Source organism: Schistosoma mansoni, chromosome 4 (genome assembly GCF_000237925.1).
Source record: "Schistosoma mansoni strain Puerto Rico chromosome 4, complete genome".
NCBI classification, from domain to species: Eukaryota; Metazoa; Platyhelminthes; class Trematoda; order Strigeidida; family Schistosomatidae; genus Schistosoma; species Schistosoma mansoni.
This window is the reverse complement of record NC_031498.1, coordinates 28,213,946-28,286,034: the sequence shown is the minus strand read 5'-3', so window position 1 is coordinate 28,286,034 and position 72,089 is coordinate 28,213,946. Positions and strand designations below refer to the sequence as shown.

The 72,089-nt window shown below is 35.7% G+C and overlaps 3 protein-coding genes across 5 annotated transcripts in view; 1 reads left to right on the top strand and 2 right to left on the bottom strand.

The window, feature by feature from the left end:
- The window catches only part of Smp_016510.1 (hypothetical protein), a gene marked incomplete at both ends in the record, with an annotated part of 8,414 nt that extends 1,837 nt beyond the window's left edge, over nt 1-6,577 (top strand). Inside the window, 2 exons of one of the 2 annotated variants that reach the window (XM_018797396.1) lie at nt 2,519-2,679; nt 6,335-6,577. In XM_018797396.1, the coding sequence (XP_018652443.1) occupies nt 2,519-2,679; nt 6,335-6,389 (216 nt within the window). The remainder of the gene's footprint in view (nt 1-2,518; nt 2,680-6,334) is intronic. The other variant, XM_018797397.1, reaches the window with a different exon arrangement.
- A 25,370-nt stretch (nt 6,578-31,947) lies between these two features.
- On the bottom strand, nt 31,948-47,030 carry Smp_016490.1 (hypothetical protein; the record flags this gene model as incomplete). 2 transcript variants are annotated; one of them, XM_018797394.1, is made up of 9 exons in its annotated part: nt 31,948-32,073; nt 36,572-36,625; nt 37,768-37,880; nt 39,833-39,893; nt 41,475-41,555; nt 43,698-43,828; nt 44,636-44,675; nt 46,824-46,858; nt 46,923-46,959. In XM_018797394.1, the coding sequence occupies 9 exons, from the start codon at nt 46,957-46,959 to the stop codon at nt 32,038-32,040; spliced, it is 588 nt and encodes a 195-aa protein (XP_018652441.1). In that variant the 3' UTR covers nt 31,948-32,037. The 2 variants fall into 2 exon arrangements, with proteins under 2 accessions (XP_018652441.1, XP_018652440.1); XM_018797395.1 differs by lacking the exon at nt 31,948-32,073 and adding an exon at nt 32,995-33,057 and having other exon boundaries at nt 46,923-47,030.
- A 7,950-nt stretch (nt 47,031-54,980) lies between these two features.
- Nucleotides 54,981-64,548, bottom strand: Smp_202610 (uncharacterized protein; the record flags this gene model as incomplete). The annotated part of the gene is made up of 7 exons (XM_018797393.1): nt 54,981-55,000; nt 56,826-56,883; nt 58,690-58,770; nt 60,061-60,191; nt 62,894-62,933; nt 64,413-64,450; nt 64,506-64,548. The coding sequence occupies 7 exons, from the start codon at nt 64,546-64,548 to the stop codon at nt 54,981-54,983; spliced, it is 411 nt and encodes a 136-aa protein (XP_018652439.1).
- Between the last annotated feature and the right edge of the window lie 7,541 nt (nt 64,549-72,089).

The following is a 72,089-nucleotide window of genomic DNA, read 5'->3' as shown; positions in this document are numbered from 1 at the left end:
TGTTTACGAAATTGAGAGGACGAAAAGCGAATGTCCGGCGATTTAACCGGGTTAGTGGACACGGCGAGTCCACCTAGGGGAGTTAGAAAACCCTGATTCCAAACCAATGGTGCACATGGGCTCCAGGATCCTGAGAGAACAAATGGCGTATGAATCAATCGTTGGTCATCGGCTACCATGGGACTACATGTCCTCACGATGCTCCACTGCCTTGTGGATCAGACCTTCAAGTCAAAGGCTCGGGGTGTGGCCCCCTAGGAAAATCACCTGCTTCAGTTTGGGCACCTGGGCAGTATCGTAGCCCTCACACAAATCTTATTTGATTTGTGAGGCGCATATATATCTGGTGCCCCTTTGTACCAATATTTATGTATTTAAATAAAATAAATAATAACCATGTAGTCTGCATCTACCAACATGGCTAAGACTAGAGGTTAGTGGCTTCAAGCACTGATGCCACGTTTTGGTTTGGTCACCCCTAACTCGCTTCCAACCATCCCTAACACTAGTCATTATAGTGCGTCGTGGTAATCGGTGTTCAGGCATACGTAACACATGGCCCGATCATCTCAGTTGATGAAGATTGACAACCTCATCAAATGATTTGCCGTCATTACCTAATACCCTGCGTCGAACCTCACTATTACTTTGTTAGGCGCCCGATAATTATTGAGGCTAGTATTTTAGATGCTGTATTAGTCAAACTAATCGCTCTATGGTTATCACAGGATGATTTTGACCCCTTATTATATATTGGGACAATCAGTGATTGTGACCAGTCAGATGGGATTACGTCCAACTCCCAGATTTTAGCTGAAATATTAGTCAACCTAATCGCTAAAATTGGACCACCATATTTAAAGACCTCTGGAGCCAATCCATCTGGACCAGCTGCTCTTCCTCGTTTCAGATTACTTATAGCCTTTTGAACTTCAGCTAGAGTCGGGGGACCTACTTCAATGTTCCATTCAAACTGTCTGGAAATGGTGGGTAACTGTAGAGTAGCTGAAGGCCAGCTAAGTTGTTCTCTAAATTGTTCCGCCCATCGTTCAAAACGTCTGGGCTGAGATCAGATAAGAGTGTTGTCTGTTCCCGAGGTCGTCTAATTTACACTTGACTTCTTAATTCCGGTTTCTTTTATTAGTCTGAAGAGTTGTCTTGTGTTGCCTACAGCCGCTTCATTTTCCATTTCTTTTGCTTTTGTTGCCCACCACTGCTCACTATCGTTCCTTAGACTTTTGGTTAACCTAGATCTGATTTGCTTCCGCCCTTCATCGTGTTCAGAGCCTGATGGGACGAGTTTACGAGAATCCATCAGTGCAATAGACTTAGAAGAAATCCATTGGTTTTTTGGAACCTTTCGGCTTAAATTACTAATAAATGTTACTGCTGTCTCCACAGCTGTTCGTATATCTTTCCAAGCAACATCTGGATCAGCCTCGTTTTCAGAACTATCTAGATGTGACTTGAGTTGTTCCTGGAACTTACTTTTGGCTTTCTCGTGCTCCAGTTCAATTCTAATGGGTCTTCTTAGTGTAGTTTTTCTGCGTCCAGTGAGGCGCAGAAAAATGCGTGCTCGTATTAAAGCATGATCAGAGTGTGTAGTGCTTTACAAGATGTTAAAATATACTTTTGTTCAATAAAATGTCAAGTATGGCTTAGTATCTATAGTTTCATTGTCTTACATCTGAATCACATACTCTAACAGTTAATAAATAATACTGGATTATTTAAAAAGATATGTTCCTGAATAGTTTTCTGGGTTTTATGTAATATAACTTGCTAGAACGTTGAATACCGACCGCATTACTCTAATCGAATTCCTTATTTTAAACATGTTATTAATTCGGTGTCCAGTCCAACTAGTGAATTCAATCAATCAAAGGACGAATTTACTTCACAGCAGTTTTTTCTATTCTACTTTATGATAATTAAAAGCAGAGGACATTTGTAGATTACTAACGTTTGTTTATTATTGTTTTCAACGCAGTGCTCGCGTATTATGGGAATACTGAGTAAGTGATTCTGAGACTAAGTGTAGAGTATTAAGTAAAAATGGTGTATCGGTCGATAATATTGTAAATCCTCATCGACTGACATTATCGGGACATGCGTTTTGTATGCCCAACTTCTTATATCGACACTCCATGTTAGCTAGAATAGGAGTAAGAAAGCTAAGGGCTGTCAAGATATGGCATCAGTCCATAAAGTCGTTGACTGTTGGTCTGAGCCATGTTGGCAAGTGCAAACTTCCCGTTTGTCATCGACGCTATTATTTTGACCAGTGGCCATAATATTTATCTTAATAATATCATCTCTACGCTGAAGTGTGGCGACAATTTGGGCTGGTGCATATATGTACCAGGTTGTACGTTGTTTGTAACTGAATGACTGGTTGAACTCAGCCAAAGATGAATTTGGTAAGGAGTGTATAGTAGATGATCTTATAAATCATTCTGATTAGTTTTCTCATTAAGGTGTACTGCCTTATCGTTTATATTACACTTTACATTTTTAGTACATGGAAGAAGCACAGATTGATGCAAAATGTGGTGTTGATTTTGGTCTGGACGATGATCCCACTGTAATGGAAAATTCTCCTTCGTGCTATATGTGTGAAGGAGTTGCTGAGTTGTCGTGCAGAGAATGCGACGATAATTTTTGCAAACGGTGTTTCAAGTAGGTTGTATACATATAAACCATGATTATTGGTCATAAACATAATTAAACAGACCAACAATCATATTTTAAAGAGAGGAGGAACAAAGCTTTTAGTAAAATAGCATGAACTCATTTTATTTTGTTTGGTTCTCGTCAGCTGCTTACTACCTGCGATGTTTCAAAATCACAATAATAAAATGTTTTGGAAATACTAATTTGTTGTCTGTAATAGTAAACAGCATGCAATCCGCCTGTTAGGACTCTTCAGTAATGCTCATCCCGACATACAATTTACCATGGAACACGAAAAGGATGACATGTTCCACTTTCTTGATATTGCCATACAACTGCGGGAAGACGGGACGGTCCAACTTTCAGTTTATCGGAAAAGTACTTGGAATGGTGTTTACCCGAATTTCAATAGTTTTTGTCTAGTCGGTCACAAGAAAGTGTTGGTCAGAAACTATTTTATGGGGTAGAAAGGATATGTACCACCGACAAACCGGAAAAAGAATTGATGATCGTTGAAAAAGTGACCAGGGGACGACTGTTACCTACAGAAATTTATTAAGAAATGTGAAAAACCTAAAGAAAACAAGACGGGTGTGAATGCAGTCAATAAAAACCTAATATCTATAAATTTCAACTTTAAAAGTGATGACGTCTCAAGCACAATCAACAGGAGGCTTAACACTGCATTAGCCAGAACTTAGTCGGCAGCCAAACTATAAATTCTGTATAAAACAACATGTCCAGTAACCCAATCAAAGGTCGACAAGCACCCCTTTCTTGTTACCGCCAACTATATTTATAAATTCGCGTGTTCCCGCCAAAGCAGCTACATTGGCCAAACAGAAAGGAGGGTGTATCTTAGATTTTTTAAGCACGTTCAAAAAAGCCTTAGAACAAGCGGAAGAATTATTTAAGTAGTGCGATTACCAAGCATCTCCTGAATATCAGGTCGATACCATGACATTTTTCAAGTTGATTAATAAACAGTCAAATCCCAGTCCTGAAGCCGTTGCCATTGGGCGTTAAAATCTGATTTACGTGCTCAAAAGGAGGTGGTTATCAATCTTTCCTTTCCTTGATTACAAATATTCCTTCATTGCATCTTAAAAAGCTTTTTCGATCTTTCCCTCCATTTAATTGCATCATAACGCCTTTTATATCGACTGTCTTCCAGATTAGTAACTAAGATTTTCCCATTTTTAGTTCTTATCAGCGTTTATTCATTACGTAATCACTTGTTTCTAGCCTTTTGAACTCTTTGTACAATCAATGTCGTAGAATGTTCTTTTACACAAGGTATGTACTTACAATATTCAGTCCATTAAATTTATTTACATCTTCCCTATACTATACTGATGTGGCTTCAACATAATTTTCAACTAAGCTTTTTCATGTAATTTAAACCCATATTGTAATTATGGTTTTTAAACATCACAGGTTGTAAACAGCTGACAAAAACCAAACGAAATAAAATGAATTCATGATATTCTGCTTAAATCTTTGTTCTTGTTCTCTTCAAGGCAATAAAGGGAAATATGTATATGAAATCATATTTTACTGAAACAATCATCATCGTAAATCAATCTGATTATGTCCAATAAATACAAGAACTAAGGTTATAGAAACTTTGGTTTACTGAATTCAAGGTAGTGCAATCGCCACGATAAATCACCTTATCTACTCACCAGACTAGACCTTTTGCTATTTATGTTTGTTCCTGAAATGCAAGATGATTATTTAGTTTTAGAACCTCAACAATCTGAACAAAAAACAGTACGTGGAATCAGAAGAAAGCTGGAGCGCCTGACATCTGATAGCCTCTGTTGGTGACTTGAACAATGAAAACCAAAATCAGACTAAGCAAAGATGGATAGTGGCTAGCAGTGGAATCCAGTTTGACGCGCGTTTCGTCCTATTTGGGACTCAGAGTTGATTTTCACTCTGGGACTCGAACTCAGTACCTTTCGTTTCAAACGCCATCGCGTTATCTACTCGGCCACTGAGTCCTGATAACCACTTGCTTGTGCAATTCAAAATCAGACTAGTTTATTGTTATAAATAAAGATTATCCTAAAGGGTGACTAGACTTTAAAGTTTCCATAATCTTAGTTTCATGTCTTTATATAATGCAGTGAGTAATAGTGTAACTTTTTAATAAGATAAAATTCAGTTTTATTATATATTTCTCTTGAAGTATCATTGGAATAATCTGAAAATGTATGTCATGTAAAACAAAGAAATTCCAATGTTTTTTTCTTATTTTTAATTTCATTAACTCTGTAGTATCATTGATTGGGATGATAATTTGTGGTTTATTTCTAAACAAATTACTTACTTACTTACGCCTGTTACCCTTCGTCGAGGAGCATAGGGCGCTCACAAGCATTCTCCATCCAACTCTGTCCTGGGCAATCCTTTCCAGTTCTTTTCAGCTGATATTCATCCTTTTCATATCTGCCTCTATTTCCCGGCGTAATATGTTCTTTGGCCTTCCTCTTTTCCGCTTCCCTTCCGGATTCCAAGTTGGGGCTTGCCTTGTAATGCACATTGGTGATTTCCTTAATGTATGTTCGGTCCACTTCCAACGTCTTTTCCTAATTTCCTCTTCAGCTGGAAGCTTGTTTGTCCTCTCCCATAAAACGCTGTTGCTGATAGTATTGGGCCAGTGAATGTTGAGTATTTTGCGTAAACAATTGTTTACAAATACTTGTACCTTCTTGACGATGGATGTAGTAATTCTCCACGTTTCAGCTCCATACAGTATAACTATATAGCTGACTTTCTTGACGTTCGTATTGAAGATTGTCACTTTGAAGTTAGTTGACAGTTGTTTTGACTTCCATATGTTCTTTAATTGTAGAAATGCTGCCCTTACTTTGCCAATCCTCGCCTTTACAAATTGGTGTTTCTTTTTTTTGTCTACGTAAAATTAACTCATACTATTATGATTAATATAATATAGTGTGATGATAATTGGTAACTGATTAACTAAATAATCAAGAATACACCGTATGAGTGACCGAAGTTTTACGTAACTCAAACTTTAACAATCTGATCCAAGTCTATTAAGATTTCAGTTAGTTGTTGACCAAATAAAACACCTCAGTCATTTTGAATCAACTTGAAACATTATATAACAATTATATGGAGTAGTAGCTTCTAAGTAATAAGTCATACTTTTGAACCTTGCTCTTCACATATGTCAGTTTGGGTTGAGCACATGAGCTCTATTAGTAATGTTATATTATTTGAACTGGTTGATTTAATATGCAATATTTTCATTGTCGTTCTATACATCATCAATAACTTATTCATTTAGAACTAAATCGTCCAACTCAGAAAATGCAACACTATCGAAAGTTTTCATTTGAGCCATAAATGTGTGATATTATTTCATCGTAAATTATATTAGACTATTATTAACATACAATTGCTTACTAATTACAAATTTGTGTACTTGGTTTTAAGTCACAGATCAAGTAAAACCCGGTTGCCTAGATCAAGTTAGACGAAGTGGTATTCGAACGTACGACTTAGTAGCTAAAAGTCATAGAACATCTTAACCATGTAGCCACAGCTTTATGAACTACAATAAAACTATAAATTTCATTACTAAAAATAACTGCTGTTCTCTCTATTCTCTTTTCTTCTGATTTTTTAGTAAGACACACAATAAACGAGAGAGATTTGAACATCAAACTGGAATTTGCAAATAAACTCCAATACAATTGTTCGTCATTGTTTTCTTTTAAGATGAAATACATTACTATTATTATCCATTACTTCCCGTCATGTAGATACTTGATTTGACTTCAGACTCTGTTACTTGTCTTTCTCCTGCTCTCCGCTTACTGTTGTTGACTTTTGTACATTTGTATTTATTTCTAATAATTATTATTGATATACTTTTTGGCCTATTTTGCGTTTACCATGTAGTGAGTTTTTCATGCATACCGTTGAGATTCTTATGGTGCTTATACTGATTGTAGATTTAGTGTTAATCAATGGATAGAGTTATATACTTATTTTGGTATTAGACTTGTGATTGTATATCATCAAGAGGTTTCGCACCTTATTCATTGAAGATAATGATGTAATCAATTTACCAAGTACTGATTCGTATACTTGGCTTTGATTCACGCTTTATATGTGTTAAGACTAGTGATACTTCACGGCTGATTAAGCCAAATTAGACGGAATGAGCGTTGAGCCTACAAGCTAGTCGAAGACCTTAATCACTAAGCCACTGTTTCACTAAAACTAAACCTCAACCAATATCTATTTATGCTTGTTTAAGTATTCGCGAGTCAAATTTACATAGAAACGTTGGGTTAGTGATTAAGGCATTCAGATTAAAGTCTGTAGGTCTCATATTCGAACTCTGTTATATCTACTAACCCTCAATTAGAAACCAGGTATGTAGACCTCTGAGTGATGAGCTAGTAAAGATAAGTTAGATTATAACCATAATATTTGAGAGAATTTTATTATGGTTATATCCGTTGAATTCTCCACTGTTGTCAATAACAGTAGTTCCCACACCACATCTACATTGTATGGGATAGGGATTAGTCCATATAAATCCTTTAAACCATGAACCCCAATCAGAAAACAAGAAAAGTCACCGGATATATCTTCTATCGTTCAGACTTGAAACTTACATAACTGTAACCATTGGTCACTAGGTGCTCTATCATTAAAACAAAGAAGGAGGAAATCACAGTAAATGTTATACACCCACCAATGATAGCAACGACGACACTAAAGATCAGTTCTACTTAAGGGTGTGATCGATCATAGCAAAGTGCCCAAGAAAGGATCTCACCATCCTGATGAAAGGCCTGAACACCAAAATCAGAATGGACAACACCGGATATGAAGACATCATGGGACGACATGGACCGATTGGGAGAAAGGAATGAGAATGGTGACAGATTTGCAAATTTATGTGCATTCAACAAATTTGTTATAGGCGGCACAATATTCCCACACAGACGCTTGCACAAAGCTACATGAATCCCACTGTATCACACTATTCAGAACCAGATGGATCATATTTGTATCAACAAAAAATTCAGAAGGACAATGGGAGACGTGAGAACCAGGAGAGGAGCTGACATAGCTTCAGATCGCCACCAACTGGTGGCTGTCAAGATGAAACTGAAGCCAAAGAAGCACTGAACAACTGGGGGAACAGCATTACAAATGTCCAATACAACCTTCCTTCGAGATACTAAAAAACTCAACAAATTCAAGATAACTCTCAACAACCGGTTCCAAGATTTACAGGATTTACTGGAAGAAGAAACTACGACGGAGGACAACTGGAAACGGATCAAGATACCAAAGAAAGAAGATCTAAGCAAATGTGAGAACTACATGGGCATCAAACTACCATCAATAACACGAAAAGTTTTCAACAGAGTGTTGCTGAACCGGTTGAAAGGAGCAGTTGACGCCCAACTTCGAGATAAACAGGGTGGATTTTGTAAGGATCGGTCGTGCACAGACCAAATTGCGACACTACGGATCATCGTGGAACAATCAATTGAGTGGAACTCGTCACTACACATTAACTTCATTGACCATGAGAAAGCGTTTGACGGTATACAGAGGAGAACATTATGGGAACTTCTTCGACACTACTGAGTGATTAACCGAGATTGTTAACATCATCCGGAATTCATACGACGGACTACAGTGCAAAGTGGTGCATGGAGGACAGCTGACAGACGCATTCCCAATGAGGACTGTAGTGGGATGAGGCTGTCTATTTTCAGTATTCATCTTTCTTTTAATGGTTGACTGGATTATGAAGACCTCGACATCGGAGGGAAAGCACAGAACGCAATGAACAGTTCGAAATCGGCTAGACGATTTGGACTTCACAGATCACCAAGCTCTTCTATCCTATACACACGAACAAGTATAAGTCAAGACAACCACTGTAGCAGCAGTCTCTGCAGCACTAAGCGCCGACATGCACGAGGGAAAAATAAGATCATCAAATACAGCACAGAGAACACCAACCCAATCACACTTGATGAAGAAACTCTGGAAGATGTAGGAACATTCACGTATCTGGGTAGCATCATCGATGAACGTGGAGGATCTGATGCAGACGTAAAGGCGTGGGTCGGAAATGCAAGGACAGCATTTCTATAGTTGAAGAGCATATGGAACGACTGTCAACCAATATGAGAAACAGAATCTTCAATATGAACTTCAACACAGTTCTGCTGTACGGAGATGAAACTTGTAGAACTACCACAACCATCACCAAAGCGCACAAGTATTCACAAACAATTGTCTACGTCAGATACTGAATGTCTGTTGGCCGGATATCATCAGGAACAGCCTACTATAAGAAAACAAACCAGCTTCCAACTGAGGGGGATATTAGAGAAAAATGTTGGAAGTGGATAGGACATACGTCGAGAAAGTCATCAAACTGAATCATGAGGCAAGCGCTAACTTGAATTCTTGAAGGGAAACGGAAAAAAGGAAGGGCAAAGCACACACTGCACCGAGAATCGGAAGCAGACATGAATAAGATGTATAGCGACTGGGAAGGGTTGCCCAAGACTGAGTTGGATGGAGAGTGCTGGTGAGTGACCTATGCTCCTCGATGAGGGTTAACAGGTGTACGTAAGTAAGCTCTTAACACTGAATAAGTTCTGTTGACCAACATGCAATATGTCGATTATTATTAGTCTAAATGACACGAAATCGTTTACTTCATTTTTCGTCGTTAGCGTTTTGATCAGAGCGACAGAAAGTCATCTTTGACTTAGGTTTTCATGCTAGTCAGTACTTATCAGTCAGCAAGGGGGAGAAATAAGAGATACTTGATGACTTATGCAGAATATAATGTACAATAAGTAGTTATAAAAACAAAAATATTTTACGATTCTTTGAAGCCAATGAATCTTGTTGAACTTAGCAATCTTAAGTTGAGCGATAAGCAGGGGGATAATTTTAGGAGTTACTGCCAGTATTGTATGAGTAAGTGACTAAGCTGAGCGAATAGAGTAATTTTGCCTAAAGAAAAGCTTTCTTGCCTTGAGTACACGGGTGAAATCATTTTACTGTGTGAAGATCTCATTTTGTCAGTTGATAATAAGCGTGTGTAGGCATTGGATGTACTTTGCATCTTCCGAAGGCAGAGTGGCTTGTGCCAATCCAGACCAACTTTTAGCTGTTCGTTATGTTAGTCTTGCAATGACAGATCGCATTTACGATGCGTCTATGTGAGTAGGCCCTCTGTCTGCTTACAAAACTTAACTGTCCAGGTTGAGAATGATAAAATCTTTGTCTATAAAAGATTGCTGACCTTCAATGGGAACACAATGTTAGTGATGCAAAGAATCGGCAACGTGTGTTCAATCACAGCGACAAAAATTCGGTCATTGTCATCATCTAACACCTGCTCCGGTGACTTGGACATGTCACACAAATGCCATTTTTAGTGACTTCTATATAATGCATTACATGACGACGATACTACTGGTTCAAAAAAATCAGAGATGGTCCGTTTATGACATGGTGTCGTGTAATGAAAAAAATCCTCATAATACTGTCATATGTTGATAAGTAACGACTATTCCGATGGCGACTTAAAAGTGGTGCAACTCAGTGTGTTGAAACGTCATCACGTGTCCTTCAAAATAGGAGTCAATGGTAATCATCCTTCTGTTTTCTTTTGCAATCTTCGTAAAAGTGAGGAACTTTCTCAACTTGAAAAAGAATATATCACCTACCCTACACTTACGTTCGCTTACGTTTAATTTTGCCATTCGAACAATAACAATTTGTATATTTTTGTATCATTATTATCATGTCACGTGTTACAGCTTTCACACATATCCATCTTACTAGCTGTAGTCAACGCTTCGTATTGTCTTCTGAAATTTATAAACCATTGGCAATTATTTAATCATGATAAGTGGTAGACGATGCTTTAGGAATTATCTAGAAGATAACCTACTTCAGAATTGGTGAACCGAAAGTGCAAACGCAACTCAGCTTTCTACGGTACGATCTAAACTTGAAAATCAACATACTTTATATCAATTCGGGTTACTTTTGTGGATTATTATTGTTGCGGAAAACCATTATCGTTATTTTCAGTGCACGTACATTATCTCATAAATAATATGGAACATAATTCAACACCATTAACAAAAATAAATAGAAACATTTTACATACAGTTGATACACTGGTGTAATTCAGTAAGTCTGTTCTGTGATATAACATTGTATTCATAGTTGAAAGCATGAGTCAGGTGAAGCTAGACCACCAAGGAAAACCTGGAAGCACTGGACGGCCGTTTCGTCCTATTGTGAGACTCCCGCTTTTTAAGGTCAGCTACCCATAATTACACAACACGACCGTAGACGACAGGATCGATAAGCTGCAGAGAGAGAGATAAGCATTTTATGCCACATGTTGAAAAAGTCGACTCAGAATGAAAGACCACAAAGATGATCACAAAACAGGTTGCGCACTAGAAGGTGATCGTCCTTGAAGAGACGCTTAACTCCTTCGATATGCTGGTATCATCAAGCATATCGCATCAGGACTAGAAAGTGTAGGCCACCTTGTATGTTTAAGGTAAAAAAAACCTGGAAACGATCCAGAGGGATGTCGATGACGACTACGTCAGCCGACGTAACTCCTAGAAACAATCGTGTGTTTCACATACACGACCAGAAGACAGGGTCAAAATTCTTAGTGGATACGAGAGCAGAAATTAGCGTCATGCCTAAAACATTAAAAGATAAAGAGTCTTGAATTATATTTCTGACAAGTGTATGATTGTGTACCCTTGAAAAGTTACATAACAGAATAAAACGATAATCATATATTTATTAGTTTCCAACAATTGTCTAGCTTTTAGTCAGTTTGTAATGTAAACTGAATATAACTTCCGCATGGCCTATTATAATTGTCTTATGTATAATTCATTTTTTTTCATATATGGAGCTTTAAGACAAGAATGATCAATTACACATCCAGATACTAATCAAGAATAATGAACGTATCCTGAACAAATTATATTGACCAGACTGAAAGTTGTACTAATTTTCATAACATGTAATTACTCTCATAGAACGCCATATATAGCAAAGTCAAAGTTTATCAATCAGATAACTTATATAGTTTAATTGGTTACAATAATAATTGACTAATTACAAGTATATCAACAAATGATCAAAGGTTGAACAGATTACTCTTCGTCCTGATGTCTCCTGTATAAAACAAGAGAACATTGAATAATCAATTATACATGCTATATTGTTCTCTATATTAAATATAAAAACTAAACAGTATAAATTGAATAGTCGATTAATAACCTTTGCAGGAGTCTACACATAATCTATTGTATTGACAAACAAAATGTTAATCATTCACATTCTATCATGTAAGATTATTTAAATTGTTTTTTGTCTAAACAATCCGTGTCGGGTTGAGACAAGTATCTACTTCAGATAATGAATGAATAGTTGCTCAAGATCATGAATTGATTAAAGTTAAACATTAACACCGTTGGATACCTACCAGCTCAATGGTCTAGAGATTAAGGGTTCGCGTGTGAGGACGAAGATTCTGGGTTCGAGTCCCTTTGGTAAGGGATCATGGATGTGCACTGATGAGGAGTCTCATACTAAGACGAAACAACCATCCAATGTTTCTACATTTGCAATGGTGGTCTAGCTTAGATTAACTCATGAATTCAACTATTAAAATCACTATAATCTCTACAAACCCTCCATTCTAATGTTAACTAATCATTATAAATTTTAAATCAACAGATCTAATAATATTGGATTCAATGCTACAGGTAAGTGTTTTGTTAAAAATCGCATTCTGTCTATTTTTGTATTCATTTTGGCTAAAGAGATTTACAAATGAAGTTATTCTATCCAATATTGGATTATATAATCATTTTAATTGTATCATTTAATCAACTTCAATTTTGTTATATTAACACTTACTTACTTACTTACGCCTGTTACACCCAATGGAGCATAGGCCGCCGACCAGCATTCCCCAACCCACTGTCCTATGCTTTCCTTTCTAGTTCCATCCAGTTGTTGTTCATTCTTCTCGTGTCTGTCTCCATTTCTCGGCGTAATGTGTTCTTTGGTCTTTCTCTTCTCCTTTGACCTTCAGGATTCCATGTGAGGGCTTGTCTTGTGACTCAGTTGGGTGACTTCCTCAATGTGTATCCTATCCACTTCCAGAGCTTCTTGTTTTCTTCCTCCGCTGGATGGAATCTGGTTTGTTCTCTCCCACAGTGGGTTGTTGCTGATAGTGTCTGGCCAACGGATCCGAAGTATCTTGCGTAGACAACTGTTAATAAACACTTGTGTCTTCTGGATGATGGCTTTCGTAGTTCTCCACGTCTCCGCCCCATACAGTAGAAGTGTCTTGAACTGTCTTGTATTGAAAATTGTGATCTTAGTGTTGGTTGACAATTGTTCTGAGTTCCAGATGTTCTTCAGTTGTAAATATGCTGCTCTTGCCTTACCGATCCTCGCCCTCACATCTGCATCAGATCCACCGTGTTCATCAATGATGCTGCCCAGATATGTAAAGGTTTCCACATCCTCCAAAGCTCCGTCAAGTGTTAATATAGAATAATTTTTTCTGGTTAGCGTTATTTTATATTTTATATTAACACAGTTTACATAAAACCAGTGCTAATTGTCTAGACTTTAGTTATATTTAATAACTTTAGGATTATATTGTTGTACTGTATTTCTCCACTTACAGAATCTTTATCGACTAAGGTGATTGTGACATGTATTACATATTCGTCAACCAACTCCTATCTCAACATCTTGTGTTGGCTGGAGTGAGAACAGATCGAAAGAAAGCTGGGGAAGGTGCTACTAAACCTAGACAAAACATCAATCTATGAAGTTATTGTTGGTCTGAATCATGTTCACGAATAAAGATTACTTGATTAGAGTCTTAGTGATAAGCGCTATCAGTGGATGGAGACTTAATAGGACATAGCTCAGAATTAGCTACACTGATGCAAACGCATTCATTCTTTATCTTGACCTAGACTTTGAATACCAGTATTTCTTCACACATACTTCTTCAATTGTTCTTCTAAAACCATATTCTTTCTTTTTAGTCTTCCTCTCTATCATTGGTCGATACAATTATTTCGACTGTTTCACCATTCGTATTGCCAATTTCATCTCGTTATGTTAACGAAGTATATCCAAATGAGCTGACTTGTACTTGCTTACTTATGTCTGTTACCCCTCGTTGAGGAGTATAGGCTTCCCACCAGTATTCTCCATTCAACCCTGTCCTGGGCAATCCTTTCCAGTTGTTATTGGCTTTCACCAACTTACGTCACCTATGGCGAAGGCGAGATATCCATCTATCAATTAAGGGACGAGTGTGCTGCGCAGCAGTTCGCTCTTTTCTATTTTACGTCTGCAAAACGTGGCCATTAAGAGTAGAAGATTTTCGTAAGCTACTAGTATTTGATTACAGATGCCTTAGAAATATTGTTAGCATCTGCTGGGATAATCGGGTAAGTAATAGTGATGTTAGATACAGGGTATTAGGTAATGATGGTAAATCAGTTGATGAGGTGATGAATCTTCATTGACTGAGATGGTTGGGCCACGTGTTACGTATGCCTGAACACCGGTTACCATGACGCGCTATGCTGACTAATGTTGGAGATGGTTGGAAGAGAGTTAGGGGCGGCCAAAGTAAAACGTAGCATCAGTGTTTGAAGCCACTAACCTCTAGTCTTAGCCATGTTGGTAGATGCAGACTACATGGTTGGGGTCCATGTGACTATTTAACCAATGGTTATAGGCTCTGTGTGACATGGCTCAGAATCGATTACAATGGCGTAGGTGTATACACTCTTTATCTTCCCTTAAACCTTGAGATTAAAATTGCTTCATATCTGTTTTTCTTTCCGTACTATATCCTTATATACAACCTTTCTTTTATATATTACAACTATTAAATTAACTACTTCTATGAATTTGGTGTTCATCTTGTTGTGCTAATTAGGTATGGCAACTTGGACAGATGCATATGTGTGCCTGGTCCTACGTTGTAGCTGACTGACTGACTTTTCCGAAATGTAATCATTGAACATAAAGAAAAACCATCTTCACTCAAATTATTCGTTTAATTTCTTAATAAAGATAATGAATTTAATTTCGATCACATTATTTGACTTTTTAGATTGATTCAACTAGAGAAAAGACAAGTGAGTTAGTCTTCTATGATCTTATTATTTTTAATATCATACTTAATATAATGAATTTTTTAGGAAAATAATTTAGCTAAAGAACACTATATTACTTTTACTCATCTTCTTGATAGATACTACTTATATAATGATAAGATATAGTAACTATTCATCGTATCTAATCTATAGAAAACATGGACATATGAACGAAGAATAGTACCTCTTTTTTGATGATTTCACATCACTTTCTCTAGTTAAATTGTTTAAATATGATGATTCAAATAAGTAGGCAATGTGTTAGTCGTCATTAAAGATTTTTAATTTAATAAAACTGTCAAGATCGAAATGAAATCAGTAATCACGATAAATGTGAATGCGCACTACTGAGGAGTCCCACAATAGGATGAAACGGCCTTCCAGTACTTCTAGGTTTTTCATGGTGGTCTAGTTTCAATTGTCTGATGATCTTAACTACTAAAATTACTATAATATCCACAAAACCCCCCTGAAAATGTGAATTAACAGAATAGGGATGAACTGATATGAGAGAGAGAAGGAGAGTGAATGAAATTGTTTATTTTTTCTTCATTTTTACGGTAGTCAGCCGTATCCAGTTTTCATTATTCTCCTACAGAATATCTAGGAGCCCACCAGACTAAGACATGACATTAATCTATAAAGTTTTCTTTTTTTTTAATTATTTTATTCTACTTTTGATTTAGCTTCTGAAAAAAGGAACAATCTATCATATACACAAAGATTTATAGATCAAACAATCAAATTACGCCTACAAAAGGAATGTTTACAATTACTGACGAATTTTTCTTCAAACAAAGTAAGTTTTAATCGATATCAGCATTCCTGAAATAGGTATCATTACCAAGTCTTAATTTGATAATTTCGAATAAATTGAGCATTGGGTAGATTGTTATAGATAAATTATATATTTGTAATATCCCAATGAGTAGAAAAATTAGATTTTCTGACGTTTCGTGACTTAGTGTAAGCCACTTCTTCAGAGAATAAATAACCAAATTAACATTAATCCAAGTTTAAATAGTACAAACGGAACAATCAAAGAATATTAGGTGATCAATCAAAAACAGGTCTGAATAAATCACTGTCACGTCATTTCATTTCGGTCAAGGTGATTCATAAGCTACATGTATGTAAATTTGTATATGTATGTGTGCACTGTTAATAATGAAAACTGTGTGACCTTTATAATTACAAAGGATAGAGTTTGATTTGTAATGTAAAGGTGTGAAATTGTAAATAACATCAGACTGAGTGACTAGGATAGATGGTCCAAGTAGGCTGTATGGTAAGGCCTTCCTTTCTATTGAGAGCTGTGGGATTAAGCATTATGTGGAAAGCTTCAGCTACTCTTCTTTCTTTGTAGTTGGAAAAACCTTTCTGTAGTATTTTGATGTTTTCGAAATCAATTTGATGACTGTTGAAGATGGCGTGAACTGCTATTGCCGATTTAATCTGAAGTCTATCTAATTCTACAGGATTATTAGGAGGTTTCTTTGTGTACCTGATATGTTCTTTAGCGCGAGTTAAGATTTCGCGAGATGACTCTCCAATATAGAAGGCATCACAATCGACACAACCTAATTTGTAGACGCAGTTCTGTGTGGACATGAATGGTATTTTTTCTTTTAGTCGAACTAAAGTATTTCGAAGTGTGTTAGTTGTTTTGTAATATACTTTAATTCTGTGTTGTCTTAATATCCTTTGGAGTTCTTCAGTTGTGCCATGACGGTATGGTAAGACTGCAGTACCAATCCATGGCATTTCATTCGAATTATTATTATTATTGCGTACTGAATTGTCTTGTTTTTCATTCCTGGAATAGTTCTGATGATTTTTCTTTATTATATCCCGATAATCTATGAGTCTAACCTGTGAATGAATGCTAGCAAAATATATCCAATTGTTATTTATTAATCTCCATCCCTCTTCGTCCCTCCACACTTTTGGATTATTTCAAACATTAGATAATTGTAAGGTATTGGTTTAAGGTAATTGGCAAATGACTTTGGATACAGATTTTGTGCTATTTGGCACTTGTCAGCAAAATAAACCTGTAACCGTGAAAGGATAAGTGATGCCTGCTAAATTCTATCACGTGTTACCCAACTGTTATATCCCGTGGAGAATTATGAATGGTAACTCTGACGACTATTTATGGACCGATGTGATATGTATATTTCCTATTGTATAATTGTTAAGTAACTAAACTATTCATATTTGTGTCCCTCTTATTATAAGCTTTATTTTGACTTATAGACTATTATTATACGATTTACCATTCTTGAGTTATACCCAATCTATTAATCACTGTTCCCCCTATTCACAGCCACATTTGGTCAAATCTTGTACAAATGTTATTTTCTATTTTATTGGTACGATATAGTCAGTTTGTTTGGTATATAAACCCAGTATGTTTGAGAATAGTGATTCATATTACAGAGGTTGTTATTGGTGTTCTGGACTTAAGTGGCTGGGCTAAACAGATAGCAGGACAGATAAGTGCTCAAGACTACTCATACAGCTTTTTGTGTATCATAGCTCTGATCGATAATTCACAGTTCTCTGATTGGTGGGGATCAGTACGTTCATATATCAAACAGGGCACGCACTCACTCTATATAACATCAACTTAAAAGTCTGAGATGATACCACTGAGCCTTAATTCCATCACAATTACAGATACACCTCATTGACGAGTGCCATATAGCATAGAATCTGAATCCAAAGTTTCCCACAAACTTCCTTCATTATCATATCTCATTACAAGAAATGTACAGTGTAACATTTCTGCCTTCTACAAATCCTGTTCACCCTTTAAAGTCAATTCACTATTAAGCAAAGGATTAACTATGATTGTTTAATTGATTAATTAATTAACTAAAGATGATTAAATTAACACCCCCTTTTCTTTTAAAAATAATCTTTCAGACAATTTGGTATTATGATTGACAACTAAATACTTAAAGTTGTAAATTCGTCTACATTTTTATATCAGCTGATACCTGATTTTTTATAATTTTTTTTGGTTTCCCTGGATAAAGTTAGTTTCATAATGGATATTTATATTATAAAAGTGTGTATGTGTGTTTGTGTAGTTGTGTGTGTGTATGTTTTATTCAATGAAAATGAATATTATCAGAAGGGGGTTTTATGAAAATTTTAATAATTTTATATAGTTGAAATCATAAGTCAATTAAAGCTGGACCACCATAGAAAACCTGAAAGCATTGAACAGCCGTTTCGTCCTATTGTGAGACTCTTCAGCAGTAACAAATTTTTTGATTCTGATCCAAATCAATAAATTTTGGTTAACAGAAAATAAAATCAATATCGATTATATAATAGATCATGTGTTAATATTTTATATCATTTCAAAGAGATAAATGAAATTTCTTTACTTAAAAAAAAGGAATTCTATATTTTTGAATTACCATAATTGGCATCACGTATAAAATGTGATAAATTGGAACTATATTTAGAACATAGATAATTAAAAGCTACTTTTTAGTATAGAGCTAGTAGAGATCGGTAAATTTTTGATTAAGATCATGAGTTGATCGATGTTAGACTATTACTGAAAACCTAGAAGAACTCATTGGATGAAAATGATAATTAGATAGATTTGTCTGTTACATTGAAATAATTAGAAGGGATTTTGTGGAGATTTCAATATTTTTCATAGTTGAAATCATGAGTCTATTGAAGCTAGACCACCATGGAAAACCTGGAAGCACTAGATGGCCGTTTCATCCTATTGTGGGACTCATCATAAGTGCGGTGGCGCGAGACTGGTAGGTCCTGGGTTCGAATCTCACGAGACGGGATCGTGGATGAACACTGGTGAGGAGTCCCACAATAGGACGAAACGGCTGTCCAGTGCTTCCAGATTTTCCATGGTGGTCCAGCTTCAATCGACTCATGATTTCAGTTATGAAAAATACCGAAATCTCCACAAAACCCCTTCTGATTATAATCATATGCTCACTAGTGACTGACTTAAAGACATATTTCCTGGAGTTCTAGTAGGAAGCAGTGATCAGTGGAGTTCAACAACGTCTGTTGTAGAGATATCAACTCACTGAAGACAATTGGTGAACGAATGCTCAACTTCGTGGATTGGTTGAAGTTAGACATTGACGCCATCGGATGCCGGCTCAGTTGTCTAGTGGTTAAGCGCTCTAGCGTAAGGCTGATATGTCCTGGGTTGGAATCTCTTGAGGCGGGATCGTGGATGCGCAGTGCTGAGGAGTCTCACAATGGGACGAAACGGTCATCTAGTGCTTCCAAGTTTTCCATGGTCGTCTAGCTTCAATTGACTCATGATTTCAACTATGAAAAATATTGAAATAATTTTTAAAATGGTAAATTAGAGACAATACTAAAAATAGGTTCTCTTACTGATGTAAACAGAGAAACTAAGATACTCTAACACATGACAGAAGCTACTTTTTGGAGGACGTTATTTCACTTAATTCAAAGTTTGTCAAACACTAACAATTAGTTTTGTCTATAGATTATTCGTTTGATGTATGATTCACTGTCACACCCCTTTCCATTACAAAGCTATTGTAATTTAAACGTAACCATGTTAGTCATCTACTTATTCAGGTATGTTTTACACAAATCTGAATTGGGTATCACGATAAGTCGAATAGTTTTCCAGTTAACTCATCTTCTCTGTCTCTCTCGCTTGTCAACCGATCAGGTGGTATGATAGTTCTCATCTCTCTAGCCAAGGCAGTTAGTCTCATTTCGAACTCACTCATTCTTGCCTCAAGGTTAAACCAGTCAACCTATCGTGTCGAGGCCTTAATCTAGATTAAGACAAGTTATCTTCTGTATATTAGTGGTAGACAGATCGAGGACAAAACACTTACCAATCAGTTTCCTTCATTAAATTTTTGAAGATTGCCAAAGAGATATCTCTTTCATCCCAATTTTAAGTTCCATAGTTACGTAAGCTCATTTTGATGAGATTGCTGAGTGGTATATGGGTAGCCTGGAAGAAAACCAAGGTTAGCCAACGTGATATCAGTTCACGTTTTAATTGACTGTTGGTCTAATCAATGTTGGTGGATACAGACTACTGCTTGATTGGGGTCAGGATGACTGTCATGACTAACTATCAATGTTCAGTGACAGTTCTGAATAGACAACAGTGATGCGTTCACTCTTTGTTTACTTATAGATCTTGAGTTTAAAAATTATCTTATACCTTTCACACGACCGTAGCTGCTACCTTGATGTGGTGGTCGTGCTTGCCTATCGTGATGACCCGAACGAGCTATATTGGTTGGAACATATGTTCCTGTAGGTTCTCCCATGCCAGGCAGGTCGATTGGAGAACGGTAAGACTAAAAGCAGCAACTCAAGGTCTGAGGGTAAAGTCGTACTGCTGACAGTAGAGAAGTGTGACAACAGTAAGGTGTTCCCCAGCATCTGCAGAGATGTTGCCTTCTCACAAGGAATGAAGGAGTTAGAAAAGGTCGACCCTAAAAATGTCACACCTCACCTTACCTCACGGATATCCGTCTCCGGCGGTAAGGTCCCAACAAGTACGGAGCTAACTCGAAAATTACCCACAAAAAGGCTGCGAGCATTCTGTGGTCACGCTCCCAGGTCGTTATCACCAACATTAATCCAACCTCCTTTTCAGGTCCCTCAAGAAATACTCTTCGACGGTGTGGGCAGCCGGGAAGTGATATTGTAGTGAACAAAACACTGGTTGGGGACAATCGAATGTATTTAAGCAAAGATTACAGACTATCTCAATAAATTCTGATTACCAAACAATGAACAGTCAATTTGCAAATTAACAACCAATTGTTTCAATCTTCACTGTTTCTTCTCTTATTCCATTGCTCATGCATTTTCCAGACGTTTGCGTTTCATTTCAGTTCTTTCCTCATCGGTCTTCTGCCAAAATACATTCTATGTCTGACCCACACCATATACTACTTATATGGATATAAGTAGACCACACCACAATATTAGCCCTCATACCCATAACAGCACACTAGACCAAGTTGGTCACAATCAAATCCTTCCTTCTACTCTCTATTCATGTTTTTCTTTAGAAATCTGAAATTTCCTGTGAATCATTTGCAAATTCAATAATCGATCTTTTATTTCAAGAAAATAATGGCAAATTACTGGATAAAGTAAGTTTACATTGTTTTAATTTTATGAAAATTTTGGCGCATTATTTGACTCTTATATTTAATAATGCTTTATCATTTCGTAACTAAAATTATTATTATCAGAAGGGGTTTTTGTGGAAATTTAGTATTTTCATAGTTGAAAGCGTCAGTCAATTGAAGCTAGACCACCAGGGACGCGCACTGCTGAGGAGTCCCACAATAGGACGAAACGGCTGTCCAGTGCTTCCAGGTTTTCCATAGTGGTCTAGCTTCAATTGACTCAGGCTTGCAACTATAAAATTATTATGCCTATCAAATAAAATAAGAATTTCTGATTCAAAATAACTCACTGAAGATGAAGATATAATAACAACAAAAATAGGTCAATTGTAATATTGAATGAAAGAATGTTGATAATACAAACCGTTACCATAGGGAGTTTGGAAAGATTATTGAATTTCATGGTTTGAAGTAAAAAAAAAAATCCGATCGAAAACCAGGAGACACTGGGTCAATATTTTGTTCTAGTAAGAGACTTATCATTAGTGATGATCCGTAACCTCACCTTGGATCAAGCAAAAGACTTTCAGATCTCTTAGTGGATCGTTAACTTTTAGGCCATAGCTACATAGTACTTACTGGTTTTTAAATGGTTATTTAACTAAGATCAGGAGTTTATTGGATAATGTGTTGACTCTTGAAACCTAAAGTATTGGGTTCGAATCTCAAAGTAAACATCAATACTGGGATTTAGGTAAAGATTCGACTGAAGAGTCCCAAATAATATGAAATGTGACGCGTAGATTTTACTGCTGAATGCACACCAGTTATAATAAGACAAATTCCATGAATGTTTTTCACTTTTTCTTACTAACTAGCATCTATAACTCACAGCTTGAAGGTTAGCTACAAAATTAAATGAAGCAGTTAGCAAGATCGTTAAAATATTTGAGCAATCTATATCATAAATTTTTTTATGTCATGCAAATCATATTCGGGGAATTTATCCTTGGTAACTGATGAATATAAGTGAAATTTATATGTAAGTATCCACATCAAAGTCTCAGTTGATAATTTCAAACAAACTCAGCATCACTTCTTCAGTGGTCGGTGGATATGAAGGATCCATCTAGGGGAGTTGGAAAACCCTGATTCTAAACTAATGGTGCACATGGACTCCAGGATCCTGAGGGAACAAAAGATGTATGAACCAATTGTTAGTCACAGGCTACGATGGGACTGCATCTCCTCACGTTGCTCTATTGCCTTGTGGATTAGACTTCTAGGTCAAAGGCTTGGGATTTGGTTTCCTAAGAAATTCACCTGCTTTGTTTTAGGCACCTGAGCAGTCCCACAGTTCTCACACAAATCAGTGATAACTGCTACTGGCCTCATTGTTATTGTGTGATAAAACGAAAACGAAAATCATTTGGTCTATTAAAATATAGTTTGAACTACATTAAGTTTCGTTTCACTGAATGGAAAGGAGGGTACACAATTTACAAAGTGGTGTTATTCTAACAGCTTAAAAATAAACAGGAATCATTAAAATACTGTTTTGTTTAAGTCTAAGATTCTTCGACAAAGATCATCCAGAACCCCTACACAAAATAAATCGAATTCATGACTATGAAATATCGTAGTGACCATTTTATCATTAGATTAATAAGTTGCAATCCAATGGTTTATATTTCGAATTTGAGCTAACTCACAAAATAACGTAACTATTATTCAATATCATCCGGTATAACTGTCTCACTCTCATAATTAGTTGAGCTTCATCAAGTGAGATTTCTCATAAAAAAACGTCCGCAGCCTTTTCGCAAATTTAGTCAATAATGAACACAAGGATATCATTCAATTTGTTGGATTTTAGAAAGTTGAACGAAGAATGTTAAAGAGTTCTCCAGAAGAAGGCTATCCCTCAAAATATTCTTTACCATAATTAACTCAGATGTATAAATTTTAATCGTTGAGATCACGAGTTAATTGATGCTAGAACACCATGGAAAACCTGGAAGCACTGGATGGCTGTTTCGTCCCATTGTGGGACTCCTCAGCAGAGTGCATCCGCGATTCCGCCTCGAGAGCGCTTAACCTCTAGACCGCTGAGCCGGCATCCGACTGTGTACATCGCTAAGGAGTCCCACAATAGGATGGAACGGCTGTCCAGTGCTTCCAGGTTTTCCGTGGTGGTCTAGCTTCAATTGACTCATGATCTCAACCATTAAAATTACTATAATATTCACAAAAACCCCTTCTCAAATGTATCAGTTAAAGAACCTCTAAACATCTTCAAAGTATATGCTAGAAACTAGCGAATTCATTTATGAGATATTTCACTATTATGATATATACTATTCACATTCAATGATCAACACATTATTTCACTAAGTTTCTCTGTTCTCTATTGTTTTTTTTTCTTTTTCTGATTGAACAGGTAAATCTCGATAGTAAGTGTTATATCGATTGAGTGAGTGCGTACCCTGTTTGATATATGGACGTACTGATCCCTGCCAATCAGAGAACTGTGAATTATCGATCAGACCAATGATACACAAAAGCCGTATGAGCAGTCTTGAGTACTCGTCAGTCCTGCTTTCTGCCTAGCCCAGCCACTTAAGTCCAGAACACCAATAACAGCCTCTAAAATATCAATCATTATTTACAAACATACTGGGTTTATATACCAAACAAACTGACCACATCGTACAAGATCTGTCCAAATGTGGCTGCGAATAGATGGAACAGTAATCAATAGACTGGGGATAACTCAAGAATGGTAAATCGTATAATAATAGTCTATAAGTCAAAATAAAGCTTATAATAAGAGGGACACAAATATGAATAGTTTAGTTACTTAACAATTATACAATAGGAAATATACATATCATATTGGTCCATAAATAGTCTTCAAAGTTACCATTCATAAATCTCCACAGGATATAACAGTAAATTCAACTGATCCGAATCGAAATGTAAATCAAGAAGAAACTATTTCATTATACATTCTGAAATAAATAATAATGAAAAGACAAAACTAATCAATCTGTTCTATTCTGTTCTCCTTTTTTTCTTCTTTTTCTCCCGTTTTCTAGTTTGTACTGGATGTAAAATGACAGTGACTGCAGTAAAATTCATATTACACCTTTCAGAAGTCACTTATTATATTAACAAATTTATTGATCAATTGTGTATATTCACTGGACCATATTTATCTGAAGTTAGTACGCTTTGAAAATCTACTTATCTAATAGATAAATATACTTTTGTAGTCATCGTTTTGATCGAGGAGATTTGAAGAATAATTTAATTCGAAGATAGTATTCATTATGGATTGCCATCAGATGAGGTAATAATTCAGATGAAATAGTACCGGTTAGGTGCTTTACCTATTACGGGGCTTTTCAGAAATACCTCGTAAAAATGAAACTCAGGGCATTTATACCTCTTTATAAGTCCCATGCGTCTAGACGAATAACAGAATACAATGTCCGAAATGTTCAATGTCAGTCTATTCAATATATGTCGCGATGTTACCTCAACTGGTGACAATGAGTGATGAAAAGCGATTGAGTATCAATGATTAGTTGATCAGATAGTTTCTAGAGATATACTTTATTCATAAAGATAGTTTCATGATGGATTAACTATTCATAAGTGCACACTTCAGTGTACGCACGGGACCAAGTCAGTCATTTTCAGCTCTACCAACGATCTTGTAACAATTCAGCTTCTATATTGAAATCAAATGATCTAGTATTTAAATTTGATCATTTCATGATAAGTATCAGTCTGAAGTAAACTCTCAGCAGTCGTATCCCTAGTAACTGCATACTTGGATAATGCTTCGACAAAAATTAATGATTTCTTCTGAAAAACGAACATGACCTAAGTACACAACAAAGCTGAGAATAATAACAGACATTCACTAACAACTGAGGTGTTCATGTGTGAATGATTTATATCTCACTTCGGAAAAAAACACTAATTATTTGAATCACCTCAAAGTTTCATATGTGTTTTACTTTTCAGATGACAATCATTGCAAGTCAAGCCTGTCTATTTAAGAAGGGGATTTTGTGGAGATTTTAGTAATTTTATATAGTTGAGATCATGAGTCAATTGAAGCTAGACCACCACGGAGTTCAACTAGGTCTGTTGGGAGATATCAACTCACTGAAGACATTGGTGAATGGTTGCTCAATTTCGTGGATTGGTTGAAGTTAGACATTAACACTGTTGGATGCCGGCTCAGTGGTCTATCGGTTAAGTGCTGTTAGGTCCTGGGTTCGAATATCACGAGACGGGATCTTGGATGTGCGCTGATGAGGAGTCCCACAATAGGACGAAACGTCTGTCTATTTAACTTAATAATTCAAATAACTGACCTGAAAGTCATCTACTTGTTAATAAATCCAATATTGAAGTACTCATAACTGAAATATTGATTTCAATCGGTTCCCTCCTATTAGTTGACTCATATGATAAATTACCTTCAAGTATTTATCAATGATTGTCGATATTTAGATTCACCCTACATTCTGATAATAAAAAAACTACGAATTGACAATACTAGAATGGTTTCTAAAGATCATAGATTGATTGAAGTTAGACATTAACACCGTTGGATGCTAGCTTAGTGGTCTTGAGGATAAGAGTTCACATGTGAGACCTAAGTTCCTGGGCTCGAGTTTCTTTAGTTCAGGATCATGAGTGCGCACTGCTGAAGAATCTCACATTATAACGAAACGGTTATCGAGTGATTTCAGGTTTTCAATGGTGGTCTAACTTACATCGACTCATGTATGTTTGTTTGTTTATTTTTTGAGTTTATGTATAAGTTTTTATTTATAGGTTAATTAATTAATACTTAAACATTTTCAGTGTTCATTTGTTGCTCAAAACTATGCTGGTATATTAATAAATATATTTGAAAATTCAACTGTTCCTATAATCTGTCAGGTAGTTGAATTGGTACTTTCCTTTTTTTAAAAAATTTTTCTTATTGCCTTTTAAAACAATATATCACTTGTAATCAAAGATGGATAGCGGCCAGCAGTGAAATTCAGTTTGACGCGCGTTTCGTCCTATTCGGGATTCGTCAGCTAGATGTACCTGCATCTCAGAATTGATGTTCACTCTGGGATTCACTTGTTTGTTTAAAGGAAAGTAACTAACACAATATATCATTAACATATTATAGAAGATTATTAGCCTTGACAACAAATACCTTCGAAATTCAATTTGAATAAGAATGATTTCTAATTGTAGAATATAAGGGTCATAAATGTAAAGATAACATCTTGAAATCATGGAAATGATTTGAAAATTCTGATATTGTTAAATTGTCTAGGCTAGATAGTTTAATTTTGAAACCTTCATTATCGTTTTACATAAGGCTATCCCTTGTTACCGTGACTAACAATAAGCTTCTTAGTTATTACTTATACGTTAAGTTAGTTCATTCTAATGGTCTATGAAAACAATTAATCAAAATTTATTATTTATTTAAACACATAAATATTGGTACAAGGAAGCACCAGATATATATGCGCCGCACAAATCGAATGAGATTTGTGTGAGGGATGTGATACTGTCCAGGTGCCCAAACTGAAGCAGATGGTTTTCTTAGGGGGCCACAACCGGAGCCTTTGACCTAAAGGTCTGATCCACAAGGCAGTGGAACATCGTGAGGAATTGCAGTCTCATGGTAACCAATGACCAACGATTGATTCATACGCCATTTGTTTCCTCAGGATACTGGAGCCCATGTGCACCATTGTTTTGGAATCAGGGTTTTCCAATACCGGTGCCACAAGAAGGCAGTGAGTAGGACTTCCCTGGCAGAGGCTAAATATTCGCGTGGCCATGTGAGAGCATTTCGAGAGGGAGATCGGACTCTCCCCACTCTCGGCCGTACCAGGGCATTTGGGGACAATCAATCAAAAACAAAGTTATCAAGATGAAGTAATTTAGTGTATGTGATATATATACTCAGAAAGTTCACTCATATATGAAGTTAACATTAATAATATTATTCAGAATGATAATGAAGGCTTTATAATTCAAACAACAAACTTAGATAACTCATTTACATTTAGCATTAACATTAGGAAACATTGATATCCAGTTGATGAGTTTCAACATAAGATTAAATATGCATCTTAAATTCAAATTCTAGCTATAACCCAAGGATATAATAAAACTTTTAGCTACATAGAATACTGAGGGACTCGTTCATAATGTAAATATACCAACAGAGACTCGTCAATATTCAGTTTTAAGAATTAACGAACGAAGAATATTAGTCTCGCGAGGCGGGATAGTGAATGCTCACTACTGAGGAGTTCCACAGTGTGACGAAACGGCTGTCCAGTACTTCCAGGTTTTCCATGGTGGTCTAGCTTCAATTGATTCATGATCTCAACCACTAAAATTACCATAATATCCACCCAAAAAACCCTGATATATATATACGAATGGCTGGAATTACGATATACTTTCTGAACATCCACTGAAATCTCATAACCTGTATAATCAGTCATGTGTGAATTTCTAACTGCTATCAACGAAGGGATTGATTAATAGTCCGTTTTTACTTTAAGATAACAACTTGAGGATTACAGCACAATGATATGCTTGATACTAATTACGATTTTCTCGGTAAACGAACGAAGGTCAATGACACAGTGACACGATAGGCTATTCTGATCCGTTGTTCTAGGTCCCGCTAGCTAGAGTGAGAATTCCAAGACGAAGTAGGGGAAAATATATTCCGTAGGCAGCCGAAGTACAAGCAATCACAATAGGAAGAAATCAGACGTATTTATACAGTATGAAGTTGTCCTTGAGAAGCATTACAAAATAGCAAACTAAAAAGATACAACGGACCAATAGCTATTTAAGATACTTCGCAAGTGGGAAGTACGACTCGAAGGTGAAAGGAGCGCTTTTGGCGCGAAAACAAGGAAATTCAAATTTTCAAAATAAAATTACAAAAATAAGTCATTTACCAAGTAAGTTCTGGGGATTTAACATCCCCCAACACACTGAAAAGTAGATCTCATGACTGAAGTATTTCATTTTTTTGGGGGGGGGGGCGGTATTCATTTATCATTGAACTCAAGTTTATTTCTAACAGGATTAAAAGTTTATCATCTATTTTTCTTTTTAGTCAATAATGATATGTTAAGGAATACTGGAGACGTTGAAATGTTGGAAAGTTGAGAAAGAACTCTGTTTTACTTCAATGTATTTTTGTCTATAAATAAACTATTGTGAAAGAACTTTATCTTATGAAATACAAAATACTTTACTTCTATAAGGTTAAATGAAATAATAAGTTACAATTGATTGATCACTGGATGGTGATCCATGTCATGCGTGTCAAGTCCTTCTTAGTGCTGATCGAATGCTATCGATCAAGTTGCAATGTGGTCACTAGTCTAGGTGGCTCGACACTGCGTGCACTATATATTGAGATAAGATGGTGGTTGGAGGTGGTCAACAGGACCAATAAGAGACTGGTCGATTGCAGTCCTAAACGTCAATGGGAAGGTTCAACCTATCAATACCAAGTGAAGTTAGTGTTAGACATTCTTATCTTAACTGTGTTCTATGATGGTTAATTTGAAGTGAATATTATTACAGAGCCGTAAATGGTTAAGATTAAAATTGCCTCATATCTGTCTTTCTTCCTTATATACAACCTTTCTTTTATATATTACCACCACTAAATTAACTACTTCTATGAATTCGGTGTTCATCTTGTTGTGCTAATGAGGTATGGCAACTTGGACCGATGCACATATGTGCCTGGTTCCACGTTGTAGCTGACTGACTGACGAATGGTTGACTTCAACTTGTAGGAGTTAGTACTATGTTAAGTCTATATAACTTATTCTAGCTTCTGAACAGACGTGTTAATTCATCCTTCTTGAGTAATTTTTTGAACCTGACAATTAGTTACTTATCAATCTTCTCTGTTTCTATGACATTGAGGTTTGATATGATGTGAAAAAATTGACATTGATGAAGGAAAGAGTTAGAATGATTACTTACTTACTTACGCCTGTTACTCCCAATAGAGCATAGGCCAACAACTAGCATTCTCTAACCCACTCTTTTCTGGGCATTCTTTTCTAGTTCTATCCAACTTTTATTCATTCTTCTCATGTCTGTCTCCATTTCTCGGTGGAATGCGTTCTTCGGTCTTCCTCTTCTCCTTTGACCTTCAGGATTCCATGTGAGTGCTTGTCTTGTGACGCAGTTGGGTAATTTCCTCAATGTGTGTCCTATCCACTTCCATCGCTTCTTCCTGATTTCTTCCTCCACTGGAATCTGGTTTGTTCTCTCCCACAGTAGAATGATTATGGTTATCAACAATAATTTGATTATTACGTAACCTCTTTATCAATTTCTAATTCTAGTAATCTTATGTAAACCTATCATTACCTCTAAAATTATCACAAAGTCTATCTTATCTATCTCTGAACCTCATATCTATACATAAGATTACTAGAATTAGAAATTGATAAGACAGGTTACGTAATAATTGAACAGGATTTGAAAAGTTTACATAAGTGAAAAGAATTCAGTGAATGAAAACGTATGAGTGAAGGATGGTTTCGGTGTACATAAAATAAGAAGTTGGTAAGAGAAGAACATATTATGAAATGACTACCTCCAACCACCACCTTATCTCAACATAGTGCACGTAATGTCGAGTCACCTAGATTAGTGGCCACCATTGCAACGTGGTTGACAGGATTCGATCTGCACTCAGAATGACCTGATACACATGACATTGATCACCACCTAGTGATCAATTAATTGTAAAAATTCGTTTATCATTGCATCTTTATGATGAATTACAAGTAAGATGAAGGAGAATAGTTTGAAAATACAAAATTATCAAAGAATAGTGTTTTGGCATAGAAATCAATGAATAACGTATACAGTAATCAAACAGCTTTTTCATATACATAAAACAACTATATTTTGCAACTCGAATAGACTAAACTGCATCATCAATTTAGTGAATGGGATCATATCTCATGGAAGACGAATCACCCAAGTTTGTTTAGTTTACCGAGGTTTCTATAAAGACTGTCAATTATTAAGGAATAAAAATGGTACATTTGATACGTCTATAATATGTAGATTGTAAAACAGACAAAAGAAATGGCAAGTGGATCCGAAGTTACATTAGTACTTGCAAAAGTATATGTTATACAGACAACAGTTTCTAAGTAGTTTATTTCCACTCTGTAACCTATTAAGACAAGGGCCTGATACAATTAATTATCTGGTATATGCTACTTATGTCAACATAAGTAGTATATAACATCAATGTTTGGCAGCAGGTTAAGAAAGTCGAATTGAAGAGAATGGGAACATAGTGCAATTGTAATAGAAATGAAGGAAAGGTGAAGTTTGAGACAATTGATAGAAGATCCATAAATGAAGTACTGAACGTATGGTTTTCATATTTGACGAAAGAACTCTGTAATTTTGTATTAAAATACACCGGTTGTCCCCACCTGAGTTCTCTTTCATTACGATTGCTGTAACCGCTTTGGGATTTACGATTGAATTTTAAATTTTGTGTTAATATACCAATAATATTTCTGACCAAGTATCGATGGTCGTCACATTCAGGTTCTAAAGGATTATTGATTCTTTCATCATTATATCTACTCTTTAGTGATGAGTTGTTGATGGAAAGCCTTTTTGGATAAATTGGGCTGTATGGATATTATGCCAATCTATCCATTATCAAATAAGTTAGGTTATTATGTCGAGTTAAAAGAGTCTAATCTAATTTATTTATGGACGCCGTTCATAGATTTTCTTACTATTTTGATAATTGATGCATTATGCTTCATTTGAATCAAACCTCACTGATGTGAACATTTAAGACGCTTTCGTTCAATTGACTCTAAAACGTACTTTTATTCTGGGTCGGTCAGTTTTATTTCCTTTATGATTTACACCAGAAATTTGTTGGTTTGTTCTGTGAAAATACTAGATTACCGGTATTCATAAGTGCAAATATAATTATCGTCCTTCGAGGTGAGATGTGCATCGTTATTCATTTGGATAGCTTAACCTATCATGATTTTCACAATATAGCCTTCAGAACATCATTATCGTTTCTCAAACCTTTTGATGTTGAGAATCAAACTCTCCCTATAGTGCCCCTTTCGACCAAGCTTAGTTGGTGAAGGCGGTAGGCCCTTCTGGAGAAAAGGCGTAGATTGAAGTATGGCATAACTACCGGGGCACACTAGTTGTTCTCGCAGATGGTGTTATGTTTTTTGACTTCATTTCCTGTCCAGTGATCGCTAACTAGTAGTGCACCACACGGCAACTATTGATTTTATCCCTCTTCGTATTGAAGTTGTTTAACTTTGGACAAAGTTATTATTTAGTAGGGCATCTAGTTTAGCTGCATGTTCACTGGTAATTAGATGTATTTGTTTTGATAGTTTATTACATTGATTGTTTGGTGGTATATACTTAAATTTCTTTTATTTAGTTTTATTGTAGGGGTTAGCATGTAGTGGTCTGAATTGGTCTCTAGGGACATACTCATGTAGATTCCAAAGACTAAAATGTCTGGTTTCTTTTCTACGAAAGTTTTAACACTTTTTTTGGTTTGGAGAAAATCATAATCACCCAACACAAAAGTCTTCGTTTCAGTTTTTTTTCTCAGTATTCTAGTCAAAGGTGTTTGAGATATTTACTTTAATTAAGTATTGCAAGTTGAACTGCGTTCATCCCCAGGGTTCTGCATTACATCATACTTATGCAGTTATGTATTATATATAAAAATGAAAAGAAAAGCGTTTACGAATTAAATATTTATTATGAACTTTCTCGAATGGTTTAAACAAAATGATGAATAATAGCTGAAATCAAAAGCGGTTAGCTTAGTTTCAAAAGTCGTCTGAGAACCATTCACCTTCTGAATTCTAAAAGAAATGAAGTCATAAATCAGTGTTACGTTTACGATAAATCACTCAGTAAAATATTAGGTTAATAATCTTTGCTACTGATTAAAATATAAGTAGCTAAAATTAGTCATTAAAATTTAACAGCTATCAGTTGACTTAGTAGATGATATGAACGATTTGAATTGAAGAATAATTTATTGTGAATGGTTGGCTGGTAATATATTTATGAAAAGTCTTTTATTTATGTGTTAACAAGCAGGAGAAAAATCAATCTCGTGTTTATTTCCTATAAAGATTTTGGCTTCTATTTTACCGCCTTTCGAAGAGTGGCAATTCATTGACTAAAACGTCATAATACTATTGTTGGATTACTTACATTCAACGTTACTTTCAATACTAATCTTCAATCCTTACAAGAATGTTATCGAAATTTTTAAACGGAATACGGTGCTTTATTTAATTAGATTCTATTTCAAAATTAGTTTAACTCAAATATGATTGTCCTTGTGACAAAATAGGTCATGATTACATATTTCGAATACCTTGTGACTTGGCAAATAACTTTGTTAAACCAATTTGGACTTTTATATAGATATAAGAAGAAGAGAATTAATAAAAGGGTTGTTTATTTAAGTAAAGTTGAAAGATGAGAATTGATTAGAAACTTAAGTCTTCTGTGGTGTGGGTTACTGATATCCACAAAAGTAGTATATGGTGATGGTCGGGCATTGAATGTATTTCAGTAGAAGATAGTTAAGGAGAGAACAGGAACGGCACGCAATTGGTACGGAAGTGCATGAACAATTATAATTGAAGACTATGGACGGATATTTGTAGAAGAAATAGTCAAATTGAAACAATTGATTGTTCATTATATAGTGCTCATATTTTAATGGGATATTCTGTAATGCTGAGATAAATTACATTCGATTGTCCTCACTTGTGTTCTGTTCACTTCACTTCTAGTTGTCATTGATACGTGCTAGTAAATTTATTCGTAATCTTGTAGAAATCGATATAAAGATTTGTGAAAGGTCGTTTTTTATATCAAAATGACCAATTTAAAGTATGACTCAATGTTACTTTAAACCAAAACAACGACTAATGATATTTAGTTAATGCCTTAACTTTCAAGTAATCGTTTGAAGTATCAAATCACATCTTGACCTAGTTTTGTCTGGACTGCTGATAGGGATCACATATCGTCATATAAAATGTGTAACTCACAGTTGTACGTATAAGTTACAAAATGAACTGTGCAATATGCTACCTTATTTTGTTTAATTTACTTGTTATAAGATAGATGAAGTATAACTACAACATCTTGGTGTTTGTTTTGTGAGCTAAAACAGGAAAATTATAATACACTGACGTTTTTGAGTTGACTAGTCAGGATTAAGATAACTCCTCAAGTGAGTTGCGTGAAATTTAACATTCAGTGATTGACAACTTGTATGGTGTCATTAACTGGACCAAAATTGAAGATAACTTATTCTTATAGTGATTACAATCAAAAGAAAAATCTATTATGCGACCAAAATGTGAATTTAAGATATTGCTTAAGTTAAATTGTAAAACATATCTGTTCCTAGGGCAGATTCTATGTCAAAATGCTTGATGTGATTCAATGGATAATTAAGAATGCTTAGTGAAGCTAGGTAATATTCTTCCTTTATAACGATTCCTCTAAATCTCAACCCTCAGTTTCTTAAGGTAGTAAACAGAAGGACGGCAGGATATTGCATTGTAGTCTATGTTAGTTCGTGTTGAAAACTCTTATCCTCATTTGTAAACCCAATTTAAAACTCCAGTCTAACACTTATCATCTAACCCTATCCTTCTTAGATTATAACCGATATCATTTGGTGACAAAAAGCTTTAGGAGTGATAACCCTAACTCAGAATACTACCCCGAATCACATTATGAAAACTTGACCATTGTCATTTAATACAAAAAATAATTTGATATGTGCCGGTTAATTATTCAATTCAAAACTGTTACCCCACTGTTATTTTATTGTTAAGTGTTTTGTAACCACTCAGAGTTTTCTTATTTTCTGATAAGTCATATAATACACCCAAAGGCCCTGGTACGGCCGAGAGTGGAGAGAGTCCACCTTCCCTCTCGAAATGCTGTCACATGGCCACACGTATATAGCCTCTACCAGAGAAGTCCTACTCACGGCCATCTCGTGGCATTACTATTATTTACGAAATTGAGAGGACGAAAAGCGAATGTCCGGCTTCTTAACCGCGTTGGTGGACACGGAAAGTCCATCTAGGGGAGTTGGAAAACCCTGATTCCAAACCAATGGTGCACGTTAGCTCCAGTATCCTGAGGAAACAAATGGCGCATGAATCAATCATTGATCATCAACTACCATGGGACTGCAATTCCTCACGATGTTCCACTGCCTTGTGGATCAGATCTTTCGGTCAAAGGCTCCGGTTGTGGCCCCCTAAGAAAACCACCTGCTTCAGTTTGGGCACCTGAGCAGTATCACAGCCCTCACACAAATCTCATTCGATTTGTGCGGTGCATATATATCTGGTGCTTCCTTGTACCAATATTTATGTGTTTAAATAAATAAATAAATACACCTTTACCGTTCAAACTAAGTAATGTTTGAGTTAATCTTCAGAAGGCGATATTCTTCTTCTTCTATACGATCATATTTAAAACTCACTTATCATCACAAAACATAAATAGTATCAGGCTTTTAAAATGATATTTCCTAGTATGTCTAACTTATAGAGAAGTTTACATTATAGCAGACATTTCTGATTGTTTGACAAAAATATGCTCAAATAATATTTTGTCCATAGATCATTCAGTCAAGATGTAATTTTATCTAGTCTTCAGTACTAATTGAATTCCATCGATAGAATGGAAGTTTACCTGTTGAATTAGGTACATCAACATAAATCGATATAATTCAATTTTGCAACTAAGGCTTAGACAAAATGATATTAGTTACTATCGGACGGTTAATAATGACAACCGATTTATCTTCACATGTGATAAAATCTGAGACCTTGATAGCTCAAAGCTGTTGTCTTTGATCGTCAGATTGAATGGCCATGATTAAATCTCATTTGAGGCATCAATCATGTTTAAGATTTCAGCTATAACTTGCTGATAAGTATAGACCAGTAATAAACCTGCTTTCAGTCGACCTTTTCGATTCTGGCCGATCACGTAACAATAGAATTCGGTCCACATTGGTTACTCAAACAAATATATTTTATAAAGACAGATCTTTTCAGTTCACATTATCTTAGCAAGATTCATTTTTACGAGATGGAGTTGCCAACCCCATAACCACCCTTCCCCATTCAGCAGCGATAGGTAGTGGCAGTAATTTTCGAAGAGCTCCAGGAGTATTTTTTTGTGAAGCTAGCAATAGCTATAATTTTTGAAAGTTTATATATATTTTGATACCACTTTCAAATTATGAATTGGACTAGTAAATGTTTCGTAACGAAGCTCAGAATTGTCAGTTAATACTATAAACTAAACCATATTTGATCACCATTTTCCCATTGAATCGTTGTCCATAGTACAAAGGAAGAACACTATTTCACAAAGTTTAACTAGGACTAAGCTGTCGTCTATAACTAACTCTTTCTCTTTGTTCAACATAAACTGATCCAGTGTCAGTATGTTCTATTATTCTGAAACATTGATTCCATTACCAGGATAATATTAATTTGTGGAAGGAAAATTATTAAACTTGATTAAAAAGTATATTTTGTCACTTATTAACTTCAACTGAAAAAACAAACAAACAATAGAAAGCATTGGAAAGTTATTTCGCCTTAGTTTGTTAATCCCTAGTATTTAACTCTTCAGCAGAGGTATCCATTATTCTAATGGAGATTGAATCTAGGACCTTCAAACAATTGAGAGAACTCTTAACGTTTTACCCACTGACGTACATTGAGTGGTTCACATGTTTGACGTCAATCAAATTCCACATCGAAACAGCTGTCCAATGCTTCCTAGTTTTCAATGGTTGACCAATTAAGATCAGTCAGTGATGTAAACTATGAGATCTTGTGTATACTTACTGTGGTTAAATTGTTGGGGATACCCAGAACATTGCCCAAAAAAGCTCAAAGAAGCTATGAAAACGCTAGGAAATATTTTATCCAATCACTATTCTGAAGAAATTTTCTAGAAATATCTAAAAAACGAAGAGTCACGTGTCACATTTCCGACTGGTTGATTACCTGTTACTATGTCTCGTAGGGTTCCAGAACCTTTCGGAAGCCCCAAACCATCTGAAATGCCATAAATACCTTCAATTGTCTGTACTTAAATTAACCTCGGAGTAAAGCTTTCTCTCCATATTTCACACCTTTTCTCTCGTGTTCAAGTTGTCGTGTAGATTTAGTCTAAAGTTATAAGAAGAGCTTAGGAAACTGATTCAAGCGTTCAGTCAGAAGGTTTTACCTTATTTAAATAACAAAAAAGTACATTAATTCTTGTTGATTCAATATTCAGTGGGCTTACTTTAGTAATAACTCTGATGAAATCGATGGCAGATTTCTCGAAAGTTCTTATACACTAAGAAGATATGAATGAAGAGATAAATTGAATTAATTTAATGATCAATGTTAGAAATAGGAACGATCGAATTCTGTGTTATTGGTCTACAGTTAAAGTACACACACAACTAGTTTGATGCCATATATAGTAGTGGATAGACTCTACCAAAAATCTATCATCAATTTGTGGTAAATATCTGAACCTAGGGGATTATTGGAAATTAGATAGGGTTGGACAGCTGTTCTGTCTCAGTTAGATGTTCTTCAACATTCTGTATCTATAACCCTGCACAGAACCCAACTCCATAATGTCGATCATGATACCTGCAATTCAACAGGTTGGAAGTTAATAGTTCACACTTTTAACTTTAATTAATATATAATGGAACATGATTCTCATCTATATTTGGCTGATAACAAAATACTGTATAAACTATAGTGTATACTGATTCCTTTTTGTATTGTTTGGTTGAATCCTTCCCTTGATGTTTAGGATTGCAACTGATCAGTTTCTTATTGAGCATATGTGGATCCCATACGGATCGCCTCGATATTGCTATTAATTTACAAGTATTGTAAGCAGGGATAGTCGTTAGCAGTGGAATCCAGATAATGCAGTTATGTGTTATTGCTTCCACTAATTCCAGAATAGACTATGCACTCCCGGGTAATCCAGTTATCATCTTTATCTTACATAATAAACTCCGTGTTTTGTTTAAACCGATAAATTCTAGTTGTTAGTATCTAATAGATTCATTTTTAATTAATGTTAATACCAAATCATAATAAACTATACAGTTAATAAGCAAAGATAGATAGTGGCTAGCAGTGGAATCCAGGACGCGCGTTTCGTCCTATTTGGGACTAAATGAATTTAAACTTCACCCTATTGCACAAGCAAGTGGCTATCAGGACTCATTGGCTGAGTGGATAACGCGACGGCGTTTGAAACGAAAGGTACTGGGTTCGAGTGCCAGAGTGGACATCAACTCTGAGATGTAGGTACATCGAGCTGACGAGTCCCAAATAGGACGAAACACGCATCAAACCGGATTCCACTGCTAGCCACTATCCATCTTTGTATACAGTTAATACTCACTAAAATACACTTCATGACAGAAGTTACAACAGAACAAAAATAGTGAACAAACTCGAACTCACCGTGTTGTCAGAAGAACAAAGTTTTGTAGCTGCTTGTTCAATAGACTCTGGTGTAATAATTGACTCTATATCTTCTTTTACTATGCTCAATGTTTTCATCAATAGATTTGTATCTGTTGAAAACAATGAAATTAAAGGTGAATAGAGTTAATCAGAGTTTTATTTTCCAACTTTATATTACATAAAAAGGAGAATACTTGTTATTTGACATTAGTGATACGGACATAATCTACAACTGACCTTTTAAATTCCTAAGAAATTTGTAAAAAGGTAATTGCGTTTAGCTAATTGACATGGTGGTCTAGCTTAGATCGACTCATGAATTCAACTATTAAAATCACTACAATCTCTAGAAATCCTCATTATAATGATAATCATCATATGCTCACTAGTGACTAGCTTCAAGATGGGTTTCCTGGAGTTCTATTGTGAAGCTGTGATCAGTTGAGTCAAATCTGTGTCGGGTAGAGATAGGTATCTACATCAGACAATGGGTGAAATGTTGTGCAAGATCATGGATCAGCTGCAGTTAAACAGTGACACCGTTGGATGCCCTCTCAATGGTCTAAAGGTTAGGTGTCCACGCGCGAGACTGAAAGTCCTGGGTTCGAGATCCTTTGGTGCGGGGTCGTGGATAAGCACTTCTGAGGACGAAACGGCTGTCTAGTGTACTTCCGAGGTTTTGATGATGGTCTAGCGTACATTGACTCATGAATTCAACTAATATAATCAACATATCGCCGACTGGCTAAATCCGTATTATTATTATCATATCTTTTTCAGTTTTATAGAAATTTCCAGAAACCAACGGTAGATTTTAACCGAATAAATAACCTTTTGTTTTGTATTTAAACAAATCTAAGACTAAAAGATTATCCATATTACAGCTTCTTAGTTTGTCTGGGAATCAATATTTATCTTATCATGAAAGTCGATATGGTCAGAATCGCATACACGAACTGCTACAACAAGACGAATATTGGAAAATTTTATATAGTTAAGATCATGAGTCAGTCGAAGCTAGACCACCATGGAAAACCTGGAAGCATTGGACGGCCGTTTCGTCCTATTATGGGAATCCTCAGCAGTGCGCATCCACGATCCCGCTCTCGCGAGATTCGAACCCAGGACCTACCAATCTCGAGCCAGAGCCCTTAACCGACAGACCACTGAGTCAGCCGGTATCCAACGGTGTTAATGTCTAACCTCAACCAATCCACGAAATCGCTCGACCAACTTCCATTGTACTGAGGTAGATACCTGTCTCTACCTGACATGGATTAGCTCCACTGACCACGACTTCTCACTAGAACTCCAGGAATTACCTCATGGAGCCAGTCACTAGTGAGCATATGATGGTGGTCTAGCTTCAACTGACTCATGATCTTAACTATATAAAATTACTAAAATCTCCACAAAACCCCCTTGTGAATATTGGAAAAGTTGGAACTTTTGGAACTGTTCATTGGATCATTATTATATATATTTTCACTGTGTGAATAGTAGATAACCGTATTGTTGCATTTCTATATTCCTCTTGTTGTAAGCTCCCACAATGAGAAGCGTACTACGCTCATATGATTTTGAGATTGTGGAGAAGATTTGTAGCTCAGGTGGATGATTTTGATGGAGCTTTGTTCTCTGACCAAATCATCCAGCTCAGAGAACGAAATTCAATCATAGACGTATCACCTATGAAGCGATTGAAGAAAATCAAACTGGTTAATTATCACCTGACACTACGAAATGACGTGAACTGAATTATAAATGATTGACAAAATGATGCTGTATTGACCGTATACCATGTGGTGTCTCTTTGTAAAGATATTCAGTTCTTAATGGTTTACTCATTTAAATTATTTGCCAAGTTTTAGGTGTATGTACATGGCCTACAGCTATATTGTTTGTGTGAGGGTTAGTGATAGGACTCAAATGACAAAAATGAAGTAGACTTGTTGTGCTTCCACCTCCTTGTCGAAAGCCATATACTATCAACATTAAACCACCGCTCCACGGTTTGTTAAATGATAGTAACTCATATACACATATATCTAAAGTAACTTACAGAATGAATCATCTGGACTTTTCATCAATTCTTCTTGAACTGTTTCACAAAGTCCAAGATACTTCAAGAAGTGTGTATCGGGAAAAAAACAACAACACAAATTACATATTTCCGATAACAGTTTAAAGATAATTTTGTCCAACTAAAATTAATCTTCAATATGTACAATAAACCGAACAAGTTCCACTCATGTAGTGTATTTTTACTAACGATCATTCATATATCGATGACTAACTCGGAGTGGAATTCCTGAATTTTCCATAAGAAGAGGTGATCACTTGAGTTTAACCAAATCAGAAGTAATGCATACAATACTCAATATCAAGAACTAACTTATGTTATATATTTGTATTTTCATTGTTGAAATCATGAGTCAAATGAAGCTAGACCACCATGGAAAACCTGGAAGCACTGAACGGCCGTTTCGTCCTATTGTGGAACCCCTCAGCAGTGCGCATCCACGATCCCGCCTCACGAGATTGCGGTTGGTAATGCGCAGCGAAAAGAATGTACATTACTTAGATGTCGATTGACTGGACTGCTAACATCTAACTGATGATCACTCAATATTTATCGTCAGGATCGACGAAGAAGTAAGAAACGGAAACGGTAAGATTACAATTTATGGACGACGTTTGAGCGAACCTTAAATGACCTTGAGAATGTTAGCCAATCAGTAAACAGTCAGCATAGAGTAAAAATATATTATACAAAACCAAATAATTAAAGTGGATACACTTCTTTTATATGGTCCAAAAACTTGTCAAGGCTAGAAAAAGGTTCAAAAGTTGCAAAATCGTTTTGCATAAGGTAGAGGAACTCATCTATATGGCTCCATAATAGTTGGTCTCTGGAGCCACGATAAGGTCACAAAAACCCTCTCAGCCTCGACCACATAACTTCGTTATTGTTTGTGTGTACTCCGGTTGTGTAAGATTATCATTTTTATTATAGATATCTCCCTGCAATACTCATACTACTGCACAGCCGAAGCTTCAGTAAAATCTGCGATTCTTGCAGTCAATGTTACTGGTGCTTTTATTATACAATTGGCGACAATTATTATAATATGCCTTAGTCTCAATCTGAATCGAGTGATAAAGGTTCTTATTCTAGCAAACGTCTTCCTTCAACATATATTACATCGAAGGACAACATCACGGTAGTCTGCACAAGGTCTACAGGTCATTTAATACTCGTAATTACAAATACAGCAACTTCTTAATAGTTTCATTTGTTGTAGCCGCTTAATTGTCAAGTCTTCTCTAAAATTCTCTGTGAACCGACTGTACATGAGCATCAAGTACTGAAATAGGCACCGTGACCTTGAAATCCCTCAAACGCTTCTGATTGGCTCGTCCATAAATTATAGTCTCTCCATGGAAACTTGTTGAAATACTTTGTGCTGAGAATTTTATACTGTACCAAAAATATGATATTGAATAATGCTAACAATAATAATATTTTCTGTTGATTCATATCTTGAACACAGTAATAAGGAATATATTACATGGCTACTTCCAATCTATTACATAACTTTCCAGTCACCAACTATAAACAATCGAAATCTATAAGAAATTATGTAACTAAACTAATCATAAAGATTCACAATAAATTTTTCTTTCTATAACCAAGAACTTACTTGACATGGTTCATAAACACTCATGTTAACAACAAAATCATGAACTAGCCCTTCAAATGGTCCTTTAAAGAAACGTTTACACTGAATATATAAATAAATGGTAAAGATTAGGTTACTTTATGTCTGTAAGTTTCAATAAAATTATGAGCATAAAGGTATATTCCATTGATAGGTATTTATATATTTTAATGGTTGAATTCATGAATCGATGTTAGCTAAGCCATCATTGAAAACCTAGAAGCACTTGACGGCTGTTTCGTCATAATATCGGACTCCATAACAGTGCACATGCACGACCCTACACCAAAGGGGCACAGACCCAGGATCTTCGGTCTCGAGCGGGAACGCTTAACCTCTGGACTACTGAGTGGGGGATAAAACGTTGTTATTGCCTAACTTCAACCAATCCACTTTATTGTACGACCGTGCTCCATTGAGTAACTGTCTCACACTGGGCACGGTTGAACTCCAAGGGTTTCAGGTTTTCAATGGCAGTCTAACAGTGATTCATTCATGATCTCTATCAAAATTTGAAGCGGTCTTAAGTTTTAATATAATAAAAATAATTTATCCTAGTTCTCACCTTTAGCCATGTCATTCATTATCTACCGACAGACACCATATGAAGGAGGCTGTTGAATTTCTGATTGTCATATTGGAATATCATAACTTGTCAATTTGATCCAATATCAAAATACATCATGTTTTTGTATTGTGTTTTTCTAGTCTTTAAATGTGATCGAATTCTATCGATTAGCACTAAAAACTAGGCTAACATAATATGGATTACGACGCAGTGATTAACTAACATGAATCCATTTTTAAATGTCTTTTAACTTAAGTAAATGGTTATTCAGCTCGTGAGGATTATAGGTGAGATGGGTTAGCAATTAAAAAAAACACAACTAGAAACAGGAAGAATTTAAAGAAACGCTACAGTTTCAGCAGTATAACCTTCTAAAATGTATGAGTCTTAACCAAAAACTTGAATACTCGAATTCGCCAACTGAATGTTTAACAAAGAAGGATGTTTAAATAACCATGAATGAAAGTTCATATAGTTCAATATGTTCAACGTTAAATTATTGAAAGAAGTTCACTGGAAATTATTAATCGATATGTATTATTCGTAGTTGAAATCATGAGTCAGTTGAAGCTACACCACCATGGAAAACCTGGAAGCATTGGACGGCCGTTTCGTCCTATTGTGGGAATCCTCAGCAGTGCGCATCCACGATCCCGAGATTCGCGAGATTCGAACCCAAGACCTAACAGTCTCGCGCCAGAACACTTAACCACTGGACCACTGAGTCAGCCGGTATCCAACGGTGTTAATGTCTAACTTCAACCAATCCACGAAGTTTGAGCAACCGTTCACCAATTGTCTTCAGTGAGTTGTTATCTCACAACAGACGTCTTACTACTTAGAAATCACTAGAAAAACAATAACTCTCTCTAAATCTAGAATAATCAATGTTTAACACTGTAATTTGATCATATCGTATATATCACAGGCTTTGTGGTGTGTGCTATTGATATTGACAGATATAAGTAGTATGTATCACCAATCGAAAGAGGGATGCCTAGCGGCAGAAGATTGAGAAGATCAAATAGACTAGGATAAGAACAGAGAGTGATTGGCGTGGAAACGAAGGAACAATGAAGTCTAAGACAATTGATTGACATTTTGTAAATTAAGTATTCATTATATGATTCTAAGATAATACTAATTAATTCTGTAATTTTGTATTCAAATACATTCGGTTGAACTCGCTGATGTTCTCGTTCACTACAGGCTTCACTGACAAAAGTTATGAACATGTAATCAATATAAACATCGATTACTTAGATTAATTGATACCATTCAGTAAAGGACAAAATAAGTAGTTGGAGTTTAGTTTTTTAATTCTATCTTAGAAAATTAACTCCGCCTGTAGCTCCACCTGCAGGGGCTACTGCCGGTCCCAAGCCCGGGTTGGGCATGGGGTTAGCGACCCCATCCCGTAGAAAAAATTATTCAAACCATTGATCGATAGCATTCGATCAGCACTAAGAAGGACTTGACACACATGACATTGATCACCACCCAGTGATCAATCAATTGTGAAACCATTATAATCTTAGAAAATTGAATCAAATAACTTTAACGCGAAAAAACCGCCATATTTCACATCATCATGATTTACATGGAGAATAGAAGCATAGACAAAGTGTAAAACTTACTTGAGCACGAGGTTGTTTATATGGAAAGAAATTACACAATACAGATAATAGTTCAGCTATAGTCTTTCGTGTATAACTTTGTAGAAGTAACCATCGGATACCACGAACATTCATAACACATGTTTCACAAACTTGGATAACAAATATATACAAGAGAATAAAGTACAGTATCATCTTTGAACCAATCACAACAACTACTTATGATTCTTAGTAATATATAAAGTGTTAGTTAAAAGAAGGATGTCTTTAGTTTTCGGTAAAGTTTTCGATCAATATATGATTTATAGATCAAGTAAATTTGGCTTCGATTAATCACATAGTTATGATGCAATGAAGACTTTTTAGCTTAAATGAATACGTTCAATGCTGTTAACCTCATTGAGCTAAACCGTTTAGCTATTATTATATCCTGATAAGAATAATGAATGGTAACTTTTGGGATTCATTTATGGACCACTACTATGAGTATATTTTTATTGTATAATTGCTAAGTAACTAAACTGTGTACATTCATGTCCCCCTTATTATAAGCTTTATTTTGACCTATAGACTATTGCTATACGATTTACCATTCTTGAGTTATGCCTTGTCTATCAATTACTATCTCCATTATTCACAGCCACATTTGGCTAAATCTTGTACAACACCGTTGGATACCGGCTCAGTTGTCTAGAGGTTAAACGCTCGCGTGCGAGACTGATAGGTCCAGGGTTCGAATCTCGTGAGGTGGGTTAGCAGGTGCGCAATGATGAGGAGTCCCGCAATAGAACGAAACAGCTGTCCAGTGCTTCCAGCTTTTTCATAGTGGTCTAGCTTCAAGTGATTTATGATATCAACTGTTAAAATTACTATAATATCCACAAAACCCCCTTCTGATTTCAGTTTAGTTTATAAGCGAATTCATGTAAACCTATTATCTATCACAAGTTTCAACTTACTTAATTGACAGTGTAATTGTTCAAATTCATTTATAGAACTCTGAAATTGAAATAGAATTTTAAGATGAACCTTTTGATAATAAGACCTTTTGATTTTCATACAATTTCCAAAAAAGATTATGGACCAAATGAGTTTAGATGATCATAACATTATCCCTCTTTTTCTAAGAGTGGATTGCTTTTTGTCCTTAGGGAGCATTTCTCTATAGTCAAGAATCAGTTTTACATTTAAGAATTCAAATAATAGAGAGGAAGGATATTTGAGGTGTTATGTTCTATAAGCTGAACCATCAAGTTTAGAGAATACAACACTTTCAGGAATGATTCAGATATGTTATAATAATACTCGTTTACACATTTAATGTAAATGAATGCCTCGCGAGATTCGAACCCACGACCTATCAGTCTCGCGAGATGGGATCGTGGATGCGCACTGGTGAGGAATCTCATAATAGAACGAAACGGTCATCTAGTGCTTCCAGGTTTTCCATTGTGGTCTAGTTTCAATTGACTCATGATCTCAACTACATAAAATTATTAAAATCTCCACAAAACCCCCTTCTGTAAATGAATGCGTTAAATGTTTTTGTTGGTTGCTCTATTAGGTACTCATAAGACACAGATACATAAAAACAGTTCTTCTGTATAAAGTCCATTCACTAAAGTTAAGGGCAATGTGTATATTATTGCATTGATCTATCTTAGCCGAAAGATATTTTCGAATATACATTTATTTTAGAACGTTTCTGGTGATTCTAAGACATTAAATAGGAATAATATATTTATAAAATCTCGGCGAATGAATTTGTAGTAAATCCAACGTTTCGCCTGGCAATCTGTTCCAAGCTTTTTCAAGGAATTATGATCAAACATCAAAATTATCGAATATAAATAAGCAGTACATGGTTCTTCGTTTCATTGTACACTGTACATTGTATAAACATATTATTCCTGTTTAATGTCTTACATCAACTCGGCGCTCAAATACTGTGAAACTATTCGCTCTACTTTAGACGAAAGTTCTTATATATGTTTCTGGTGATTAATTCAATTTGAAGGATAGTTTATACTATACTATACTACAATAAATTAAAGAAATCTTGAAAAGTACTGGATATTGGATATAATTACTTACTTACTTACACCTGTTACCCCTCGTCGAGGAGCATAGGCCGCTCACCAGCATTCTCCATCCAACTCTGTCCTGGGCAATTCTTTCCAGTTCTTTCCAGTTAACATTCATCCTTTTCATATCTACTTCTATTTCCCGGCGTAATGTGTTCTTTGGTCTTCCACTTTTCCGCTTCCCTTCACTGTTCCAATCTAGGGCTTGCCTTGTAATGCACATTGGAGATTTCCTTAATGTATGTCCGATCCACTTCCAACGTCTTTTTCTAATTTCCTCTTCAGCTGGAAGCTGGTTTGTCCTCTCCCATAAAACGCTGTTGCTGATAGTATTGGGCCAGTGAATGTTGAGTATTTTGCGTAAACAATTGTTTATAAATACTTGTACCTTCTTGACGATGGTCGTAGTAGTTCTCCACGTTTCAGCTCCGTACAGCAGGACTGTCTTGATGATCGTATTGAAGATTCTCACTTCGAAGTTAGTTGAGAGTTGTTTTGAGTTCCATATGTTCTTCAATTGTAGAAATGCTGTCCTTGCTTTGTCAATCCTCGTCTTTACATCTGCATCCAATCCTCCTTGTTTATCAACGATGCTCCCCAGGTACGTGAATGTTTCCACCTTTTCCAGAGTTTTGCCATCAAGTTTGATTGGGTTGGTGTTCTCCGTGTTGTATTTGAGAATCTTGCTTTTTCCTTTGTGTATGTTGAGACCTATTGATGCAGCGACTACCGCTACATTTGTTATCTTTGTCTGTATTTGTTCGTGTGTATGAGAGAGGAGGGCTAGGTCATCTGCGAAGTCCAAATCATCTAATTTATTGAATATATACATGTCTTATTCTAGGTTCCTATTCCCGATTGGTTTGTATCTACCATTTAATCAGAAAATCTTTAAATCACTAAATGAGTACATTACTTTTCAAATCACTTATCTAACCGTTAACAACTAACCGTAGATCTCCCAATTTAAAATCAAGCGCCAAAAAAAGAAAAAAAGAAAAAAGAAAAAAAAGGAAAAAAAGAGGAAAAAACATATCATTATTATATACATAATAATGCATACCTCAATAGATTCTCCGAAAATTGTACTCTTCAAACCTAAATAATCATTATTGATTAGTACGAAACAAAACAAACAAACAAAAATGATTAACCATCTTACCAATTAGAAATATGATGAAAAAGATTTTAGTCAACATTATCTCAAGTCGCTGTCTCCTCAGAAACTCCTATCCTGTAATAGAAAACAAACAACTCCCTCCAAGTATCTATAATAGTTCAACTAATAATCAACCATCGTTTCAATCTTTTTATCTGAAATGATTAGACTGGACTAATACCTGACATAATAGTAGTAATAGTAATAATAATAGTAATGGTAATGGTAATAGTAATAATAATAGTAATGGTAATGATAATAATAATAGTGATTGAAATACTTTGATCTAAGAATTTTCGATTGTGATCTATCTTGAACAGGTTCATTTAAACTATCAAAAAAACGGTTATCAAATTATATAACCATTCTATGGGTGGATCAAAGTTAATATTGATATTGTTATATAAAACTATTGGATAATCATTATTGATATGAGTTTAAAAAATGAGTTAAAATAAATTGGTCAATGTTCAATATTCATTATTCTAATTGAGTTATTCAATAATTTATTTTATTTTTATTAAATAGTGTATGAATTAAAATGATTAAAGGAAGTAGGTCTAGTGAGGCGGGATCGTGGATACGAACTGGTGAGGAGTCCCACAATAGGACGAAACAGATATCCAGTGTTACTAGATTTTGCATGGTGGTCTAACTTCAAATGACTAATAATTCTAACTATTGAAATGACTGAAATCTCCACAAAAACCCCTTCTGAAGTGATGTGTGGGCGAGAATGACAATGATTGATCGTCTTGATGAGTCAGACATTAGATAGGATGACAAGTGTTGTGTTATGTATATTTCCCTATCCTTATTATGTATTAACTGTTCCCTGTTGATGGACACTTATTGATTGACTGTTCTTTGTGTCGGATTTTGGTGTGGAAATATATTGACGTTATAGTCAGGCTAATCTCGTGTTCTTGATCTGAGTTCTGTTGAAGTCCTGTAGAATAGACACTGGGTGGGAATCTAGTGTAGATATTCGTCTAAGGTAAACTAACGTGCCACATACGTGTAAGAAGTAAAAGGACTGTTATAACCAGAAACCCCTAGAGTTATAATCAACATCTTTTACGTTTATAACATGAAGTATAAACAATTAGCTCTATTTGATAAATTTTGATAATGCAATAAGAAGACGAAGGTTATCAGGATTATATAATATTGATGAATTTGTTGAATTTAGATATTAACACCGTTGGATACCAGCTTAGTAGTCTAGGGATTAAGCGTTCGTACGCGAGACCGATAGATCTTGAGTTCGAATCCCTTGGGGCGAGATCGTGGATGCACACTAGTGAGAAGTCCCACAATAGGACGAAATGGCCGTCCAGTGCTTCAAGGTTTTCCATGGTGGTTTAGCTTTAATTTACTCATGAATTTAACTATTAAATTATGTGGTATATTAATGCAATACATTTCGAACAATCTTATCACACATAATTTACTTCTTAAGACATTTTTATATAAATTAGAAAAGACCAATTGGACTAATTAAAAAGGTATGCTGAAACAAAGGTAATAATGATAAAGTACACAAAAAACAATGTGAAAACCACAATGGATAGTAAATCAAGATTACCCAGGGTAGGTTACGTGTAAGAACAATTTTTTTGAACACATAAAGGGGTTTTCAGTTTTTGTATGGCCAAAGCTTCAATAAACCTTAGTATACGCTGTTGAAGGCTTTTGTACAACACTACAAACGCTGATTTAATGTCAACCTCATGACTGGTCTCAACCAAATGTTTCTCAATTGAAGAAGATTTTTGTCTATCCTGCGACCTTATTTGACCATTGAAATTTATTTGTATTTGCAGCCATTTAGGCATGTATTTAGCCACCCTAACTTTCAGATCATGGTTGCTCCTCCCTATGTACATGTTTCCGAACATACATGTAAATTGATAGACACATTGGGATGTGGCACAATCGCTTACATGCTGTCTGGGTCTGTGGTGAAACATAGTCCTTGTCTTTTTAATAATGACAAGTTGGTCTGCATAAAATGTCCTTTTCATGGCTAATTTAAGTCTCCATTTCAGTATAAGACGACTTGAGTTGCCTCTAAATGGTAACATAATGTAAACTCGCTTTTTGGGTGCCAGAAGAGTCATAGATCTAATAGTAATGCAACCCTCTCAATGGCTTATAAACTTCAAGGAATAACAATTATTCATTAATGTTTCAGTCAAGAGCTACATCTCTACTTCAATAGTATCGCTGGTACAAATATGATTGATTCTATTGAATAAGTCCTTTATTAATCCATGTTTGTAAGGAATCGGGCAGTGACTATGAGGAAATCACCCAACTGCGTCACACGTCAAGCCCTCACATGGAGTCCTGAAGACCAAAGTACACATTACGTCGCGAAATGGAGATAGACATGAGGATAATTAACAAAAGTTGGATAGAACAAGAAATGAAGGTCCAGGACAGAGTGGGTTGGAGAATGCTGGTCGTCGGCCTATGCCCCATTGGGGGTAACAGGCGTAAGTAAGTAGCCAACAGTCTATCAATTTTCTCTTGTTCTCTCTTCCCTTCGTTGAACTTTAAGATCTTATATGTTAAAAGTGGGCATTAATAACGACTGGATTATTATTTCAGTAAGATGTTTGTGGAAATTTGTTTTGATATGAAAGAAGACTGTATAGGATCGGCATTTGTTTGTTCATCATAACTCCATAGTTGGGGCATTAGAAATGGTATAACTCTGAGTTGAAACGTTATTAGATAGGATTTAGAATAGAAATCAGTGAGAGTCCTAATGTAGCATTTTTCCATATCCTCCATAAAAGCAAGAGAAACTCACTTCATTAAAAGAATTCTTCTTGGTTGCATTCTCTAATTGAACTGTCTCTTCTATTGCAAACACTACTTATTCACTTGTTCACACTCATTAAAATATATTTCGATTGCACTCGCTATCCTTCATCTCTACTTTAAGACCTTGAAAGAGTTTACATCACATATTTACTAAAAGGTTCAGCCCAGATTCTTCGAATCTTTATGATGTATCTGTGAGCCTTTCACTCCTTGAATGACGATGATGGTGTTGATCAAATAAAAGTCGTAACTAAATTAACTTATTGTATTGTAAACTCGTGTGTGTCGATCTACTATAGTTGAATGGGAATGATGTGAATGCTTAACTTACTTAATCTTACGTCAAAATCACGGCACTGACGATCTTTTTATAGTCTGGCCTAACCTAACATACTGGTGAGGCTTTATTGCTTCCGTTGAACAATTTTCAAAAGAATAGAATTTTAAAACCTAAACTTTTTATATAGAAACAAATGGAACAGCGAGTGACTGTGACGTGCGTTAGTTCCGTTGTGTCCATTGATCAACCGTCATTAGTTGTTGTTTGGTATTGTTTGATTGAATCTTCCCATTAATGTTTAAGACTGTAATTGATCAGTCTCTTATTGACATACGTGCATACTGTGCACATTGCCTTGATATAGCCATAATTCACAAGCATAATAAGGAAAGATGGATACATAGGTCACATTTATATTGAATAAGTTTGATATAGATTATTTATGTCATTAAATTAAAAGTTCATGAGTCCACTATTTTTAGTAGTAACATGGTGAAGCCTAGTAGGACCTTCTGAAGAAGAATGCTACATCGAAGCACGGCACAACTGCCGGGGCTCAAGAGCTGTTTTTGCATTGCTTAGGCAGAATCATTAGGGCTTTCTTTCTTTTCTGTATTGTCTTTACTTGAGCAGATCTTTCCTTTTTTGGCAGACTCACTCATTCTTTCTTTTTGAACCATTAATAATTGTTCGATGATTCTTTGTAGCCTTCGTAATCATTTGTGGATAAAGGTAGAGTGGATGATTAGGACGATCTCCACCACCCGGGTTACCGCTCATGTTAGTTCATGGAAACAATATCATTATCCAGGAGGCACGACGAGGACGTGTGAATCGGGTTTCGCCTCCCTTCACTATTTCTTACTAGTAATAAAACTCTATTAGCTGATGAAATACTGAGATGACTGAGCTGACAAACTATAATAGATGTCAGAAGATCATACAACCGGATAACTGGATGAAAATGTATCTGTATATTAGGAACTTAAAACTATTATTTGTCTTTTTAATATTGAATTATATGGGTATATTTATAAATTGTCTATCAAACAAATGATGAATGGAACATAAGGATGAACAGGGCATCAAACGATATTATTATCTCCTGGAACTATAATGAAATCGTCTAACTCAAAGATTTCAACATAACGAATATTAATGATTGTTTACTAAAGAACACTTGAACAATGATCATTAATGCTAATACTGATTCTTGACATCAACTAAGAGGTAATTAAGGAATTCTATTGATTGAGTCCACATTAATACTCCCTCATTACGGTAGACCATAGTATAAAATATGATTTTTTTTATACAAATGTAATTAAATAGTAATCAATATCTTTATTGGTTGACTAGATGTTTAGTTAAAGGAATATATTTTAGTCTTCTGTTGTCAAGATTATTAGCAATGTGGTGTAGGCTACTTATATCCACATAAGTAGTATACTACTATAATCAATAATTGAATTGACGAAAACAGAAAGCAATTGACATAAAAATGTAGGAACAATGAAATCTGGGACGATTGATTAACATTTGCAAAACGAACAGTCAAGTTTAAGACGATTGATTGATATTTTGTAAATAAAGTATTTATCACATGATTCTCAGATTTTACTAAGATATTCTGCACACATACTTGATTATCCTCACTTGTGTTCTCGTTCACTACAACAACAGTTTGTAAAGATAACGAATGATAAGCTTAGATATATATGTACTATTCTGATTACTAAGAATCTAATTATTGGATATGGATTGGTTTAGTACATTTCCTTACATGAATAAATGATGTTGAAATTCATTTATCGTGGAGTATAATTAGGATCTAAATGAAATTCTTTAGATGTTCATCTAAAGATCTTTGTTAAATAGTAAATCTTATGGATAAAATGGATTTTATTCTGATTTTAATATGTTCTTTATCATCAATAATCAAATCAAGGTATTGAATGTTGATTAGTTTAAGGCAATATATGTGAGTATATTGACTCTAACAACATAGATCTAGGTTTGCCAACTGATCACTTAAAAGAATTATTGTTTCGTTGTAATTTTAATGTCCAGTTCTGTTTCAGCAATGAAATATATAAACAAAGAGATGGAATCGCAATGGGGTCTCCACTAGGTTCAATTCTAACAGCCTGTTTCATGGGAAAACTAGAAAACGACCAACTCATTTGAATGATCAATCGATTTCACCTAAACGTAAGATAGATGCCCGACACATTCATCGTTTGTGACGATAATATTGATTTAGAGGATATCTTACACACCTTTGACTCATGCCACTCTTCCATAGACTTCATGTTAGAAAGGGAGCGAGACCAATCAATCCCTTTTCTCGATGTACGTCCGAAGCGAAGAAGTAATGGTGTTTTAAAAAGATCCACCTTTAGAAAACAAACGTGGAATGGTCAAATAACCAACTTCTATATCTGGGTTCCGTTAAGTAGAAAGAGAAACCTCATTCATTATTTAGGTTATCGTATACATCGGATATGCTGTACGGAATGCATTAACGAAGAACTTGCTTTCCTCAAGAAACCATTGGTGAAAAATGGCCACCCAGACCGTTTCATAGAGAAGAATATGAATAGAAGTAGTTTCGACAGGAAACCTCGTTATATAAGTTTGGAATTTAAAGGTGATCGAACATCAGACGTAATCAAAAATCGTCTAACAACAACTATTAAAAAAACATTTAATGCGGCTAAACTGAGAATAACCTTCAGTAGTAGTAACTTATTTTCAGTATCCATAAAAGATAAGCTTCCGTGTCTGGTCGCCTCTATGTGCATCTAAGAGTTCACCTGCTCTTGTGGAGCAAGATACATGGACCATAGCCAGCGCTCGCTTACAACTCGGATACGAGAACATATCCATGTTTGATTAGTTTAAGGCAATAAAATTTCTTACTAGTTGGTATTCACCACTAAAGTATATTGTGATTCCTGTGTTAGTATATCCTCTTCTTAAAATCAAAATCTGTCTCAACCAGTCCCACAGTTGAAAAGGTAGTTATCAAAAATCTCCACAATTTATGAACGAATTGGTTTTAAAACCGATTTCTTAACATATAAATAACACAACAATGTTAGACCATCATTGAAAATGTGGAAGCACTAGACGCTCATTTCGTCATAGTATTGGATTCGTCAACAGTGCACACACACGATCCTGCACCAAAGGGACTCGGAACCAAGACCTTCGGTCTCGCATGTGGACACCAAACTCTAAACCGCGGAGATGTCCGGCATCCAATGGCGGTAATGTATAACTTCAACCAATTCACGATATTGCACGACTATTCTCCATTGTGTTCAGAAAGTAACTGACTCACAACAGACATAATTGAACTACATTGGTCACGACTTCTCACTAGAACTCCAGGAAATCCATCTTGAAGCTAGTCACTAGTGAGCACGTGATAATTATCAGTAAAGGGTTATGGAGATTATGGATTGGTGAAAGTTAGACATTAACGCCGTTGAATGCCAGCTCAGTCGTGTAGAGGTTAAGCGACCGCGCGCGAGAACGTGGGTCCCGGGTTCGAGTCCTATGCACAGGATCATGGTTGCGCACTGCTGAGGAGTCTCGTACTAGGACGAAATGACCGTCCAATGCTTTCAGGTTTTTCATGTTAGTCTTACTTTAATTGGCTCATAAATTCAACTAATAAAATCAGTTTTGCCTAACCAATTAAAAACTGATAGTTAGGCTTAATTCTCGGATATCATATAGATTTTACAAACTGTCCAGTTGGAATTTTCATCCTAATCACTTCTCATTATTCTATTTTATAATTAAAACGATAACTGAGTTCCCCCTTCCCCCCCAATCACTTGGTTCAATTTATTGCTGTACGGTCATTGATTTAAAAAAAACTAATTTACGTAACTTCATTCCTATCACACAAATGATATTCATAACCGTTTAGTCGGGTTTTGCAGTTTATAAAATGTATGTTATTATTTCATCTTGACGAAGTCTTCTAGCAGAAAGCTTCTTGAATCATCTTGATGACTTAAATATATGGAAGCTATGCAAATAATGTTTGTAAGCAACTTTCATACTACGTCTAAGTTTAACATAACTTAATATCGAATATAATTAGTCTTTCTAATCATTACAAAATTATCAAAACGATTTAGTAACCATCGGAAACATTCGTAGTTTCGTCAATATATTTTAAATGTAATTTCAGTATACTAATCTCTTGTTATCTTACCATGTAATCACTGATATCTACACTTATGTTTTCTATCCTTGAAAATGTGATTATTTATTTGTTTATTTAAACACATAAATATTGGTACAAAGGGGCACCAGATACATATGCACCACACAAATCTCATTTGATTTGTGTGTGAACTAAGATACTGCCCGGGTGCCCAAACCGAAACAGGTGGTTTTCTTAAGGGACCACAACCCGAGCCTTTGACATAAAGGTCTGATCCACAAGGCAGTGGAGCATCGTAAGGAGATGCAGTCCCATGGTAGCCGATGACCAACAATTGATTCATACGCCATTTGTTTTCTCATGATACTGGAGCCCATTTGCACCATTGGTTTGTAATCAGGGTTTTCCAACTCCCCTAGGTGAACTCATCATGTCCACCTACCCGGTTAAGGCGTCGGACATTCGCTTTTCGTCCTCTCAATTTCGTGAACAACACCGGTGCCACGAGAAGGCAGTGAGTAGGAATTCCTTGACAGAGGCTATATAGGCGTGACCATGTGAGAGCATTTGGAGAGGAAGAGCGGACCCCCCCCACTCTTGGCCGTACCAGGGCATTTGGGGTTGAATAAAGATTCCCATGAAATAGAAAAAGAATAGATTTAGGTAATTGTTAGTACTTTGAAGTGTATTTTTAAAAAAATTTCCATCATTTCAAAAGATCTATCTTCTTGTTGTACGAACTCAACAGGATGAAAATTATCTAAGTAGACAAGTCGTTATCTGAAATGAAAATACAGTAACGTTAAACATAGTTAAATTGTAATCATTAGCAATGAATATTTATTATCAATTTTCATAAATGACATGGAAGATATGGTATGACGTTAGTGACGGAGAATCCTATTTGACCTAGGTTCCATGCTACTTGGCAAATGTTAAGATGGAAGACCAGTAAACCTGACGGAACTAGTGCTCTAACATCAAAACATGGTATAAAGTCATTTAGAATAGTAGTCACATTACAACTTGATCCACAAAATTCAATTACCACAAACGATTGGACAAACATGGCATAAATTAACACTCAGTAACAATACAACTCAGGACGATACGGGTTCAAACTACATAGAAAGGCATCAGTTCCTTCAGTGTTTTGGATACGTCTTATTGATAAGTGAAAAACCAACACGAAACGTATATCGAAAATCAGTTTCTTGCTGTTCGCTAACAACCACTCATAGTACTAATAAACTATCGTAAAGCCGTCTCAAATTACGTTCATAAGTCTCAACACTATACATCCAAGCACGTACTTCTAACCTTTACTATACTCAATAAATCTATATTTTTCAAAGTTGAAATCATGAGTCAATTGAAGCTAGACCACCATCGAAAACCTGAAAGCACTGGACGGCCGTTCCGTCCTATTATGGGACTCCTCAGAAGTGCGCATCCACGATCCCGCCTCGCGAGATTCGAACCCAGGACCTACCAGTCTCAGGCCTAAGCCCTTAACCGATAGACCACTGGACCAGCACCCGACGGTGTTAATGTCTAACTTCAACCGATCCACGAAATTGAGCAACCATTCACCAATGTCATCAGTGAGTTGATATCTTCCAACAGACCTGGTTGAACTCCACTGGTCACTGCTTTCCACTAGAACTCCAGGACACGTATCTTGAAGTCAGTCACTAGTAAGCATATGATTATAATTAGAAGGGGTTTTTTGGAGATTTCAGTATTTTTCAAAGTTGAAATCACGAGTCGATTGAAGCTAGACCACCGTGAAAAACCTGGAAGCACTGGATGTCCGTTTCGTTCTATTATGGGACCCCTCAGCAGTGCGCATCCACGATTCCGTGGTGGTCTAACTTCAATCGACTCATGATTTCAACTTTGAAGAAAAATACTGAATCTCCACAAAACCCTTTCTGATTAAAATCTATATTTAACAATTTGTTCAGTAACTACCAAAAAACACGGGATAAACTCAGGGGTTTTTTAAATTAATGTTTAGCTGGTATAGAGACTTATTGGCTAGAATGATTTTTTTGACAATCTGACTCTTTTAATATACAATTGTTAGCGGGACATAGATTGGATTAAAGCGTGTTACATGAACGATTGTGTTGCTGCACACTGATTGGCTAATCCTTATCCAATCATCTCTAGTCGATGCTTGGAGAAGACTCTAGAATCTTCTCATGTAAAATCTATAAATATACTAACGTATTTCTTACTGCGCTTCTTAGCTTCATCCATCCTTGTTAATTGGAATATAATTATTTCCCTATTCAACTGTGTTCTGATTTGGGGACTTGTATTGGTGTCCAAGAATACTAAGCAATTGGAATAGGTGGGTCGTAATAAGGAGTATATTAATCAACAGTTATAACAACAATTTTGGTGTATCTTCAGAATAGTTAATGATCTAAGCCAAAGTAACCCAGCTTTCACTAGATAACGTAAAATAAGGAGTCAAATGTATAAGTTTTATGAGAAAGTGAATTCGATATGACAAATAAATTTGTAAAACTCAAACTAACAAGCAAGTAAATGATTTAAGACAAGACGGATATCAACCAATCTCTGTATAACTTACAAGTCAAAGTTTTCTGAAAGCTTGGGCATGGAATTGTACTACTACATAATCCAAGATGCTACAATTGAATATGTAATGAAAATGTAATCATGTGATGAGATTAGAAATAATTAAGATTATAATAAACATTACTGAAATAAAGTTTGTCACAAGTTCGATATATTGTAGTGCCGTGCTTCGTTAATTGTTCGCCATGATAACCGTTATAATTCCAACATTAACGGTGCATAAAATCAGAAGGCAAAGAGAAGTGACAGCTACAGTTTTATTGTCAAATGACACCGACCAGAAGGTTACAAGCACATGAGCGAATATTGGCAAGCAGCGAGTGAGCAGCAAGCAATTACATAGGCAATTTATAGTCAAATGTAATAAGAGCACAGTAAAATAAAATAAAAGCTGATAATAGGATTTGAGTGCATACATATATGGTGGGGAGGGAGGATGAGTTATCGGATGATACTTAAGCAATCAACATTTTGGCTAGAGTGTCGTGTGCTCTAGTGGTCATAACAGTACAAAGAACATGTGAATTGTTACTATCCAAAAGACGATGTCTGTTAAGTAAGTTAATAAAAAGGGCTTAACCAAAATAAACCATACTCAAAATCGATTGTACGATGGTTGCTATATTATAAACATATGTAATAATATAATTTACTGGGTTGACTTAGTGTAGATTTTGGTGCCCAAATTCCTAAACAGCAGTAATCTTCCAACTTGAAACTCGATGGATTGAAACTGATTATCCTAACCAATAAGATGGTTTCTTGAAATAATTAACAAATATGGAACATTACTTATAACTCCGCCTGTAGCTCTTCCGGGGGCTACTGCCGGTCCCAAGCCCGGGTAAAGGAGGAGGGTTGGGCATGGGGTTAGCGACCCCACCCCGTAGAAAACCAATTCGCTAAAAAAACGCTAACCAGAAAAAAACATTACCTATACTTAATTTTACAGAGACTATGGTTATAAATCATCTCTGGTCTAACATATAAAGTAGAAGAAAATTTCGATAAACTCCTTTTTTTCCTGCCATAATCAATCACTCTGAAACCTTTTCGTCGGTTGCGTAATCTTATCTACATTCATCCACTAACATTATTAATCATTTAATTGTGTATTCTGTTATTTTGATCATAATGATACCAAGTTAGAGATGTTGTAGTGCCGTGCTTCGTTAATCGTTCACCTTGATAACCATTATAATACAAATCTTAACGGTGCATAAAATCAGAAGGCAAAGAGAAGCGGCAGCTACAGTTTTTATTGACTAATGACACAGGCCAGAAATCTTTAAGCACATGAGCAAATATCAGCGAGCAAGCGAAAGTAACGCTTTTTGGAGATGGCGGGTAAGCCAAGTGTCAATCAATATTTATAGTCAGACAAGAATTAGTTAGAGACATGTGATAAATAGGATAAGAAGTGTAAACACACCTACGCTCATATAAAAACAATAATCAAGATTAATAAGTGAATAATTAACAAGGTGAAAACATGACTCAAGATGGATAGGTGAATTGGTTTGTCCAGAAGTTAGAATAAGGTACACGGGTTTAACATATCAACCGACACTACAATGTAAACCTCTGGTTATCAACTTGATGGTTTACACGAGACTTGAATGCTCTTGAGTTATATCCTCTTTGCTGAGGTTTTCAATGTACACGACTGAAGAGCCCCACTCTAGGATGAAATAACTGTCTAGTCCTTGTTGATTTTCAATAATAGTCTAACTAAGACCGATTCTTGATATAAACCATTAAAACATTGAACAATATCTACAAGACTAAAAGGAAATGAAACCGTTGCTAGTCAGTTTCACTGATATTAAGTATAGAGAAAAAAAGTGTTTACTTACAAAACAAAAATTGTTTTCATTAATTGTATTCACTAATTCATGAATTAGATCCACGGCACCACCGTTCACAAAGTGATAACACTACACCAAGTGAAATTAACGCATATGATGAGACATAAAACAATGAATACGCTTTAATAATAAAGTAATATTGAAACAGATCTAAGTTTAGGCATCAGTTGCGCAACAAGACCTTCTTTGATTTCAATATTGTGTCAAGTTGTCATTGAGTTAAAAGCTTCATCTACGATCTAAAGGGAATTAGTGTTGCACGTGGTGTAGTGAACGAGAACACATGTCGAAACAATCGAAAGTATGTGAACACTGAATTACAGAACATCTTAGTAAAATCTGAGAATCATACAGTAAACACTTCATTTACAAAATGTCAACCAGTTGTCTCAAACGTTGAGTGTTTCTTTTGCAAATAATAATCAATCTTCTCAGACTTCATTGTTCTTTCGAGTCCACACCAATCATTCTTTGTTCTCAGTTTCTTTCCTTTGATCTTCCTTACCTTCTGTCATCAGACATTCCACTTTCTATTGATGATACATTTTACTTATATCCGTCAACATCAGTAGCATACACCACAGGACGACTCAAACATCGACTACAATTTTTGACAGAAAGCATAGTTTCGTACAGGAGAATATTTCATTTGTAGTCTATTAAAAATGAACAGGTGGACTCGATAAAATTCCTGACTATTTTCGTTGTTATTTTTCTTCACAATAAACCTCGACATTTCCAGGTCTTATATTATTTCTATTGGTGTTCTTTAACGACTAAACCAGTAGCCAATGATTATGCATTTTAGTAGAGCTATTCTAAAATTGTAGATTTCGCATCACAGACTAACCTAATTAAGTTGGAAACTGATGACCAGGAATCATCTGATGACCGTTTCGCCATAGTATGGGGGCTCCTCAATAGTGCATGTCCCCTACCTGGCAAAATCTCGAGCCGAGGATCCTCAGGTCCTACGGCAAAAGTTTAACCTTTGCAGTTAGAAATTCAAATCATTGACTATTAACTCAATCAATTAAAGGTTAAATACCTGATGTCAGATTTTAGGTTACTAAGTTCGGCACACTATGGTTGCGTCGTGAGTGTTCACGGCTAAGGAGTCCTATACTAAAGCAAAACAACTGTTCAATGTTTCCTAACTTTCCACAGTGGTTTAATTAAAGTAAGTTCACTACATTAGTAGTGAAATTCGGTAGTCTCCACAGATCCCCTATAACTAATATTCTCAAATAGTTTGATTTTGTGAATGTAACCTTATGAAGTGAAGTGAACTTAAAGATGATTTGTTCATATACATTAACCATTAAAAAAGAAACCCTAGTTGATTGGATTAAAACATACGATTTTCCGATATTGTAACTTTGGTAACATATAACAAATTGGCATAAAATTCTTAAGTATTTCCGGTATAAATGGTTCATTGTCCAATATGTACTTAGTAGCATTTACTGTTGAAGTACAAAGTTCACAAACTAGAAAAAAAACGAATATTTATAAAACGTTTTAATAGTTTATACGAAAATGAAATAGACTATTTGTAAAATTAAACCCTGCCCTGTAGCTGCTCTAGAGTTACTGCCGGTCACAAAGGAGGAGGGTTGGGCATTGGGCTCGCAACCTCGTGCCGCAGAAAATAACATTACTAAGAAAACGCCAACCAGATATGTAAAATAGGGAAACATTGAAATTGCTTAACCCAATCAAAATTAAACGCTTTTCTATTACTTATAAGTCAATAGATAACCAGTGTATTTTGCAAAAGATTATTTATTATATTAACAGACTATATGCTCACTAGTGACTGACTTCAAGATACATGTCCTGGAGTTCTAGTGGGAAGCAGTGACCAGTGGAGTTCAACCACGTCTGTTGTGAGATAACAACTCACTGAAGGCAATTGGTGAACGGTTGCTCATAATTCGTGGATCAGTGGAAGTTAGACATTAACACCGTTGGAGGCTGGCCGGCTCAGTGGTCTATCGGTTAAGGGCTCTGGCTCGAAACTGGTAGGTCCTGGGTTTCAATCTCGCGGGTGCGGGATCGTGGGTGCGCACTGCTGAGGAGTCCCATAATAGGACGAAACGGCCGTCCAGTGCTTTCAGGTTTTCGATGGTGGTCTAGCTTCAATTGACTCATGATTTCAACTTTGAAATATACTGAAATCTCCACAAACCCCCTTCTGACTATTTTAAAGTGATTTTAACATTTCATGCTTTTAATTTTTTTTTTATGTAAACGCATAAATATTGGTACAAGGAAGCACCAGATATATATGCGCCACACAAATCTCATTTGATTTGTGTGAGGGCTGTGATACTACCCAGGTGCCCAAACTGAAGCATGTGGTTTTCTTAAGGGACCACAACCCAAGCCTTTGACATAAAGGTCTGATCCACAAAGCAGTGGAGCATTGTGAGGAGATGCAGTCCCATGGTAGCCGATGACCAACAATTGATTCATACGCCATTTGTTTTCTCAGGATACTGGATCCCATTTGCACCATTAGTTTGGAATCAGGGTTTTCTAACTCCCCTAGGTGAACTTTCCGTGTCCTCCAACCTGGTTAAAGCGCCGGACATTCGCTTTTCATCCTCTCAATTTCGTAAACAACAGTAATGCCACGAGAAGGCAGTGAGTAAGACTTCCCTGGTAGAGGCTATATACGCGTGGCCATGTGAGAGCATTTCGAGAGGGAGAGTGGACTCTCCCCACTCTCGGCCGTACCAGGGCATTTCAACATTTCATGTTGTATAAATTGAAGTAATCTTATTTAATTTGTGTTATAACTATCGGTTTTCTTCGTCTGACACGAACTGGATGCTAATTTGCCTTGGACGAATATCCACACTAGATACCCTCCCAGTGTCTATTATACAGGACTTCAACACAACTCAGATCAAGAACATGTGACTAGCCAGACTAGAACCAAAAACAACAAACATAAGAATGATAAGGGTAAGAGAATATATAACTTATCTAGTACCTGTCAGACTATTTACTAGTCTGATTAGGCAAACAATCAATCATTCTGGCCCACACACCAACTTGTTTGCTTTTATGAACGTTTACTTATTTTCAAACTAGATTTTAGTTAGGCGTTCGTGAGCGAGATCGATAGGTCCTGGGTTCGAATCCTGAGGTCAAGATCGTGGATGTGCACTGCTAAAGGGTCCTAGAACGGCCGTTCAGTGCTTCCGGATTTTCAACAGTGGTCTAGCTTCAATTGACTCATGAATTCAACTATTAAATTTTAATTAGTATGAAAACCTGAACAAAAGTAAACGTTACACATATATAAATAATATCTTAATTTATATCTGTTAGTGAATTATTCAAGGAAAGTTAACACTAGAGGAATGTCTTGTAGATAAGAACTTCATACAAGTATATAACCACAACCCTAGACAAAATCTAACATATAATTGTCAGGTTTTGTAATATGGGCAATAACTTTCGACCAATCAGATGAAATTTAGATGTTCACTTCTGTAACTTCAGTCATATTGTAACGTAGACCTAATTTAGTGTTACTGTTTCACTTCGAATTTGATAGAATCCATTTGCTATAGTTTCCTATTTGATCCTGAGTTCATTTCCTTTTGATACCTTGCACATATACTATTGAGCAATCACAAATCAGAATACAACGCTTATCCAATAACTCTTGCTTCCTGTTTGGTGGTAAATTCGGTTATGAAAGATGTTTAATATAATTAATCGGGTTCTATTTTTACAGTAGTCTATCGATTGGATCAAGTCTTAAACTGAGATTTTTCAACAAAAGTTGGTTCTTACTCTTTAATTTACGAATTCTGCAATTATTTTCATTCAATAAAGCCTTGATTATAATCAGAAGGGGTTTTGTGGAGATTTCTGTATTTTCATAGTTGAAATCAAGAGTCATTTGTAGCTAGACCACCATGAAAAACCTGAAAGCACTGGACAGCTGTTTTGTCCTATTATGGGACTCTTCAGCAGTGCGCATCCATGATCCCGCCTCGTGAGATCCAAACACAGAGCCTTGATTATTACTTGAGATACTCAACGAGAAATTTTAATATAAATCCATATTCAATTTAATATAAGGTTAAAATAAATACATGATGTTAAATAGGAATAGTATATTTGTAAAATACATGATGACTATAAAAATAGGCAATGAAGTTATTCTTACGAAAATGACAGTCAGGTTGGTCCGTATTTAAGATTGACATCTAGAAAATAACAAAAATGAAATAATTTCTAACAAAATTATTGAGTTCGTTAGCTTCTTCTGCTTTGGCTCTCTCATACAACTTAATTTTGTATACTGTACTACACTACTTATTAGTATTCAGTAAACAGTTATGTAGCACATAAATTATTAACATTTACTTCATTGTTCATTGTAATCATATTCTATCAATCTTGTAATAACTGTTTCCAGTGTTTTTTGCGTTCCATGAATCTTTGTTTAAACTTAACAGTTCATATATTTGTGGGCTCTCATTCCCCATTTTGATTGTTGATAGTCATTATTGATCTTGAACGGATCTAAATATATTTTGTAATGTCGTGAGAACTTTTTCCTATTGTTTTCGTTAAGTAATGACGATACTATATGTTAGTGGTCATCAGGTGAAGGCCAATTTGTTTAAACTTCTATGCACAACTTTTTTTATCAAGCTAATCAATGCCAGCATGGAATACTAGAAGATACGTCTATATTATGAACACTTTGAACGTATATCAAACGGATGAACCTCAAGTGAAGACCGGTGTCGGACAAGGCTGTCTACTCTCCCCCTTCCTCTTCCTTCTGGTGGTCGACCGAGTTATGAAAACCTCGAAATCTGAGGGACAGCATGGAATACAATGGACAGCTTGAAATTAATCAGAAAATGTGGACTTCGCAGACGACCTGGTCCCTCTATCCCATACACACGAACAAATACAGGTGAAGACAACTACTGTAACAGCAGCCTCTATATCAGTAGGTATCAACATACCCAAAAGAACAAGTGAGCTCCTCAAATACAACACTGAGAGCACCAACCCAACTTAACTTGATGAAGAAACTCTAGAAGATGTTGAATCTTTCAAGTACCTGGGAAGCTTCATCAATGTACATGGATGATCAGATAAAGATGTAAAGGTGGGGATTGGTAAAGCAAGAGCAGCATTCCTACATTTAAAGAACATATGGAACTCAAAACAACCGTTAACTAATTTCAAAGTGAGAATCTTTAATGCGAAAGTCAAGACATGTAGTTCTGTAGCATGCAGCCGAAACTTGAAAAACTACCATAACCATAATCGGAAAAGTGCAGTTATTTACAAATAGTTGTCTACACAAGCTGATACAGGTCCGTTGTGCAAATACCATGAGAAAAAACCTACTATGGGAGAGAAAAAACGTCCTTTTCAGCTGAAGAAAGAATTACAAGAGGCTGGAGGTGGATACGACATATTGTGGAAATCATCAAACTGAATCACGAGATGAGTCCTGATCAGGAATGCTGAAGAGAAAACGAAAAGAGGAAAACCAAAGAACACACTATGTCGGGAATTAGAAGTAAACATCAAAAGAATGAATAGCACCTGGAAAGTATTGTCTAGGATAGAGCTCATCAGAGAATCTTGGTTGATGGCTGATTCTCCACGAGGAGTAACAATCATATGTTAATAAGTAATAACTAACAGAAATAACTTACCTGAGCATATTCTTCACTTTTTACACTATTAATCTCTACTAATCGAATGACAAATAATAAGCGACTAGCCTCCATATTAATAAAAATACTTACCATTAATTATAATAAACATTAAAGTAAATAAGGCTAACAGCATTCTGTTTTTGTAGTTATAAAATTATAATTTAACGTGAAACTTTTTATCCTACTTAAATAAACAAACGAACAAAATAGACTGAAAAGTTGTACATTGAACAAACTTGCATAGTCTATGATAATCCCATGTAAGTACTAGTAAACATGTTTATCATTAAAGTTAATAGTATAATCTAATACTTAAGGATTATAGTTGTTTTCCATAAGATTTGAATACATTCAAGTTGAACTTCATCACTTTACTGACCGAAAAAAAACACATAACACTTCAGGATCAAAGAGTATTTCATGATCAGTTTAGTATGAATGTGACTTAGTTTTGACTTATTTCAAATTATTGCGTAAAATGAGTCATAATAACAGGAAAATAAAAAAACAACTTTTTTCTGTCTATAGTAATATACTACTAACAAAACCTATGACCGAAATTATACTATTACTTGACTGAATAATCGGTCTATAGGTTGTGTATAAACTGGTTCATGACATTATATCACAGATTCACGATCAAATATAGAGAACCACAGTATTGAACAGACAATACTTTATTCGATACAATTATAAGCGACTTACATTCAACGAGTGCAGAATTACTTACTTACGCCTGTTACCCCCAAAGGAACATAGGCCGCCGACCAGCATTCTCCAACCCAATCTGTCCTATGCTTTCCTTTCTAGTTCTATCCAATTCTTGTTCATTATCCTCATGTCTGTCTCCATTTCTTGGCATAAGGTGTTCTTTGGACTTCCTCTTCTCCTTTGACCTTCAGGATTCCGTGTGGGGGCTTGCCTTGTGATGCAGTTGGGTGATTTCCTCAATGTGTGTCCTAATTGCTTCCAGCGCTTCTATCCGATTTCTTCCTCCACTGAAATCGGGTTTGTTCTCTCCCACAGTAACTTGTTGCTGATAGTGTCTGACCAACGGATCGGAAGTATTTTGCATAGACAACTGTTAATAAACACTCGTATCTTCTGGATGATGGCTTTCGTAGTTCTCCAGGTTTCCACCCCATACAGTAGAACTATCTTGACGTTTGTATTGAAAATTCTGATCTTGATGTTGGTTGACAATTGTTTTGAGTTCCGGATGTTCTTCAGTTGTAAATATATTGCTCTTGCTTTTCCGATCTACGCACTCACACCTGCATTAGATCCAGCGTCTTCATCAATGATGCTGCTCAAATATGTAAAGGTTTTCATATCCTCTAAAGCTTCTCCGTTAAGTGTAATTCGATTGATGCATGCTGTATTGTATCGGAGAATCTTGATTTTCCCTTTGTGTATGTTGAGACCTACTACTGCTGAGACTGCTACACTGGTCGTCTTCTGCATTCGTTGTTGCGTGTGTGATAGGAGTGCAGAATAGGAATCGATAATCAAACAATCAGTAATATGTGTCTGTCAGTTCACTTTCAGTGATCAATGATATCTTCCATTCCCTAGTCACACATTGATAAAGTGTATGTTAACTATACCCTACCAGTTTTATAAATTTATCTGCCTTTTTGTATTTATCTACTTCATCCAACAACCTTTATTTTCTGACTTACTGTAATCCTCACTTACCGAGTGTAATTAATCTGTCCAATTATGGTATATCAGTAAATAACAGCATTCTAGACCTGACATTTCCTGCCTCAAATGACTTTATGAAATGGATTACTTAAACCAGTTCCAAATGACTTGTACAGTCATCAGATTTAGTCATGAACATTCAGTTATTTATACCTTTACTATAATACTTTTACTCTATAGTGCTGACTTATTCGACTGTTTGGCAAGTCCTAATAGTAAGTTTTTTTTGGTTAATGTAATCCATAATGTTCTCTGGGTTACTTAAACAGATGCTCTTTGTTATAATGTATGAATTTGCCCTCTTAATATATATATATACGTCCAATGATACAGGAAATACGTACGAGCAGTCTTGGGTGCAATCCGGTTCTTCCTATCTGCCTAGCCCAGCCCGTTAAGTCCAGAACACAAATAACAGCCTCGGCAATATGAATCCTTTATTTCAAGCATACTTTGTTTATATATCAGACAGACAGGCCACATCATACCATAAAATAGAAAATAATATTTGTACAAAACCAGGCCAAATGAGGCTGTAAGCGTGGGAGACAATAATCAATAAACTGAGTATAACTTAGGAACAGTAAATCATACAATAATAATCAATAGGCCAAAATGAAGCTTACAATAAGATGAATATAGATATAGATAATCTAGTTACCGAATAGTTATACAATAAGAATGATAGTCCAATAGTAGGTCCTGCAAGTTACCCGTACTTATGTCTTCGTTACTACATAACACTCTTTATTTACAGTTTGCATATTCATTGTATATACAGTACCGAATTATGTAATGTTGGCATAACAATTGTTAAACTATTCATCTAAAAGCAACCAGAGAATGTTCGGAAATCAGGAATGATTGGACATATCTGTTTAGTTTTAATTTGAGACTCTACAACAACAGGCACCTATTAAGTAATCTAATTCAAATATCTCGTGTTTTATTTTTGTAAAGATTCATTCTGTGAGTTCGTTAGCTAAATCGTGAAGTTTTCACCTTTCTTTTGGACAAAGTCATCAGTACAAACTCTAGATAGGAGTGAACTATACGAATTTTGTTATATTTGACTGACAGTTTGTTATTTAGGTTTCTAAAATGAAGTGCCTGACCAGTACTCTCTGATTCTCGTTGATTCTCCACCTAATACCGTGAAACGTTTTATAAAGTTTTTGTTTTATTAAAAATACCTTTCTTCAGTTGTTGTATTCGACACTTTTTTCCAAGTATTAGTTATTTTCAAAATATCAATGTAGGGTTGTGGGTATTGTTGAGTTGTGATTGAGATCAAGAATCGATCAATGTTAGACTGTCATTGAAAACTTGGAAAAATTGGACAACCGTCTGGTCCCAATATGGGGCTCTTCATCAATGCGCGTCCACGACACCTCACCAAATGGATTCGAATCTAGGACCTTTGGTTTCTCAAAACAGTTTAGTTCCCTATGTTCAAAAATATAGTCAATTTATAAAATTTGATTGTTCGTTTTGGTCAAGTTAGTGGCCAATTTCAATGAAATTATGCAGTTTTAGATGTTTAATAAAGCTTTATCGAACTCAAGCAGATTAGGTTGTTGACTCGAATATTTATAGTACCGGAACATGCACGGGACGAGTCCTATAGTATCACGGGCTATTTAATTTTTAAATCTCAACCAAATGATAATTATCTCGTTTCTTGTAATCAAACCTTCAATCAAAGATTAATTTACATGCTTTAAACGATATACTTCGCCCTTGACCTGGCCATTTTTCGGGATTATTAATTTGGATATATAATTGTAGAACCTGAAGAGAATTAATCGAAAAGAATATTCTTCATTTAAATATTAGTCTTTTAATATGATAGGGATCTTTAAGCGAGTAAAAAATTTCATTTTATCCAGTGTATTTGATTTGAAAGTGTTGAAGTGATCCAGAAAATTTCTCTCAATAGACATGACAGGTTCGGGAAACATTAAGAAGCATTTTATCCAATCAGCGTTTGAATAGAAGTTTTGCTAGAAACATCATGAAAGTGAAAGGTTACATGTAGAGGTTCTGATTGGCTGATTACTACACTGCTACTATGTTGAGTAGTATTCTAGAACTTTCAGGAAAACTCAAGGAGCTCTTAAATACTATAAAAACCCTATATTTTCTGTACAACTGTTGACTGTATGGTTATCAGAATTTAGTGAGATAGTCTGTAATTTGTACTTGAATACATTCGATCGTACCCGGTCGCGTTCTTGTTCACTACAAAATTAGTAATATCAGGAAGATGTCCTGATACTATGTATTATGTATTGGACTGATCGGTATTTAGTTTTAAATAGAAGAGCCGAACTATTAAATGTAAGTGTATCATCAAGTCATCAAGTCATGTCAACAAGCATTAACAAGTATATAACAGTATTTGACAGAATTCAGTAATGATGTTAATCAAGATATTTTCATTAAAGCTAAGACGTGAATGTAAGCTACTTTAGATGAAACTAAAATCTTCAACAAAAATTTATTGTCTTGATCAACTGTAAAATGTTCACGTTTAGATTGTATCATCTTGTAGGTTAGTATAAGAATGCAAGTTTGTTGACATTGTAGTAATTTTAATAATTGAATTCATAAGTCTATGTAAACTAGACCACTATTGAAAACCTAGAAGCACCCGACTACCGTTTCGTTCTAGTATGAGACTTCTCAGCAGTGCTTATCTACAATCCTGCACCCGGGAGTTTCGGTCTGGCTAGCAAATTCTTAGCCTCTAGACAACTGAGCCGGGATCCACTATTATTAGTGTCTAACTTCAATCGATCCATGATCTTGCTCAATCACGTATCCATTGCCCTCCAGTGCTTCCAGATTTCCAACGGTGGTTTAGCTTAGATTGACTCATGGATTCAACTATTGTATTTCTGACGTTTCATAACTTGATGTAAGCCACTTCCTCAGAGTCAATATACTCAATGAATCAAAAATAAACAAGATTATTTTCAATTTATATTATATTTTACTGTATTATTTATCAAAGAAGTGACAGTTTCAGAATTCAGTATGTTATTCTGAAACAATAAAACAAAATAGGTAATGTTAAATATTGAATTATTATAAAAAATAAATAAAAAAACATCGTAAAGCTTTCTTTTATAGTTGAGATCATGAGTCAATTGAAGCTAGACCACCATGCAAAACCTGGAAGAACTGAACGGCCGTTTCGTTCTATTGTGGGATTCTCCATCAGTCCGCATCCACGATCTCACTTTGTGAGATTCGAACCAAGGACATATCAGTCTCGTGCGTGAGCGCTTAACCTCTAGACCACTGAGCCGGCATCTGACGGTGTTAATGTCTAACTTCAACCAATCCACGAAGTTGAGTAACCGTCCGCCATTGTCTTCAGTGAGTTAAGCGCTCGGTCGCCCGCTCGCGACTGATAAGTCCTGGGTTCGAATTTCGCGAGTCATTGATGTGTGGGCGAGAATGACAATGATTGATCGTCTTGATGAGTCAGACATTAGATAGGATGACAGGTGTTATGTGTTATATATATATTCCCCTATCCTTATTATGTATTAACTGTTCCCTGTTGATGGACACTTATTGATTGACTGTTCTTTGTGTCGGATTTTGGTGTGGAAATATATTGACGTTATAGTGAGGCTAATCTCGTGTTCTTGATCTGAGTTCTGTTGAAGTCCTGTAGAATAGACACTGGGTGGGAATCTAGTGTAGATATTCGTCTAAGGTAAATTAGCGTCCCACATACGTGTAAGAAGTAAAAGGACTGTTATAACCAGAAACCCCAAGTTATAACAAGCATCCTCTACGTTTATAACAATTGGCGACGGCATCCTTACGTTTATAACAATTGGCGACGGTGATTAAAACGGATCTACGCTTACATATTCAATTAAAGTGAATTTTGTAACAAAAGTGGATGATCTGAAAACCTTATAGCAACAGCAAAATACTCCTATCGAATTATTAGTCAAGAATATGTCAATATCCTCAAGAACGAATGTGTCTGATTCCACTATGACTCCGGATTCTATTGCTAATTCAATAACTGAATTCAGATTTGATCCAGAAAGTGGAGTTACTTTTGAGGCGTGGTTTAAACGCCATGAGGATTTGTTTATTAATGAATGTAAAGAGTGGGACGAAAGTCCAAAACTGAGATTATTATTAAGAAAGCTTGGAGTGTCCGAACATGAAAAGTTCTGTAATTTTATCCTCCCAAAGAAGCCATCCGACATAACGTTCAAAGAAACAGTTGAATGCCTGACACGTATATTTGGAGAACGGTCATCAATTTTTCACACTAGATACCAGTGTCTTCAACTTGTAAAGAAAGTACAGGACGATTACGTAGTGTATGCAAGCATCGTGAACCGGGAATGTGAACAGTTCCGTTTACAAGAAATGTCATCAGATCAATTCAAATGCCTTATTTTTGTATGTGGATTACAATCTCCAGTAGATGCAGATATTAGAACACGGATTCTAGCGAGAATCGAACAAGATCCTAATATCAGTCTGCAGCCAGTATCTGAAGAGTGTCAAAGAATGGTTAATTTGAGGCATGACACGAATCTTGTAGAAAGGAACAGTGAACACGTTGGAGTTAAAGCCTTACGTAAATCTTTTAACGAAAATAAAGATTCGAACTCCCAGAAAATCCCAAACCAAGTGAAACCTAAAACGTCATGTTGGCGATGTGGTAAGTGTCATTCTGCCAATGTTTGCTACTTTAAACAACGAGCATGCTTTCAATGTGGTAAATATGGTCATGCTCAAGTATGTTGTAAAAGTAAACCAAAGGTTTCCTACCGTCAGCATAAGTTCCGTAAACGAAATAAGATGCAGACTTCAAAATCAATACCGCATAACTCAAATGTTCTGGCCACAAAAAGTGACCAATTCTTATCCAAAAGGAAGTATGTAACCATCTTTTTCGATGGCAAACCGGTCAAACTGCAAGTCGATACTGGGTCTGACATAACATTAATTTCTAGAAAACCTTGGATTAAAATTGGTCGACCCCGATATCAACCTACATGTTATAATGCCAAGAGTGCATCAGGAACTAATATTACTCTTCTTGGAGTAATACAGCTACCTCTCACACTAGGTGAAAAGACTATGACCGGGAAATGTTATGTATCTGGGAACTGTCATACCAACCTATTGGATATTGATTGGATTGATAGATTTGGTTTATGGGACTTGCCGTTGAGCACTGTCTGCAATATGATTAATTCACCAGTACCGCGATCGCTGTCAAGTGACTTTAGTCGTTTGTGTGTTAAAGAATTGCGTGATAAGTTTTCAGATATTTTTGAGGATAAATTGGGACTATGCGTAAAAGTAAAGGCTCGTATGTATGTTCAACAGGAAGCAAAACCTGTGTTCCTTCCTAGGAGACCTGTACCTTATTCGATTACTGATGCCTTGGATGCAGAACTTGACAGACTACAGAGTTCTGGGGTTATCTCTCCTGTAAATTATTCTGCATGGGCAACACCATTAGTGGTTGTAAGGAAGTCTGATGGTAAATTACGTGTATGTGGAGACTTCTCCACTGGGTTAAACAAAGCACTACAGGACCATTTATACCCCTTACCCATCCCAGAGGATTTATTTAGTAAGTTGAATGGGTGCTCCGTATTTTCGAAGATTGATTTTTCGGATGCATATCTACAAGTGGAAGTCGAAGAAGACTGTAGATTCTTGCTGACCGTGAACACACACCGAGGATTGTTCCAATATAATAGACTGCCTTTTGGTATAAAATGTGCCCCGGCAATTTTTCAACAAGTCATGGACACCATGTTAAGCGACGTTCCGTTTGCCATGGCATATATGGATGATATTATTATTGCCAGTAGGAATGAAAAAGAACACTATGATCATTTACAAGAAGTTTTTGCTCGTATTCGAGAGTATGGTTTTCGTATAAAAGTAGAAAAGTGTTCATTTTTT